Source organism: Mustela lutreola, chromosome 1, assembly GCF_030435805.1.
Source record: "Mustela lutreola isolate mMusLut2 chromosome 1, mMusLut2.pri, whole genome shotgun sequence".
In the NCBI taxonomy this organism is placed as follows: Eukaryota; Metazoa; Chordata; class Mammalia; order Carnivora; family Mustelidae; genus Mustela; species Mustela lutreola.
The window spans coordinates 24,973,010-25,043,803 of record NC_081290.1 but is presented as its reverse complement, the minus strand read 5'-3'; the positions used below and the strand labels follow the sequence as shown (position 1 = coordinate 25,043,803).

At 47.3% G+C, this 70,794-nt stretch overlaps 1 protein-coding gene across 3 annotated transcripts; it reads left to right on the top strand.

The window, feature by feature from the left end:
* The first annotated feature begins 25,716 nt into the window (after positions 1-25,716).
* PDGFRA (platelet derived growth factor receptor alpha) lies at positions 25,717-66,957 on the top strand. Of its 3 annotated transcripts, none has more exons than XM_059161173.1 (23): positions 25,717-25,896; positions 34,915-34,975; positions 36,762-37,079; positions 39,713-39,973; positions 41,163-41,293; positions 42,523-42,694; positions 42,785-42,974; positions 45,686-45,801; positions 46,787-46,913; positions 47,966-48,159; positions 48,890-48,984; positions 49,194-49,326; positions 51,522-51,626; positions 51,980-52,090; positions 52,292-52,445; positions 53,344-53,510; positions 55,795-55,910; positions 56,218-56,340; positions 57,104-57,215; positions 58,473-58,572; positions 58,694-58,799; positions 60,798-61,039; positions 66,208-66,957. In XM_059161173.1, the coding sequence occupies exons 2-23, from the start codon at positions 34,924-34,926 to the stop codon at positions 66,353-66,355; spliced, it is 3,273 nt and encodes a 1,090-aa protein (XP_059017156.1). In that variant the 5' UTR covers positions 25,717-25,896; positions 34,915-34,923; the 3' UTR covers positions 66,356-66,957. The 3 variants fall into 3 exon arrangements, with proteins under 3 accessions (XP_059017156.1, XP_059017163.1, XP_059017174.1); XM_059161180.1 differs by lacking the exon at positions 25,717-25,896 and adding an exon at positions 28,486-28,761; XM_059161191.1 differs by lacking the exon at positions 25,717-25,896 and adding an exon at positions 29,721-29,835.
* Positions 66,958-70,794: the final 3,837 nt, after the last annotated feature.

Genomic DNA, 70,794 nt, shown 5'->3' with positions numbered 1-70,794 from the left:
CCTCAGCACAGAGAGAACAGGTGTCTTCGGGATTTCCATCAGAGGAGCAAACAGTTTGATTTGAAGATATGCCAGCTGAATGCCAGAAGTCTCCCCAGGAGCCTCAAAGACCATTTCCTTAAATGTGATTTTTCCAGCAAAATATTTACCAGCTTTCTTTTTCTTTCTTTCTTTTTTTTTTTTTTTTAAGTACCTTTAACTTGGAATTTTCCATAGTATTTCCAAGTTGTTTTTTTTTTTTTTTTTAAATGAACTCTTCAGTGCAGCCATGTGGAAAATATTATCCTTTATATTTCCTCTGCTAGAAGCCTTCAGATTGCATTTTCCTTCAGGCTAATGGTGTTGCTCTTGGTGGCTGAGAAGCCACCGGGAGAGGTGGCGCTGAGAATTTTCTGGAGGCCAGGGTGAGGCCTGGACACCACTCCCAGGTGGTCTGAGAACAGGGTGTTCGGAAGCCAACTCTGCATTCTGGGTCTGGAATCATTTCTCACTGGGTTTCTCAAGCGGCAGCACCGCTTGTTCTAGGAGACTTGTTTTCTTTCCAATGTGTGAACTGGGATTTTTGGCTGTATGTGCTCATTAAGAAAACCCATGTCACTTGTCACAAGTATAAAAAGAATGTTTCAAATGTTCCTGGAAAACTTTCAGCTGGTTCATGTCCATGCCTAGGTCCTCCCTATAATTTTTCCTATTCGACCCTCCCCAAGATGTCGAGTGGAGTTATTCCTGATGCAGAATGACTGCGATGCTTCAGCCAGGGCTGTGCGTAGGTAATGGATGAAGTCACTGATGTGGATGACTAACTGACATTGTAAAGTTCTTCAGGGATGGGGTGAGGGGGGCTTCTGGGCTGGATTTCTCTTAGTGTGCCAAGAAATCAGATTTACAACCCATCAAGGATTTAATACCCTTTTGCGGACATGCTCCCAGTGGAGCTTATTAAATACAGAGGCTTATTCTAAAGCAAGGAAATTTGATGGGTGTGAAAGTACAGGGGAGAGAGCCGAGTCTTTATTTCCAAACATTTATTCAGGACAGCATTTTTCTTATTGAAACTCCATTTAAATGTAATTTTTCTGGTGCTGTTTAATCCTTGTTTTTTTTCTAATTTCTGATTACCAAAAGAAAATGCCCAGTGAGATCCTTCTGTGTTTGTAGCCAACGTTGTTTATTTTATTGAAGAAGGCAGCTCTCGTACTAGTACAATGGCATAGCTGAATACAGCCCCTGGGTTTCAAGGAGTAATAACTTGCATTCAAAATAATATGACTCTTCAAAGAAAGAAAAGACAAGCCACCGACTGGGATAAATGCTTTGCAAAACGTGTATTTGATAAAGGACTTATATCCAGAAGATTCAAAGACATCTTAAAAGTTAGCAATAAAGAAACAAACAATCCAATTAACAAATGGGCAAAAGAAACAGATATCCACCAAAGAAAATAAGCAGACAGAATAAGCATATGCAAAGGTGCTCAACCTAGATGCCATTAGGGAATTGCAAATTAAAACAACAACAAGACACTACTTTATTTTTCTAAGAATGATGAAAATCTCTAACACTGACAACTCTAAATGATACCCAGGTTGTTGAATGACAGAAACACCCATTCATTGCTCTTGGGAATGAGAAATGGTAGAGACATTTAGGAAGGCCATTTGGCAGCTTCTTAGAAAGCTAAACAGTCTTACCATACGATCCAGGAATCATGCTCCTAGGGATTTGCACAAATGAAAGCTATGTCCATACAAAAATCTGCACGTGAATGTTTATAGCAGCTTTATTCGTAATCACCCCAAGCTGGAAACAACCACGATGTCTCTTGATAGGTGAATGGGTAAATGAACTGTAGTGCATCTCACTATGGAAATGAGCTATCAACTCATAAAAAGCCATGGAGGAGTACTAAATGTTTATTTCTAAGGGAAAGGAGCCAGTCTATAAGACTACGTATTTTATGATTTCAACTCTATGATATTCTAGAAAAAGACTCACTAAAAAGATCTGCGATGGCCAGGGGTTGTATGGGCTGGGGAAGGATGACTCGGTGAAGAACAGAGGATTTTCAGGATGGTGCAACTATTCTGTATGATTCTATAATGGCGGATACAGGACAGTGTGTTTTTATCAAAACATACAGTGTACAACACAAAGAGTGAATGCTAATATTAACTATGGTCTCTGTTAATCATTATATATCAGTATTGGTTCATGAATGGTAAATATAGCACACAAGTGTTAGATGTTAGTGACAGGGGAAACTGCGTATGTGTGGGTAGGGTGTCTGAGATCTCTGTATTATCTCTCAATTTCTCTGTAAACCTAAAACTCCTAAAAAGTCTGTTTAAAAAAACAACAGCTGGAACAGGACTCAAAGGATCAGTTTTCATCATAAAGGAAAACTGTCTTCCGCTTTATCTTGTTTTCTGTGCCTTTGGCTATCTTGTCCACTGGATCCTTAGTGCTCAGTCTTTACTGCTGAATGAATATGCTCACTAAAGTTTAGCCAATAGAACTCGGCTCTTGTGTCTTTCATGCCCTGTTGGATCAGGTAAATCTTGACCAAATGTGAATCACTGTAATGAGTTAGTATGTATGAAACGTTCAGCATGTGTCAGGCATTTTTCTAGACCTTTGACATAGAGTAATTCGTTTATTCCTCATAAGAACCCTATGAAATAGGTACTTGTTTTATAGATGAGGAAACTGAGGCGTAGAAAGTTTAAGTCATTTGCCCAAGGTTATAAGACTCGTAAGTGGTAGAGTAGGGATTTGAACGCAAGAAAGTCTAGCTCCAGAGGCACACACTCTTCTGACAACTCTGCTAACATAGTAAATGTGGGAATAAGGAGATATACCCACGAATAGTCTCCTTTTGGATGTTTCAATCCATTAGGAGAGCATGCACAAATTCTGCAAACAACAATAGAGGGTTGACCTTTTTCCCCTGGAATGCTCACTCAGGGTGAGCCCAGACTGGCCTGTGTGGGGCTGTTGGGTCATTTCTCTGTGTCCTGAGCTTAGTTATCTCCTTACATACCATCCCAGTCAACACTCAAGAGCTATTGACGTCACTAAGTAATTGCTTCCTCTGTGTTTGTCTACCCCCAATTAAACTCTGGTCAGAGATAACTTCTTAGACTTCACTCTCTACCTGAATGGTAGGTGGTAAATAAATACTTTTGGACTGATTAAGTGTTGGGAGAATGCTTAGTAAGAAAACAAACTTAAGTCCAACTTTCAATAAACCAGTTCAAGAATATCGTGTGTGTATGTGTGTGTGTGTGTGTGTGTGTGTGTGTGTGTATGTGTTTGCTTATTTTTTGGAACTTTTGGTGGCAAATTTGCACTTCGTTACATTTGATTCGCTGTGAAAGTCAAGATGTTTGATATTCACCCTATCGTTGATGGCCCATTAGTGGGCAAAGTGCTTGAGTAAACAATTAACACACAGGTAGAGAGGAGCTCACCCTTGGATTCCAGGGTTCAGAGGTGAAGGGTCAAAAAGGTAGGGAGGAGACTGTCTTGAGGAATTGGAGATCCGTGTTTTACCGTGATACTGTCACAGATCGTGTGGCTGAGGCAGATCATTTACATTCCCCAAGCCTCAGTTCCCCCATCTGTTATGTGAAGCTAATTCTACCTGCCTGTCTACTTTTCAAGGTTTTTGTATCAACCAAGCCTTTGGTGAGTGAAAGATCAGGATATCACATAACTTGAAAGAGAGAAGGTGGTGGGAAAGGATAGTAATTAAACATTTTGATATTCTCCATCAGAGGCTTACTGTTTGAAACAAGACAGCATAAATACACTTCTGATTGCTGTTTTAAACTATGTAAGAGTTTTTACAGGAGGGTTAGCTCATCTGGGTCAAGGACTGTTGAAGGACATCAAGTTAAGGCCCCTTTTTCTCTCTTAATAGGTTTCCCTTGAATGGGTTTGAAATATTCGTAACCACTCCACTGTTGTGCAGCCGAGTAGTGAGAACACGTGCATGCGGGCTACTCATAGCAATGGTTGTAATAGTATGACTTCTACTGGGGGAAAATGTAAACCATCATTCCACAATTTTCCTACCAGTTAATAATGGTTAAATAAAGACCAACAGCAAATAAATGCTAATAAATCATCCAATCTATTTAATATTTGCTGACAGCCATCAGAGCACTTTACAGTCATGGGTACGTGGTGGAAACAGTTACCAGGTTGCCCAGGAAGAGTCACTGTGATGGCACCTTGACTGCCCTTAGCTTTGGAACCAGAAATTAGGAAGTAAGGTTTTGGGAGCTAGGTCTAGGCTCAAATAACAGGTAGGAGAATGGTGGAAGCAAGGACATGAGCCCCTTGCCACCTCATGCTCCTACTCTTCCATTGCCTCCCATGGATACTGCTATTGATCCCATCTGTGGGTAGGAAGGCGACAGGACGGAGAGCTTGTCCACTGTCCAACCATCCCTGTTCTTTCTTCCCATCCCCTGAGAATAAGGAAGCCGAACAGCCTTGGCAGAAGTGCCATAGGCAAGCTCCACCAATGTGGAAATTGCCGAGAACTGTCAGTCTCAAGACACACTGGATCAGTCATCTTCTCACTGCCTCCTCAGCAAAAAGGGGTGGTTCCAGAGAAGGAAGAGAAGGAAGCCTCATAATCAGGAGGCATTCCAGTGTCATGAACTTCTTTGGTGCAGAGGTTGAGTCGGGTGTGTGTTTCCAGTCTATGAAGAGAGGCTTCAGAAAACTACTTTGCAGTTTGAGGGAGACACCTTGGCCCTTAGAAGACAGATTGTCAGAGACAATGTAATTGTCTGAAAGTATGCACTCAAAGTGAGATATGGGAGGAGGGGAGAAGAACGTATTTTGAGGAAAGGATGCATTTTGGTGATTGCAACTCCCTGAATCACACTGATACCAAGCTCTGGGATCATTCTAGACAGGGCTGCAGAGAGAGGAAAGAATTGCAGTGGGAACACTACCCAGAGTAGTAGCTGTGATAGGAGACCCATCCAGGATGGGTTTCTGGAGCCCCTCACTCAGGCTGGATGCTGTTTGAGTTTGGGCCCCCTTCCATTTTTGAGCCTTTAGTGGGTCACCTCAAAGTGGCCCTGATGCACTCCTGGACGCATAGAGCTTCAGGAGACATTTAGTGGTAAGAGGCAGGGGGCTGGGGAGGATGGAAGCTGTTTGAGACCAGGTTACTTCCTCTTTCCAGGTCTCATTTTCATCACTGGTGAAAGAGAATTATGATGATAATTTCTGACCAGTAATTCTACCTGAAGAAAATGAAAACACCTACTTGAAGAGAGAACTCTACACCCTTATGTTCATTGCAATACTTACAATATTACTTACAATAGCCAAGATATGGAAGCAACCTAAATGTCCACTGACTGATGAATGGATAAAGAAGATATGATTTACATGCAGTGGAATACTACACAACCATCAAAAAGAATGAAATCTTGCCATTTTGCAACAACATGGCTAGAGCTAGAGGGGATTATGCTAAATGAATAAGTCAGGGAAGGCAAGACGAGTACCATATGATTTCACTCCTGTAGAGTTAAAGAACAAAACAAATGGACAAACACAGGACAACAGAAATAGACTCAGAGATACAAGAAACAAACTGCTGGTTGGGGTGTGGGGGGTGTGGGAGGAGCCGGTGAAATAGGGGAAGGGGATTAAGAGATATAAACTTAAACTTACAAATAAGGCACAAGGACGTAATATACAACAAAGGGAATATCATCAACAGTATTGTAATAACTTTATATGGTGACAGATAGCAACTAGACTTACTGGGGGGGTCATTTCAGAACATATAAAAATGTCACATCACTATGATACACATATGAAACTAATATAATAAAAAAGTAAGACTCTCTAACTAATAATCTGCTGGGGAGGAGGTTAAACAAAGTAACATGTGTGGCATCTAGCACAGTGTCTCACATGTGGTAAGAATTCCATTATTGTCAGTAATTATCATTTCCCATGATACTTATACTGGAATTACTTGCATATATACAAGTCACTCCCATTTGATAATAAATCTTAGGGGCAGACACTGAGTATATTCATCTTTGGTTTTTGTTTGTTTGTTTGTTTTAGGAGCTGAAAACCCTTTGGAGGCAAGGACCTTTTCTTATTCCTTTACATATCTGTTCCTAGCAAAGGACCTGGCTCATGGTAAACAATGTAGAAACTATGCTGAATGAATGAATGAATGAATGAAAAGTGAATGAATGAATGAATGAACAGAGAAATGAAAAAGACACTAGCATGAAAAGAGTGGAAATCTGAGAACAGAGTGTGACTCCATGTGGCTGTTATTTTTGCTTGAAATTAATTCTCAGATCTCTGCTGGGATCTTGGCTGACATACATTTACGGGGGTTGACTAGATTATATAATTGCTGTTTTCTGTCTCTAACCACTGTGATTATGACTCAAGTAGTGGATACATTTACGGTGCTATGTAAATAGTAATTATTTTAATTATGGTTTGACCTGTACAATATATTCTAACAACGAAGCTGACTGTGCATTTGTGTATATGCACTCTTGAGAGTGGTAGAGAAATCTCCTATTATGAAGGTACAAAGGAATCTCCCCTCTATGCACATGGTAATTTTAGAATTATAACATAGAGAAGTACAATACCACTGTAATTATAGCAAGTTTTCAGAAAGAAATGGCTTTGAAATAGTATATAATCTAAGTGTATTGTATTTAGATAATATAAAATTTAATTTTATTGACACTTTTATTTTTGGTGCCAGGAAAAAGGGTAATGGCAATTTTTCAGGCTTCCTGTAAGACTATGAAAGTGCCTTCTGGATTTAAGTGTGATTTAAGCAACATAACTTGTGCAGAAGCTCAGTCAAGTGGCTGGCATGTAGTAAGTGCTCAGTAAGTATTAGATGTTGTCATTTGGCAACAGCACATATATAAGTAAGCATTTGATGCAGATGGTGCCCTGTATGCATTTTTAGAATGAGCTCCAAGAGGAACTCACATTTGATCCACATGGTACCTGGTAGACCATGATCAACTGTAGCAAATGTTATTTTTTGCACTTGAAATGCACAAGGGACCATTTTAGACACTGGATGGATTGGAGAAAGGTCCCAGCCTCTGGGTAGGACACGGAGATGAATATCATAGAATCTGCTTCTACAGAACTTACAATGAAATGAAAGAAGCAGATGCTCATGGAATAATAGCAGAACTCTAGCTGAGCACTTACTATATGCCAGGCACTATTCTAGGTGCCTTGCTCCTACTAACTTTTATAATCCTCCCACAGATGACATCAGTTAAGTAAGGTGTCACAGAGAGCAAGCAGCTCACAAGATTCCAAACTGGGCTGTCTGACCCCAGTCCAGACTCTTGACTCCTACCTTAAATTGCCCCCTAAGGGCGTGCACAAAGCAGTAACTCAAGTGTAATCTTCAGAAAGGGGTAAGAAAACCGCTATGGGAACATTCCAACCAAGAGATTGGGAAGGCTTCTCCAACGACTGGCCTCTGAATTGAGTTTCAAAGATGGGGGGGGGCAGAGACTGTCAGGCAAGAGAGAACAGCTTTCTAGAGCCTTTGATAGCTCTCACCATGCGCCACAATTCTGGAGTAAATTCCTCCTTTGGACTCCTACATCAACTACAGTCCCCTGCTGTAACCCTTAGTACATTTGACATCAATCGCCCCCATTAAATATACCTGCAGGAAATCTCTATCCTGAGCACCTAGGAACTGCTACGATCTACCACTGACTACACTTTTTCTGAAATTAGGTATTTTATACCACAAAACGACTACATTTAATTTAAAATACCATGTGCCGCACAGAAATGTACATTTATATGGTGTGAAGATACATTGAACACACAGCTCATTATTTGAAACATAGTTTTCTGGCTAAATCAGTAGGATTATTAGAGCCAAAGTAAACCCTTTAAATGCATATGTCACGGAGGATGAATGCCTTCCAATTATCTGGAAGTTAATATGGCATTTTAAATGAAAACGACAATAAATTCTACTCTTGTTCTCATCTGAATACTCTGTATTTTTCTATTCTCCTTACACACAGAAAACGCTTAGCCTGTCTAGTCCAGTAGAAAAAATACAGCCACGGTTGTAAGAAAGGTGCTATTTGATGGAACAGACAATAGAGGAAAATTAGGTTAGCACAAGGGAAGCTGAATGTATTTAAGAAATGCACAAAATTACTAACTTATAATAATTAATGCATTCTCAAACTTCTTGCCAGAAACACTACTTTTCATATTATCGAATTCTGTCCCCATTGTTATTGAAATCGTTGAATATCTGAAGCATATTCTTTTTCACCCTAAAATTATTGGCCTTAGGATCCGAACCAGCTGAACCCTACCACCTACAACACCCACTACGAATAATTTAAGCCCTCAGAAAAAGGCATTCCTCTTGGAAGACATTAGGGTGCTTTGTGGGGATATGGAAGATTATTTGATTATTAAAAAATTCATTTCCTAGAATATCCAGACCTTCCCCCAGGGACCAAATCATGTCTTCCTTTAGAAAACCTCTTTAGGTTAACTCTGACTCTGCTTTTATCCCCCAAAGACTTCTTCCTCACAAACAAGCTCTGGCCTACCTGGCTGAGTGTTGCTGGTTCATCCCTTAGGTCCTCTGCCTGTCCGCTTCTAGCTAAGTGTTTTACAGGCACCCAGGGAAAGACTCCTTCCTTCAGTGGATGTCAAAATTCCACATTCAAGGATGGTATTAAACATTATTTTACTCATAGTCTGAAATAGACTGGGTTCATTCACTTGTTCTTTCTTTAAGATTTTATTTATTTATTTATTTATTTGACAGACAGAGATCACAAGTAGGCAGAGAGGCAGGCAGAGAGATGAAGAGAGGCAAGCTCCCTGCTGAGCAGAGAGCGTGATTCGGGGCTCAATCCTAGGACCTGGGATCATGACCTGAGCCAAAGGCAGAGGCTTAACCCACTGAGCCACCCAGGTGCCCCCACTTGTTCTTTCAGTAAGCATTTGCTGAGTGCCCAGTGTGTGCTAAGCACTATCTTCTAGGCATAGGGTCTATAGTAGTTTTCAAAGCTGACAGTCTCCTACTTTTCATGAACTTTAAACTCTAGAGGGAGAAACAAACAAACAAAAACAAAAAACAAAACAAAAACAAAACGAAGAAGAAGAAGAAAGAAAGAAGAAAGAAGGAAAGAAATATGTAATTACAAACTTTGATCAAGTGCTATGTGATTGGTTCTGTGAAGGGAAGCACAGGAGAAAGTGGTCAGGGATCTCCTCGGGACAGACTCTACATCTGAGAAAGGAACTGTGGAGAGGGGGTGGGACAGAAGGAACTTTTTCCCAGGCTAAGAAGAGGTGTGTGCACATCCAGAGGTGGAGGAGAGCTTGACAGATTGACAGAAGACCAGTGTAGAAAGAAGAGAGTGATACAGGGTGACATGACAGGGATAGGCAGGGTCAGCTTTAGGAGTCTGGTTTTGTTTTAAATTCATGGAGAAGCCATTGAAGGTCACTAAGTAGGAAGTGACATTGATTAGATTTGTGAAAGCACACTGTCCATGAGAATGACTAAAATTAAAAATCAGACAAACATCAAGAGTTGGCAAAGATACAAAGCAAATGGGACATTCATACATTGCTAGTGAGAGCAAAATTGGTACAGTTACTTAGGAAATTGGCATTATCTATTACAACATGTACATTCCCTGACCCGACAATTCCACTCCCAGGTATATCCCCAGCAGAAGCGCTTTCATAGGCTCACCAAAAGACAGGCATGAGAATGTTTACAGAAGTATTATTTTCGATAGCTGAAAACTGGAAACCATTCATGTATCCAACAACAATAGAATGATTAAATAAATTGTGAATTACTTCAATAGACTGTTTCCCAGAAATTAGAATAAAGAAACTACAACTACAAGCAACAAAATGGGTGAATTTCATTAACAAAATGCTGATTGGAAGGAGTCAGACACGGAAGATTACACCCTGTTTGATTTTATTTGTCTATGATTCATATAGAATCTATGATTCAATGATCAAGTTTTAAAGTAGGTAAGAGCCATGGTGTTGGAGGGTAGGACATTGGGCACCCTTGGAAGAGGCTTGTGTAGAAATGGCATGAAAGGACTTCTGGGATACCACTCATGAGTGTTCACTGTATGTAAAATCACTGAATTATATACTATGGTTTGTGTTCTTTTTGTATATATGTTGTATTTCAACAATATATATTTGACTTACAAAAAAAAATTAAGAGTTTACATTTTAGAAAGGGCATCCGGACTGCTGTATGGAGAATGGATTGATAATTGGTAAGAGTAGATGTAGAGAAGCAACCCGAAGGTGATTCCTAGAGTGAGAGGAACCTCTTGGCACATGGAGGGGTGGGGGTGCAGTGGAAAGGGAGAGGAAGGGACAGATTTTAAATATTTCTGGAAGATAAAATGGATAAAACTTGTTAATAGCCTGAACACAGGGAGAAGGAACAAAGTAAACACGTAGATGTGGGGGGCTTGGGCAACTGAAAGGATGGTAGGTAGTATCATTACCTGAGATGGGAAGACTAGGGGAGAATCAAGTTTGGGTGAAAACCTATGGTTTGTAAATCAAGGCTTCCCAGGAGCTCCTTTGGTACAAGGCTGATCTCAAGGGAAGTGGAGAAGGTCCAAAGGACTCAGAATGCCTATAGCCTTGCCACACCTGAGATAGATTCTGTGGACAGAAAAAGGGGGAACATTCTCATTCAGAAAGAGATTGTTTCTTCCTAAGACTTTACTGTTTGTCTCCAATTCCTCCCCACTCCCTTAGCTCTGGATCTAACAAGCCAACATCTGCCACCAGGAAAGTGACAAGGATATCCTTACACTCCTCTATTAGCCAGAAAGTAGAAAGTTCCCATCTCTTCGGGTCATAGATAGTTGCAATTAAAGAAAAAAAAAACTTTTGGGGGCAGCTGGGTGACTCAGTTGGTTAAGCATCTTCCTTCGGCTCAGGTCAGGATCTCAGGGTCCTGGGATGGAGCTCCAGCTGAGCGTGGAGTCTGCTTCTCCCTCTGCCTCTGCCTCTCCCCTGTCATGCGCATACATTCTCTCTCTTGTAAATAAATAAGTAAAATCTTTAAAAAAAAAAAAAAACCTTTTCTAGGAATAAAAGGAAGGGAACCCAAATACCCAACCAGAGAATGCAAAGAGGGGAAGAAAACAAGAGTGTGTTCTGAGCTGTGTAGGGTCTGACCCAAACAATGGGGCGCTGAGAGCCTGCAATGTTGAAGCTGAAGGGGAGGCATAGATGTCGCATCAGGGTGAGGCTGGGGAGGTAGCCAGGACCCTTTATGGTGGGCTTTGCACCCTGTGCCAAGGGTTCTGAAATTTGATCTTTTTGGAGTTGGGATAGTTAGTCGGGGGGCTGTGATCGGTCTACAGGGGAGATGCTGAAGACTTGAAATAGGGCACTGGAGACAAGAAGGGAGGAGAGGAAGAGATGGTGCCAAGAAGATCTGAAAATCAATCTGAAGGTCTTGGGTATTAAACAGATCCAGATGCAGAAGGAGGTGGGCTAGTCAAGGGTAACGCCCATGCTGGAGGGACCCTGGGGACTGTGACATCAACAAGCAAGAGAATACAGGACAGGAGCAAGTTTAGAGAAGAAGCTTGAAATGGATTAGTTGAATCCTGGTGACAGCCTAAATACTGCTTCCTATAAACTCCCCTGCTCCCACCATATCCAAGCCCTATCCCTAGGCACTGAGTAACTGGTTGGCTGCATTTGTTCAGATGCTAACGCTTGTTTCTTAACAAATAGATTATAAACTTGAGAAAGTGGCTATTTCTTGTAATTTCTGTGGCGTCTGTTCCTGGCTACCTAGCACACAACCTTGGACATAGAAGGTATTTCATATGCCTTTTGAATTGTGTGACATTTATGTAGCGTGAACCATAATACTAGAAAAAAGGCACAGGAACATGAAAATCTACCCTGCTCAGATTATAGGAGGAAAAGCACGTATTTTACTTCTGAGTTCCTTGATTCGCAACTCTATCGCCATTGTATCTACATAAACTATTTCTAACTGTAAAGAGCATGATGGTGGTGGGGAGACCTTTGCTGGGAGCCAGGAGGGTGCCTGGTCCCCTCTACCTGAGAATGATGGCTTGTATTAATCAGAACCTCTATTTTAGTGTCTATGTCACTGCCCTTTTGCTCATAGTGGTGAGGGACACTGGATGAGCTTGCACATCCAGAAACACTTTTGGAAGGTGTAAAATGGCATGGGAGTGTGAACTTACGGAAAATGGAATAGAAAAACTGAAATGAAAGGGACGTGTATTTCCAGTGGGTTCGAAAGTATCAGAATAATTACAACGTTTTTCATTTGTCCTTTCTGTAATGTGAAGACACGGTTGGCCTTTATCCTTCCGGGGGGTAGGAAGTGCTGGTGGAATGAGGAAGAGCTTTTGCGGCACAGCTTTAGAATAAAACTTAACAATGGTCAGGGAGAGGGCGGAGCATTTTAACCAAGCGTCTTGGAAGTCTTGTGCTCAAAAGGGAAGTATTAAGCAACACCCTTCAGACAAGCTCTTCCTCCAGGATCCAGGTGGGGTGGGCGCAGGGAACTCCTGAACACCGAATTCCACTTTCTCAAGTTTATCCGTGGCTTGAGGGAAAGCAGACAGCACACAGATAGGCAGATAAGATAACCACTATCTGAAGTGTGAGTCTGCAGTTTTAAATTGACCTTTATTTGGAAATGCATTCAATCTCCTTTAAATGCCAAAGCAAAACTTAAAGATTCAGCTACATAGCTATAGATAATCATTTATTTTATTTTATTTTATTTTTTAAATGTTTTATTTATTTATTTGACAGAGATCACAAGTAGGCAGAGAGACAGGCAGAGAGAGAGAGGGGAAGCAGGCTCCCTGCTGGGCAGAGATCCTGATGTGGGGCTCCATCCCAGGACCCTGAGATCATGACCTGAGCCAAAGGCAGAGGCTTAACCCACTGAGTCACCCAGGCACCCCCAAATCATTTTTTAAAGGACGTTAATTTCTTTATTTAAGAGAGCGAGTCCGTGCATGTGCAGGGGAGGGGGGCAGAGGGAGAGGGAGAAGCAGACTTGACGCTCAGTGGGAGCTCCATCCTAGGACCCTGAGATCATGACCTGAGCCAAAGCCATATGCTTAACAACCATCTCAGCCACCAGATGCCCCAGAAAAATCATGTTCTAAGTGTGTAGAATAAATATATAACATGGATTTTCATCAGCAATAATAAGAGTCATTCTGTAGGCTAGGTATTTGTTACACGGTATGAATTGCTGATGCTTACCTGGTTTGGGAGCTACGGAAACAGCAGTTACATATGCTAGAGTTCTCAAATGCACGCCACGTTCTGTCACTGGAAAATTCAAATGACTCACACTGATATTTAAAAAAATAAATTAATTAAATTTTTGTTAGCATATAATGTATTATTAGCCCCACGGGCATAGGTCTGTGAATCATCAGGCTTACACATTTCACAGCACTCACCATAGCATATACCCTCCCCAATGTCCATAACCCCACCACCCTCTCCCTACCCCACCATTCCCTAGCAACTCTGTTTCATAAGATTGAGTCTCTTCTAGGTTGTGTCCCTCCCAATCCCATCTTGTTTTATTTTTTTCCCTCCCTACCTCTATTACCCGCCCTCTGAAATTCCTCGTATCAGAAGATCATATAATTGTCTTTCACTGATTGACTTATTTTGCTTAGCATAAAACCTTCTAGTTCCATCAACATTTTTACAAATGGCAAGATTTCATTTCTTTTGATGGCTGCATAGTATTCCATTGTATATATATATACACCACACTTCTTTATCCATTCATCTGTTGATAGACATCTAGATTCTTTAAAAAAATTAACTAATTATAGCATTGCTGCTATAAACATTTAGGTGCACATACCCCTTCGGATCACTACATTTGTATATTTAGGGTAAATACCCAGCAGTGCAATTGCTGGGTCTTGGAGTAGCTCTATTTTCAACTTTTTGAGGAACCTCCAAGCTGTTTTCCAGAGTGGCTGCGCCAGCTTGCATTCCCACCAACTGTGTAGGAGGGTTCCCCTTTCTCCGCATCCTCGCCAACTTCTGTCATTTCCTGACTTGTTCATTTTAGCCATTCTGAGTGGTGTGAGGTGGTATCTCATTGTGGTTTTGATTTGTATCTCCCTGGTGCTGAGTGATGTGGAGCACTTTTTCATGTCACATGGATCTTTGACAGAATTTATATGTTACTCTTTACCTTTTTTATGTGTGACAGTCAGGTGTGTCTCTAATTATCACAAGGAGTACTGAAACACATCTTCAATTTACTTTTGTGTGTTTTTACAAATCATGTCATTGTACTCGTATTTAGTAGAGGATGGGCTTGTAGGAGAATTAAATGCCAAGGTTGGAAGTCACGATAATCTTCCCTGAATTCAACTAAAACGGAAATAGGTATTGGACCACAATGATCAAAGTTCTTCTGAAAGATGTAAGCGTGTGTCAGTCCAGTGTGATCCGTGTTTGTAGTAACATGACCTAACCATAAAAGTGTGAGTGTTTGAGTTGGGTAAATCACACTGGTTCGGTTGGCCTTACTATTCCCCAGTGGAACAACGGGACTAACCAACAGTATTAATAGCGGTTTTTTTCACAGGGCTGTCATGGAAAATCATTTAGTAAGAAATACTTTCCATGATGCTTGCCTATTCTAGAGCCCTGCTAATTCCATATAGGAGAACCTCAGAAAACTCAATCTTTGGATCCACAGTCTAAGCCAGTCTGTCAAAATACTAATTTTCTGGTAATACATGCACAATATACTATGTTATTCCTTACCGACAGGTGAAATTTTTATTTTAATGTTTGAGAATTCCAATAATCAAGGCCGACTCGACGTTATGAGGCACTGTTATTTGCTATGGGAGCCAATTCTAGACATTTTACTTTGAGTTGGACTTAAGTTCAGGCAGGTCCTGAGCTAGCACTCTGAAGTCGGGGGTGGGGGGTGGGGGGTGGGGGGGTGAGGGGGTGGGGAGTTGGCTTTCAAATCTCTAGAGCAGCCGCAGAGCCCAGGGCTCCCCGCGCCTGACCCCGGTGGGCAGCAGAGCTGCCCCTCTCTCCGCTCTGGCTTCCTTGCCATTGCTAAACCGCTCCCTTTGCAGGGAACACTTCTCTCCCCTTTCTTCCAGGGTTATTCTACTCACTCGTCTGGTTTTAGCTCAGAACCCACGGCAGGAGTGTTTTTCCCAACCTCTGAAGTTCCCTAAAGTGCCCTAATTCTGTGCCTTCAAGCCTTTATATTTATACCTTTCGGCTCTCACCCACCTTTTCACGCTGACATTCCCCACCACAGAAACTGACCTGTGGTCGGAGATGGCAACGGGCTGTGTCTCCTTTGCATTTTGGCTTCTGATTGCATCATATGCCCCTCCCCTCCCCCTCGCGCGGACACCCAAACCTTAGTGTTCTAAGGATGTCTCCAGTCAGCCTCCGACCTTCAAGACCAACCTCGAGCTTGCCGAGGGCTGGACTGGAACTGAACCAGTTTTTAGGGGTGCCTGGGGAGTCTTAGGGAAGGGAGAGACCCTGACCTGGCTGCTTTCCAGGACGTTTGGGAACAGTCCTCTCCTTTTTACACGCTAACGTGGACGGCCGAGTGGACTTAGATTCTGAGTTGGCCTCTTGCGCCCTCTAGTGGTCCAAGGTCACAGCCGCGCAGAGGGAGAACTCTGGGACAGCTCAGGGTTTTTTCTTTTCGTTAATCCGAGTTAACCATTTAGACATCTACCAGGCGGCGAAGTCATTTCATAAATGCACTTAGGGAGCAATGCAAAAATTAACCAAATGCACGAACAATAAGGAACTTGGAACATTTTGTGGAATCCTTGAGGGGCCTTGGGTTATTCATTTTGTAGTGCAAACTTTTTTTTTTTTTTAAGTAGTGCAAACTCTTAAACGGGCTGTGTGTGCCCAGTGGATAACTGAAAACGTGCTTTAATCAAAGGCAATCATTCTGTCATTGTCAGCCTGTGAAACATTAGCTCAGGGAGCTGCGTGACAGACAGCATGCCTTTCTCTTATCTCCCAAGACTGCTCCACCCCAAGGATGACCCAAGAACCAGATCTGGCAGTTGTGCCTAGTCTCAGTTATATTCAAATTCCATGATAGGCAATCTCTAGGGCACCCAAGTGTCTCCTCTGAACAAGGACAGTTCCTCAGATGAGTGTGTTCAATCCATCTGTGATTCAACATCAGCAAATTAGAGTTCCTTTAGGGGCACTGGAAACCGTCCTTTTCAGAAACAGGAGCGCAAGCTTTGCTGTCTTTGCAAATGCCCCAAACACATACTCTTCATGAGACCTAACTTTTTGAATGACTTAAAAATCATAGCAGAATATAGCTACATCCCTCAAAATGGCACACAGCTTTCAGTATCACCTCCTGGGGGAAGATTCCTTGAGGATTTGGAGTGCTCTGGCTTCCTGTTGTAACCTCCCCAAGACCAGATGACAGAGGGGCATATCACATCTGCCATTTAATCAGGGTGTGGGTTTGTTTTCCGTCTGTCTCTCCGCACCCCCCACCCCCCCGCACAGAAGCTGAGCCGCATAGTGCAGAGGTCCTGTTTGTTTCTCTACCACAGCATCCCTGAGTCTAGCACAATGCCTGGCACCTAATATTGGTTAGCTGACCCATAGAACCCAGTGGGGGAAATGCTAAGGAGATAGGCCACAGAGGAAAGCTGATTTTGCTTCTTATTTTAGGGCTTCACTCCACTCGTGAGCAGTGGTATGTGCTTAAAGACTCAGTGATAGCTGGGTTGGAGGGTCCAGATGAGCACCCAGAGGTCACGGCACATCTACAGCTATAGATGGAGGGCGGGGAGAGGAGACACTCAGGCTCTCATTAGATTCCTGAAGCAATCAGAAATCAGCATCTCCTTGCCACGTGGGCCTGCATCTCTCGACCCAGGGCCTGGTGGAAGCTGGCCTGAAGTCTGTGAAGCTTTAGCTGCAGGATTGTTTCCTTTTTTAATCAATTAATTATTAATTATTTTTATTTTTTAAAAGATTTTATTTATTTATTTGACAGCGATCACAAGTAGGCAGAGAGGCAGGCAGAGAGAGGGGGGGGGGGGAAGCAGGCTCCCTGCGGAGCAGAGAGCCCTATCCCAGGACCCTGACATCATGACCTGAGCTGAAGGCAGAGGCTTAACCCACTGAGCCACCCAGGTGCCCTGCAAGAATGTGAGTGGGCTGAGAGAGCCAGAAGTGTGCGGACTGTAGGAATATGATGAAGGGTGAGATCAAGAAAGCAATGAAGAATGAAAATAGGAGACCAGGAGGAAGGATGGGGGAGAGGGAACTAACCGGTACTTTGTTTTGTCTGAGAGTCCCTTTTCCATTACTATCCAGAGACAAATTAACTTGAATATGCAGAATACCTGAATGTAACACACACACACACACACACACACACATGCTTAGATTCGCAGGGATACTGTTAAAATGAGTATGTACGTCACCAGGGACACATCCAAGCCTTGTAGGCTTACTGGGGATGTCATGCCACTGTGTATGTGTTTCAACCCTTCTATTCCCAGTTTTCATTTTTGGGCGAAGGTGATTTTGTTTGTAGTTAGAATGAATGAACGCTTTGTGATTTTGTTGGTTAGCATCAAGCCAAGCTGCTGGTAATAGAAAAACTCAACATAAAAGGCTTAATGAGATAGTTTTGTTTTCAATGGGTAGTCTCGGAGGGTGTGTTTGAAGCTTCCCAGGTCAGGGACCTTCCATTTATTGGGCCATAGTGCTTGGTTTCCACTTTCAAGGTTGCCTCATAGTCTAAGATGGCCGCTGAAGGGCCAGTCATACATCTGCTTTCCATCCAGCAAAAAGACCAGATTGAGAAAGATGTCCCCTTTACCATTAGGGACACTTGTCCGCAATTGCACCCCAAAATTCTGCTTATATACCATTGGCCTAAACTTTTCTTCATGACCACATCTAGCTGTAAAAGAGACATGAAACAAAGGCTTTGTCCCAGGAAGCAAAACAATCAGAGGCTCAGTTATGGAGAAGGAAGGGAGAAAGATTACTAGGGGACAATATGCAATCTTTGTCCCTGAAATCATATTTTTCTTTTGGTCCCTGAGAGTAAGCTCTGCCTCAATCTTTCCAGTGCATGGTGAGGGCTGGGGGTGAGGGATAGAGCTAGAACTTGAATGTCCTTAGGACAAGGATCTGGCTTCAACCCCACTTGGGTCTTTGGGTCATCTGAATCCAAATCTGAATGCACATGTATTTTTAAGAGTATGACTGACAGAAACCATAATCTAGTATTGCCAGCTGTCTAATCAAGTTCTCACGATACAAAGCTACCAGGTGTGTCTGAGCAGAATTTATAACACTGAACTTAAGTAAGTGTAGAGGGCTCTTTAAATTCAACTAACTCCCATACAATCCCCTGTATTGTATCGGGGATCAGGGATGACAACTGAATATTCAGGAGACAGAGGATTCCTGGGGGTCCTTTCTTAGCCTCTTCTCTGCCCACCGGGAAATGCTGGAGTTACCGGCAATTCTGTTCTGGATTTTCTCCTCTTTTGACTCTTGCCTTCCAGAGCTTTTTCAAATGTACCATGTTTAACAGTGGGCACATCATTTTCCTCCCCAAATTTGTGTTCCTTTTGTGGCCCAACTGAGGAACAGCGCCTGCTAAGCCTCCACTCTCCCCCAGGGCTCACATGCAGGCAGGAAGGGTGTGCGTCTTACTTTCCCCTTTCGCATTCACTTTCTCCAAACTCCCTGCTTCCTGGGAACCCTGGGGCCAGGGAAGCATCCTCTCCAGCCAGATTACAGTGGTGGCCTCCCTGCCTCCAGGCATCCTGTAGTCTGATCTGGTCTAAAAATCAGCTCTGCTTGAGTCTTGTCCTTCCTTAAACCAATCCTAGTACTTCCCTAGAATTAAGACCAGATTATACAGGGCCGGAAGGCCCACGATTAGGCCCCCTTCTCACTCCTCTCCATCTGGTCCTTTCCAAGTTCCAGCCATTCGATGACCTTGTGCTCTCTCTCACTTCCAAGTCTCTGCATAAGAGATTCCTCTCCAGCTAGACTGTTACAAGGAGAAGATGTCTCCTGCCCCTCTGGCCTCCAGGTTGGGCTAGGCTCCTTCTACATGCTCCCCTGTCGCTGCGCTCCTCTAAAATTTGAGTACAGCGCTGTAGTGCAACTGTATGTTTCACTGGTCGAGGGTTTAACTAGGCTACAAACTCTGCAGGTAGGGCCATATGGATATATTGGATTGGATTGGGAGTTTCTCCCAGCCCAGGCTGGAGATCTCAGTTGTAAACATTCTGGAGAGTTCGGGAAGGTTGTGTGGCCTGTGATTGAAGATGGTGCCTGGTCTGCTTTCTCTGGCCATCTTCATTAGAGTCTCACAAAGCAGTGAAGGTTGTCCCAAAGGGTGCTCTCTCAAGACTCAGCAGTGAGGTTGCAAAGGGGGATACTTTGGTGGCCAGACAGGAATATTCTAGCAACTTCCTGAAGGCAAGGACCATATCCATTCTGCTTACTACCGTATCACTAATGCCTAACCTAGAGCCAAGACACAAGGCAGATGCTCAGTAAGTGTTTCTTGACTCAATGAATGGACTCTCCAAAGCTGAGAAGAAACTCTGGCTGGCACATACCATGAGTTTTTGATGGGTTAAAAAAATGGAAAAAGAAACTCTTCCAAAACCAAGATTAAGGGGAGAGGGAGTCTGGTGGGAGAGGAGAGCCATGCATGAGGTGCATGCTTGGGGATATCTTGGCCCAGCGGGTGCATCCTGTCAAAGTCAGGGCGTCTGGGGGTGCCTGGGTGGCTCAGTGGGTTAAAGCCTCTGCCTTCGGCTCAGGTCATGATCCCAGGGTCCTGGGATCAAGCCCCACATCGGGCTCTCTGCTCAGCAGGGAGTCTGCTTCTCCCTCTCTCTCTCTCTGCCTGTTGCTCTGCCTACTTGTGCTCTCTGTAAATAAATAAATAAAATCTTAAAAAAAAAAAAAGACAGTTCATTATTTAAAAAAAAAAAGTCAGGGCGTCTGGTGCACAGCCCCACAAGACAGCCAAGGGGTTCCCTCACTGATCCTTACCCCAAATTCTCTGCACCGAGTCCCCCCCACCCCTTCCTTCTTCCTGGCTTTTCTGCAGCCCCTCTGGCTGGTGAGGCCAGGCCGGCTTCTCATTTCCAGTTCCTCTCTTTATCCTTCCTCGCTCTGTCTTCTCTAGCCCTCTCGCCTCCGGGTCATTTTCTTCCTCCCTCCCTCCATCTTTCTTTCTTTAAGGATTGTATTTATTTATGACGGAGAGAGACAGGGAGAGAGGAAACACACAAGCACAGGGGAGCTGGAGAAGGAGAAGCAGGCTCCCTGCTGAGCAGGGAGCCCTATATGGGGCTCAGTCCCAGGATGCTGGGATCCTGACCTGAGCAGAAGGCAGAAGTTTAACGACTCAGCCACCCCTCGGGCTCATTGAGCTGCCCTCGGGCTCATTTTCTTAGGAGAGCCTGAGACTCGGAGTAGTGACAGCTGAGAGACATGACACCTCCACCCATCCTTGATTGAGAATATGAAATAGAAAACTGGACTGGCTTTCCCCCATCTCTTGAGGCCAATCCAAGGGAACCGGCAGTGATGATGCGGTGGAAAAGCCTGAAGAAGCGAGAGAAGGATCAGTTATTTAGCTTTTCGCTGGGCTTTACAGACCTCATCTCACCTTTTTTTTTTTCTTTTTTTTTTTTTTAAAGATCTTACTTATTTATTTGACAGAGGTATCACAAGTAGGCAGAGAGGCAGGCAGAGAGAGGGGGAATCAGGCTCCCTATTGAGCAGAGAGCCCAATGCGGGGCTCGATCCCAGGACCCTGAGATCATGACCTGAGCCAAAGGCGGATGCTTAACCCACTGAGCCACACAGACCTCATCTCACTTGATCTTCACAATGATGCGGGGACTTAAGGCAGACAGTGTGCCCATTCATGTACACAGGGAAATGGAGGCTAGGAACCATGACCTGTCTTGACCAGATGACACCATACCTGGAGTCATGACCGCGGTAGGCACATCGAGGCACTGCTCTATGCAAATTGCTTAACTCCTCTGACTTTGTTTGCTCATGGGGGGTAATCATGCACAAGCCACAGGGTTGCCTTGGGGATTAAATAATACCCTGATTAAATAATGGGGCCCATTTTCAAACATAGGTACTATACTTAATGTAATTGTAGGACGCAGGTCCCAGTGGCTTTCTGCTTCACAACGCCTCTGCAGGATTTTTTTTTTTTTTTTTTTTTAAACATCACAGAGCCTTGCTGTACTCCTGGGACTTGCCGAGGACAAGGCCCTTTCTTCAGTCAGGCTGACCTAAGCACAGCCAGCCCTCCCAGCCCTCCCGGAGCCACAGCTGTGTGTTGGAAAGCTGGCCGCTCCAGCCGGTAATAAGGAGCAGACCTCCCAACTCTTCCTCCCCTCTCCCTCCCCTCACATAGGTTTTCAAATTAAAAGTAACTAAAAGCTAAATCCTAAAAAGAAGGAAAAGGGGGAATGGGAGGCCCCCAAGTGTCCTGAGATGGAGGAAGTGGGGCTCTCTCCCTAGGAAAAGGGTGCCCTAAAATCCAGATCTAGAAGGGGTTCAGTCCTACCGCGCCTTTCTCAACTCGGAAGCCTGTAGGCCCACCTGGCCAGGGCCGGGCCACAAAACAGACCTCCGGGTCTCCCGACCTCTGGGAGGTCTGTAAGCAGGCGGCACGGTTAGGGACCTTAGGAGCATTTGAAGCTGGTAGCCTGCCCACAGGAACTGCTCTGTCTGCTTCTTCCTAGATCCAAATCTCTGGACAGAAAGACCCAAGGAACCCAGAAGAGACGCTGCACCTTTAGCCAAACAGTAACCGCCAAGGAGAGGAGATGTGCGGGGGTTGGGGGGGGGGGGTGCTGGACAGACAACTCCAACCCCCAAGTTACACATGCTGGTCTGGACCCTCCTGGAGAGCTCTTCCTCTTTTTCAAAAGTTGAGCCTCTCGGCAGACTGAGCATGCAAAGAGGCTCGGATCCAAGCCTCCGCCGGCCAGGACAGACCCAGGAGGCAAGGGCGGGGTCCTCGCCGCCCTCCCTCCCTCTCCCCGCGGGGACCCCACATCTGTGCGCCACATCCACACGCCTCGTCGGAGCCTTCCCTAGGAAGGTCCCTTTGCGGGGCCCAGGGAGGCGGCTCTTCCAGGCGCAGGCAAGTAGCGAAGGGGTGGAGGGAGGAAGGGGTGGTTAGCGCCGTTTTGGCGGTTTGCATTTTCAAATTGCGAACCTAGAAATGCGGCCCATTCCATCAATCTCATTTTGGGAAGGGGGGAATCACAAGTTTTTTAAACTGTGATTTGCACAACGAACGGTTTGGAGAACTGCTACAACCCAAGTCTTGTAAAGCAAAAGGACCTTCTGAATTCTCGAAGGAAGCCAGAATTGGGGGTGGAGCCGTAGAGCAGGGGAGTAGGGAGAAGAAACAAAACCCCAGCTCAGCGGGGAACGCCCACGAGAGCCAAAGGTGCGCCGCCCAGGGCTGCGGCCGGGGTTACGGAGGAGTGGGGGGCCGCAGGCTGGAGCCCGGGAGCGGGGCGGGGGAGATTTTGTTTTGCTTTCAGGGACCATTTTGTTTTGGTTGTGCGGAGTTCGTCAGGCCCTCTTTTTGATGGTTGGCTCTACACATCCCTTTTCTACCCTTGACCCAATGTCGTGTCGCCTCGGGGCCTGGACGAGCGAGGCCACGCCAGAACGGCCGTGCGCCCTGCGACTTTCCCCAACTTCTCGGCCCAGCTCCACTCTGGAGTTAGGCCTCCTTCCCAGAGGGCCGCGGCGCCCCCCTCCCCAACCCCCCGACTCGCGGTTTGGTGAGAGAAGACTCCTTTTTAACCTCATGATGATTCCTCAAGGGAAAAAAACACAAGAGGTTAAAAATAAAAACCCGGTTTGGGCTGGGACCTTCGCACAGCTGCCCACGTCGGCGAAAGTCACCCCTCGGCGCGCTCCGGGTGGCCTGGTCCCCTGCGGTGCCAGGGGCCGGAGCCCGGGGACAGGAGAAAGGACCTCGCAGTCCGCCTTGGCCCGCGGCACTTCTTGCCCGCGGCGGCTCCAGGACCACCCAGGACCCCGGGCGCCCAGGGAGCAATCTGGAAAGATCTTAGAACAACAAGGGAAGAGAGCGGCTCGCCTCCTCCGCTTCCATCCCCCCCCCCCCCCCTGCCCCGCCGCCTCCCGGGCTGACTACGCGGCAGACCAGTCCTGTCCCGAAGGCTCGGACCGGCGGCGCAGGGAGAACGGCCAGATTCAAACCCGCCTATGAGCCGTGGGAGGCGCGGGTGGGTGGTGGCTGCGGGACCGGGCTGGTTTTAAGGCACGAACTGCCTCTTTTCGAGGGCCTGCAGGCCCGAAGTTGCTCCCGGCCACCGGGTTTATTTTGCTTTTGCCGGGGACGCAGATGTTGCCCTCTCTCCATCTTCGCTCGGCCCAGACTCGCCGAAATCACCTCCCCCCGCCCCCCAACCATTTGCTTCCCTGCGCCACCCCCCACCGGTGCGCTGTCCCGGGAGTCAGCATCCCAGTCCTTTAAACCTTCTGGAATGTCACACATGGAAACCTTTAGCAAATGTTTGTTAATGATCATAACAAAGGCATCATTCAAATTAGGCAGGTAATTACTACCAGAAGGACAACTGGGTGCTCGCTGGCTCATCCATTCTCCATGCTTCAAACTCCCGAGGAGTTACTACGCGAAGACGTCCCCGCCCAGCCTGCTTTTCGGGCCCCCTTTAAGCATCTCTGAAATGAACTGTGAAGTTACCGTTTGTGGGCTGGGAGCCCAGGGTTCGGGAGACCCCGGCGCGACCGGGCAGGCAGTTTCCCAGAGCAAGGCAGGCCTTCCTGGGTAGGCTCCCTACCTTGCTTCCTACTTTTTAGTTTAGGGTATTTGATACAAAAACTTAGATCTCAAGTTGTTTTTATTAATAGCCTGAAAGCCAGCACCCACCTTTCCCTATTATTCCGCACTATAATTTTTTGGGGGGGCTGGGGAGGAGGGTCATGCCTCCCGGTTCATTATCTACAAACATTACGGTATCCTGTTAGCATTCCGAACAAGGGGCTGTTCATATATTTGCCTTCAATGATTTCCTGAAGGAACATGTGGAAGTAATAGTGAGCAATGCAGTCACCCGAACTGAAGATGCACGAGAGGCGGGCGCGCAGAAGAGCTGGGGGGAATGGGGCCCCTAGCCCAGCCCCAGGCGTCTTCCCGAGCCTGACACCCCAGGAACCCATCCCAGAGCAGCACAGGACCCCACACCTTTCTGTGACCCTCTCTTGCCGGCTCTTCTTGTCCACCCTCCTGAGGAAGGAGGTTGATGACTGTCCGACGTTCCAGGCTCAACCTGGACGTCGAAACCCTTCTGAGACTGTGTGTGTGTGTGTGGGGGGGGGGGGATGGAGGTAAAAAATGACCGCTTCCATCCAACAGGAGAACTCAAAATTAGAGAAGGCGGGGAAGGTGAATGCGCTCCCCTCCCCCTCCGTCCCTTGGAAGCCCAACTGCGCCTGGTCTGGTTCCTGGAGCGTGAGCGCCCCCTTTCCTTCGCGAGCAGAATCGTTCTCTCCTTGTACAGTCTCTTGCCTGGAGCTTGGGGATAGGATTTGGGGCTCCGCTCAACCCCAGGGCATCGGTAAAGTCCGTCCCTTGCGGCGGGAGGGAGCACGGGGAGGCGAACCTCCCCTGAACGAGGAGGTGGCAGATTTGTTGTGGACGATTCCTCAAACGCCCAACCCTGAGCCTTTTTGTGTGAGTGATAGAAGCCAGGGCAACCTCGCCCAGATTACCCCGAAAACAAAGACTCGACAAGATAAGTGGCTCCGAGGGAGTAAAGGTCATTCTGTTGGAGAACGTTCCAAACCTACGCCAAAGACCCTCAGTTCTTTGTACCTTGTTTCAAACCCGTTTTCAAAGCAAAACAAAACAAAACCAAAAACAAAGACCATCATCTTCATATGGGACTCAAGAGTTTGCCTAATCACATTAAGGGATTAGCAACTACCCCGCACTTTCCCTAAAAGACCCCAAGTTGTAAAGACGCAACCGGTTGGAGACCTCTCCGGGCAGCCCCCTGTCTAGCTGGGCTAAGAATTTCTACAGAAGGGACGTTCTCGCCTCCAGATGTATACTATTCGTGGGCATTAAATGAAATTTCACAAGTTCTTTTTCTTTCTCTCAAAGAGCATGCAGAGCAATATAGCAGCGTAGGAAAATAACCCCCTAAATCAGGAGGCGAACTCATTCTGGAAATGATGGGCAGTTTGTATTTTCACGAACCTCTTTCCCGGCAGAACAGCAACACCTCCCCCTTCCACCACCCCCACCCCATCTGGTCTGCTCCCCGCCCCCCAGTTGTTGTCGAAGTCTGGGGGTTGGGACTGGACCCCCTGATTGCGTAAGAGCAAAAAGCGAAGGCGCGATCTGGCTGCGTGGAGATTCAGAGCGCACAGAGTTCGAGAGAAACTTTTATTTTGAAGAGGCCAATGGGGGGGGGCGCTTCATTTCCTGACAGCTATTTACTTAGAGCAAATGATTAGTTTTAGAAGGATGGACTATAACATTGAATCAATTACAAAACGCGGTTTTTGAGCCCATTACAGTTGGAGCTAGAGGGAGAAAAACAGAGGAGGGGACTTCAGGAGAGGACTGGAAACCGTGGACACTTTTAACTCCATATGTAGGATTTTCATTACGAATTGACATAGGAGGAGAAGGTAAGAAAGGAGAAAAAAAATGATTTTTGTCTCTAAGAGAAGTTCCTTATCAGGCCCTTTGGGCTCGAAGAGAAGAAACTTGACTCAAACTCTGGGCGATGAGGAAAAAAAAGTTGAATTCCAGCTATGTGTCCCGAGAGTCATTTATGTTTAATAAACTTCACTTGGAGGAAAGATTACCGAGAGCTAGAAAGTCTAGGGATTAAAAAAAAAATTTTTTTTTCCAGACCTATTTTTAAAAGCAGTGTTTTCCTAACAACTCTATAGCCTCCCAACGAAATTGTTTAGGCTTACATTTTTGAGGTTTCTTTTGGGGTTGGGGGTGGTATTCGTGTATACTGGGACGAGCACCAAGTAATGCTGGGAGTGGGGGCAGAGGTGTTTGCCCTCTTCTTGGCAGTAGGTCCTGGAAGGCGACAGGTTTTTAATGAGTATTTTCATTCCTCGCCCGCGGTTTGGCGGGACAGCGCTGCAGCGGGTGGTGTGGAGCGCGGCTGGAGGGCTGGGGGAGGCGGAGGGAGAGGAGCGCCGAGTGGGGCGCGGAAGGGGGCTGCGAGGAGGGGAGGCGTGAAGGGCTCGGCTGGAGAGGGCCGGACCTCGGGTGCCAGCCGGGGGCACATGGCGCCGGCCGAGGGCGCGTAATTACTGGACGGCGCAGAGCGCCGGGTGCGAGCCGGGGCCAGACACAGCACAACCGGGGCGGCTGCAAGACGAGCAGAGGGGGCGCGGACGGGGGCGAGGGTTTGGGGGGGACTCCCCAGCCGTTTGCGGGATCAGTGAAGTGTGAGGGAGAGCGGGCGCCAGTCCCGCAGTGCGCTGGGGTTGCGCGCCCGAGTGCGGGGGCGCAGGCGGCGCGGGCGGGCAGGCGGTCTGGAGTAATGACAAACACATTTGGCCGCGAGTGAAGAAGTCGTCGTCGCCTCGCATTCCAGCAAGTGGGTTTGAGGAATTTCATACTGCGCTCCAAGGGGCCCTCATTGTGCGCTGTGGTCCCCACCCCCACTCGTCTCTGCGCGTCCCCTTTCCTCGGTGGAATCTTTTTTTTTTTTTTTAATTTTTTTATTTGCAAAGCCCGGGGTTCTATTGCTGCCCAGTCCCGGTCACAGGAAGGAAAGGAGGGGGATCGCCAGAAAAGTGCAAAACTTTTCTTAGGGGAAGTTAGGGACGACTCGGAACGGGAAAACTTGTTTCCCAGGTAAGAGAAAGATGGTAGGCGAACTGGCCTCGTCACCTTCCTCCTGGCACCTGAGTTCAAGACCCGCCCCCCCTTGCGTGTCCCTTTCCTCGCGTGGCACTCGCCGCTTGCACTCGCCCTGCGCTGCTTCAGCCTCTCCAGTGCCCCGATTTCACTCTTTGCTCCGGCCTCCTTGCCTGCTTCGGAGCCCTCTCCTCGCACCCCTCCTTCCTCTTCCGTCTGTCCTCATGGAAGTCGGTTTTTACTTGTGATATTAACTTCTCCCGGTTGTGCTGGGGAAACGGGCGGCGTCGGTTTGGCTCGGAAACAGCTGGGATCAGAGGTTCTGTTCGGAAAGGGTGGCAGCCAGCTCAGAGCCAGAGGGGCCCGAGTACGACTGCCCCGGGGGCCAGGAACCGGGCCGCCTGGCCAGGTGTTGCCAGTGCTTCCAGTGCCGTGGCCAAACGTCTCCGACGGGAAGAAGTGCTGGGCCGTCTGTCTGTTGGCTGTGCGTCTAGCCAGCAGCCGGAGCGCCCGTCCCTCTCTCTGCTTCTCTAGCCCTGCTAAGACCTCAGGATTGCAGAACGAGTGCTTGGAAGAACTTGCCACTCACCCCATCTGCCAGGGTGAGAGGCAAACCCGGGCTCGAGAGGGAGTGTGGATGGCCTTTATCAGGTCCGGACTGCCCCGAGCCCGGCCCAGCTGCCTGGAAAAGCCCCGGGCTGCGCTGTGTGGGAAATGGATTTTTGGCTCCGCAGCCGAATTGCTCAACGTTTTGGGCCGCCTCGTCTCGCCGCAGTCGCTCGCGACCAGAACTAGGCAGCTTTTTAGGGCAGGGAGATATCCAGAGCACACGGGCAGGACAGTCAGGCGCACAGCTCACGGGACTAGCACCCCTCAGCCCAGCGAGCGTCCGGGCTGCTGGAGGGCAGGGAGAGTCTCTCCGGGCTTGCCTCCTCAGCCGCAGCCCTGGTGGCTTCGGCTTTAACATCGCCCACCCTTCACCCGCTTCTGACCCACTCGGACCCTGGCGCTTCTGCTTTGCATTCCTTCCCAGTTTTCTTTACCTTTTGGTTTCCTCCTTCTTGGTTTCCCTCTTTACACTCTCTTATAATAAAGGGGCCCTTCCTCCGCTCCCCGACAGGCGAGAGCCCGTCCATCCCCGTTTTGACACCCTGGTCAGTCCCCGCTTCGAGCCTCTTACACAGTGGTGTTTTTGGTTTGACCCAAGTGTAGCTTGGGTGAGTCCCCACAGCGGGAGTGGAGGGTGGGGGGTGGGGCTGGGGGTGGGGGAGGGGCCGAGAAGGAGTGGGTAGCTGACCCTCGGGCCTTGCACCAGTTGTTAAGTGGACCGAGAGGAACTCGAAGCAGAACCGCGGCTCCCGGCCCCAGGTCGCTTTCTTGCTGGGGCGCGGACTGGGGAGGGGTGCAGGGGGAGGGGCAACAGGCCGGGCTTTCCAGCTGCAAACTCGTCTGGCGCCGAGGCGGGCCCGTTTTGTGCCTCCTGGGGACCGGCCGTGGGCGGCGCACAGCGCCTGGACGCGTCCTGCAGACTTGGTGGCCAGCGCCTTCGTGCAGACTCCAGCGGGTGGACTCCCTCTGGCCTCCGGGAGCTGCGACAGGGCTGCGTGTTGCTGATGGACGAGTGGCAGTTCCGGGGGAGAAGCTAAAGCCTGGTCGGTGACGGAAAGGTGCGGCTCTCAGCGTTCCTTGAGTCTTGGTTCGAGGGGCCCTCGAGCAGCCTCAGCCGTCGGGGTGCGAGGGGGTAGGTCCCGCGCGGGATGCAGGCTCCGGGCAAATTGCTTTTCTCTGCTGCGCCCTGGTCGGGCTCTGCCGCTGCATGTCTAATGGTGAAGTGGCTCTGCGGCGTTTCCTTTTGTTTAAAACGGAACAGAGAGTCGGGAATCTGTTGGAAAATAGGTTGGAGTAGCTACACAGGACCTCGGGTTTGGGGCGCTCCACTCCCAGCCAACCGCAGTCCTCCCCTTCCCGGAGAGAGGGAAGCGAGGGGCGCGCGCGGGCGCGAGAGTGCACTGGGCAGCGGGGACAGAAGCGACCATGGGGGGGGGGGTGTGGCAGGGGGGAAGGTTCGGTTCTTTAAAGACGAGGAGGGGTCGCAGTCTCAGCGCTCCGCGGCCGCCTCTGCCAGCGGCTGCCCGCGACCGTGTGGCTCTCGGGCCCATAGGAGGCGCTGGCGCGCGGCTGTAACCCTAAACCCCGGCCGCTCTCCCTCCCACCCCTCCCGGCCCCCTCTCAGGTCTCCGCCGAAAACAATGCAAACGCCCAGCGTCGTGCTCCGAGCGTCGCGGCCTCCGCCGCTCTGAGGCCGGGAGTGCGGCTGGTCGGGACGTTCATCTCCGACCGAGTGGGCGGTCGTCACCACCCGCCCCGGAGTGACAGCGGCCGAGGGCGTGGGGGCGGCGGGAAGGGAAGCGGCCGGCGCGCGTTCGTGTGCAGCAGCGGGGCCGGAGGCGTGACCGTGCGGAACCTCCCCGGCGAAACTGGTCGGGCCGCCGGGCCCGAAGGCGCTGTCGGGGACCCGGACCCGGAGCCGGAGCCGGAGCGGCGGGCGGGCCGGGGAAGATTCGCGGGGCCGCTGCGCCCTCTAGTGGCCGTCCGGAGCGCGCGCCCGGTTCTCCTCCTGCCTCTGGCGCTCGGCGAGGCGGACCGGTCAGAGCGCGGCGCTGGGCTCGAGGGCCCCGGGCGGACCGACCCCGTCAGCTTCGCCGCGGCCCCAGGGCCTCGGACAGACGCCTGCAGGCACGGTGCGTGTGGGTCGGGAGGAGCTCGGGGGGGCGGCGTGCAGGGTTTGGGGATGCGCTGGGGGCGTCGTCGTGATTGAGTGTGGGACCAGCGGAGGAGGGCGCAGGGGATGAGGTCCCGGGTGCTTTTGGGGGTAGCCGAGGACTTCAGAGACCCTCACAGGGTCTCCGGCGCGGGCGGTCCTTGGCTGTTTTGCGACCCTACGCTGTTGAGCCACGGGAACAGTCGTTTCCAGTCCGCCCGCGGTTCTCGGCTGCGCGGCCGTCGCGGCCCCCGCCGGGCGGGTTTTGTTTTGTTTTTTTTTTTTTTTGCGATGGGTGACAGTGGCCTGAGAACTGATGGGGCTGCCTGGCCAGGGTCATGGCGTCGCAGTCGGCCACCCGGCGCGGGCCAGGTCGTTTCTCTCCTGCGGGTGTGCGCCATCCCCGGGGTGGCGAGAGCGTGGGGGGAAACAAAGCCCCGGATCCCCCGACCTCCTCTCGAGGGGCTTCTCCTGCCGAACCCTCGGAACTTGTGCGGCCCGGCGTGGCAGCGCCGTCTTCCGGGCTCCCGAGGCCCCGCGGCCCTAGCCGGCTCGCTCGCAGCGACGGTGCTGGTGGTGCCTGTCCCCCGCCTCCCCAAATTCTCCCAGGGCTCCGAGGACAGTGGAGCATTTTCGGCAACAGTTTGCCTCTTCCTGCTTCCATTCTCTGGGCTCTGGACTGAGGTCACCGTGACACCTAAAAGTACGATGGGAGAATGGAAGAGATTGGAAGTTAAGATTTGGGACATTTTAGCACAGAACTTCCAGCGGTGTGTGTGTGTGTGTCTCCACGGAGTCCGGGACGCGCGTCCTTGGACCAACACTGTCATCTGCTGGCCATACTTGAGAACTGCAACGACCCTCTGGGAATGGGCTTCGCGGAGATTCTAATCAAGTTGTGGCTTGAGGAAGATGCATTCCCTGCCTGGTAACCAGGTGGAAGGTGACGACGTGTTTCTTACTGCAAAGCTGCAGAAATCACGGGGCTGATCGCATTTGTTTTGTGGACTTTTGTGTAGTTTCTGCCTTAAGTTTGTTCTTCGCATTTGTGTAGTGAGCAAGCTGCAGCCATATCACGCCTGACTCTCAGAGCAGATCTGTCCAGAAGCTGGGTGGGTATTTGCATATCCCTTAATGAGTGCGGCGCTGGAGTCAGGAGCTTGGTGATCTTGGGTTCAGGTGCACTGTAAGCGACTACACCCAGCTTTGTTTGTCTCATTGAGTCACACCAGTTTGGCGACAATGAAGAGGAAGTCTCCTTTCAGTTGGTGGCTAAGTATCTGGTGCAGAAGAGCAGAAAGGTTTACGGGCTCCAATTGTCCCATAAAATGCTCCCGTGTGAAATAATACTCCAGCCACCACCCATCCCTGGAACGTCTGATGGAGCACACGCAGGGAGATCAGAACGGCAAAACGCCATCTGGTGGGGTGCGGATCCTGGTAAACACACCCTCCTGTGAAGTTGCCACCGGCGTCGACCCGCATTTTGGATTGCTGGGGCTAGAACTACGAGACGGGCTAGAACGTTTGTCGCAGGATAAAGTGGGATATGTAATTTTCACAGTTAGAATTAACTTAGAGCTGAAATTAACCGAGCCTCGGAAATCTGAATCTTGAGGTTGTCAGTGGCTTTGGAGACCGTGAGAGAGTCTCCTGTGGCCTTTAATCATGCCAGGGTGGGGTGAAATTCAAGATTCAGCGGCTCTGGGGCGGGGTCCGTTGAGCCGTTGGCGATTCGGGGGCTAGCTTTCTGGATTTCTGAGAAGGCCAGCCTGCTCTCACTTCTCGAAATAGTGCCCAAGCTCTGTTTACTCTCTAGCTTAGCATGTTGTCTTTGGTTATTGAGTTGCTTTCCAAGGCTCTTCACTTGTGTTTGCAGAACAGGGGGGTGGAAGCCCATTAAGGACAGTGGGTGCAAACAGATTTCTTTTTCTAATGTGATCATGTGTGCTGGTTTGAATTAAAACAGCCTGCCTTGATCGTCCAGCAGCAGGCCTTCATCTAAGCTGAGTTTAGATCCTTGTCTTCAGTATGCAGGCGATGAAGGGCAAGTTCAAAGGCCTCTGGGTCTGACTTTCTCAATAAGTAGAAGTTCAAGGAGTTACTCTGACATTCATTTCATCTCAGACATTTGGGCAGGGGGTCACCTGGGTGGCACAGTTGGTTGAGTGTCCCACTGACTCATGATTTCAGCTCAGGTCATGGTCTCGGGTTTATGAGATCCAGCCCTGTGTCAGCTCCGTGCTGAGCAGAGAGTCTGTTGGGATTCTCTCTTCCTCTCCCTCTGCTCCTCCTCCCCCCACTCATGCTCTTTCTCTTTCTCTTTCTCTTTCAAATAAATAATCTTCATAAAACATCTTCGGAGTCTGCAGGACTCTTAGGTCGATATAAAAACCAATGGCTGCAGTTTTCAAAGCGCGCTTGACTAAACTGTAACTTAGTCTTTATAATAACGTGGCAAGGCAAGCCAGCAAGTTAGGTGTTACCATTCCTTATAATAGAAGAAGAGCCAGAGGTTCAGAGAGATGAACTAAGCAAGCATCGATATAGGATGAACCTAGTCCAAAGCGGTTTCCATCGTACTTCGGAGACAAGGAATGAGAAAGGCCAGGGAATGCCATGGAGGAACCACGGGTCCCTTGGCCTGAGCGAGAACGTGGCACACATCTCTTTTCCCTATTTCTCTTAACCTTTGGCCTTGATTTCTGCGTTGTGGTTATAGAGGATGAAGCCTGAAACCAACTTGTAGCTGGCATGAGAAGATACGATTATGATTTTTTAACAAAACAGATTTGGATGAAGTCCACTGCTCTCCTTGCAAAGTGGTTTGTTCTTGCTGACTCCTTTCTCTGAATCTGTACAGTTACTTGTGTTTGCGCATCTGACTATTGGATATGCTCCAGGATGGGTGAGTGGGTGGGGTCTACTGATGACGGGTTGGCGTGTACTCCCTGGGTGGACAAGCCCCAGAAATAACGAGCCAGACTCTTTGAGATCCTTGCTATGTGCCCAGTAGGCAAGGAGGCCTTCCTCTCCTGTTGTTTTCCATTGCCTCTCTGTAGGGCAAATGCTGCAATTACTCACGATGAAATTGTCTTGAGTTGCATATGAGTAATGACGCGAAACTTCCCAAATATGCCTGGGTTTCTAGCCAGGGAACTACTCTTATCAGAGAAGGGAGTTGGAAGTCTTCGGCAAATACATGTTGATTCTCAGTGTTGGGATCGTTATCACTGGCTCTCCGGTCTCGCTCTCATTGCCCACGTAGCTTGTCACTAAAGATTCCTCCCTGGCAACAGGGCTTCTGTATCTGTAGGCACAGAAGGAAAGCTGGTGGGGCTGGCCCAGGGCAAAATGCTCCTCAGAGCCCTTCTCCTAAGCTCGGGAATGCTTTAAAGATGCGCCATTGGCAAGTCCTACTCCAGAAATACAGGATATAAATGTGATAAAACCCAAGACATCAAGCTGGCTCTGGAGGGCTCCTTTGAAGTTGGCTAAGTGGATTATCAGTGGGAGGCTGATATTTATATGTACAAACACACAGGCCGTTACTGCTAATTGTGGTAAATCAGGCTGGCTGGCCTGGCTCGGGGACCTGCTGTGCCCGTCACCACAGCAGTGAGGAAACCCTGCAACCCCTGCCCCCCTCAAGCTCCCGGGTACATGCCAGGAGCCTCAGAAGCCATCAGCGAGCCAGCATTGTGCAAATTGCATTTGGGTTCAAGCGCTGCAATTGTATTTCTCTCACTAGGGTGAGCAGAGAAGGGAAACAGGGCCCCAATTTGCATGAGGAAATAGTGCTGGGAGAGGGAGGGAGGAGACACACAAGGCTGAAGCACTGACCTTCCCTTGAGGGAGACCATATGGTGAATTGGAGAGAGCATGGCTTTTGCATCACACAGACTTCGTGTTAGAATTCTGGCTTTAGCGCTCACTGTGTGACTTGGGGTGACTTGCTAAACTTCTCTGAACTTCAGCTGGCACTTTTAATTAAAATCAAGTATGTCTCAGGGTTATTATTAATAGACATGGCATACAGATTTAGCATGTGTTTCCTGTCCAAGCCTCCCCTCCCCGCCCCCTGACAGCATTCTGCCTTTCACTCTGTCTTCCTCCTGCATTTTCGCGGTAGAATTTGATGTAGCAGAAATCTGGGTTGTGCATATTGGGCCATCTGAAAGCAAAAATGCACAGTGAGGGGGCTAACCACAAGCATACATGGAGCTTTTTGTTGTTGTTGTGTTTTCTTGGTTTGTCTGTTTTAGGCCAGTTGACTCAGGAATCATGAACACATCTTAGTTTCCAAAGCTAGCCGTGGAACAAATGAAATCCCATGAAGGCCTTCCATTGCATGCTTTGGGGTTTTGAGCAAGGCAGGGACCCAGGACATCCCAGGCTAAGACTTAGGTGATTTTTTTTGGTGGGATATCCTAAGGCTTGCATCCCCACTGGTCCTCCCCCCGCCCCACCCCATCCATACCTCTGCATGGCAGAGGGACGTCCTTCAATTGACATGGGTTTTGACTTTAAAAAACATGACATCAGAAAGGCTCCTCCATAAAAAAAAAATACTTGCTGTAGCCAAAGCATCTTTTTTTTGCAAAGGTTGTGGAGGATGTGGACTTCACCACGTACTCTCTGTAGCAAAACATGCCATTGACAACCTATTTTGAGTGAAAACAGCTCCATTAATGGAAGTTGAGTAAATAACGTGGTGCTTTTCACATTCTTCATTTCAGTGGGTTAAAAGGAACAGATCTTCTATACACTTGGATGCATTCTGAGACCATAAAAGCCAGACTTTTCTGGAATTTGGAAACTGTGTGCGATCCAAAAGGGTTTCAGCTTCAGATGGCTCCTGTCATGATCCTGGGGTCCCTTTGGGCTGTGGGATTCTTTTTTAGGTATCTTAACGGCTTTAACCATGAATCTTAAGGCGAGGTATTTTCGACTAACATGATGCTGTTAACGTTTTCCATATTGCAAAGCACAAAAAGAACGAGGCTCACTGGTGGTTTTATTGGCTAACGCTGCTTCTGTTTGACGTTTGATTTTCCAGTTTTCTGGAATGATGGGGACCTCCCTTGTGGCCCTGCTGATCTTAGGCTGTCTCCTGCCAGGTAAGGATCCCAGTACTCTTTGACTTCATTGTTCTGGGGGAAGCCTTGCCTTCTAAGTTCTGTGCTCTGGGAGTGTGTTCCCAGTGCTCAGCAAACACAGTCCAAAAGTGGGGGGGGGGGATTCGAAAATGATGAGAAGTTAATGTAGAATGACCACAGACCTTCAGTGCCCTTTGCTGTATCCTGTTAACTCCAGTTAAGGAATGCTCACCAGTGGTAATTTTAATATACGTATAATCCTGGCATGGAAACGTGGTAGGAATAATAGCCTAAATTTTGCCCACCGCGCTTTTTCCCTGGGACATGGGTTTCCGGAGACTTCACGAATGTTCGAAGGAAATAATTCATGTCCAGGGAATCATACCTATCTTTAAGTGGAACATGCTTAGATTGCTAGAAAAATCTTGGAGCCTCTTGCAATCTGATTGGTAGCATATTTGACTCTTGGGAAATCTTACTGACATTTTCTACCAGGAGGATATTATTGGGACCATTTGCGGAAACATTTACTAGCACTTTTTAGTGTTCATCCAGATGTTTGTACGTCACAGATGTTCACCGGGAGCCCAGTGTTTTTCTGGCGGGAGGAGTTAAGTCTGTTCGTGTCTGTAGGGCTTAACCTATATGGGCATGTTAGCAGGAAACAAGGTCAGTGGCTCGGTAGTTCCAAATTCCATCAAGGATACCCCGCCTGCAGGAGTGGGTGAACAGAGGCACTCGTGACTTCAGCCTGGAGCTACAAGTCACCGTGGGCGCATAGTGCAGTTGGGTTGGGCTCCAAAGGAGGTCAGAGACCACTGATTAATAATGAAGTCAAAATATCTCTTCTGTTTTATAGGGGAAGCGGGACTAAAGTTTTAGGCTCTAAGATGAACTTAAGAGTTTTAACTCTTGGACTTTAAATATTCTCCCTTAAAAAAGTTAAAATCCAGGGGCTCTCAAGTTGGCTCAGGCAGTAGATAGAGCGGAACACGCTTCATCTCAGGGTCATGAGTTCAAGCCCTGTGTTGGGTGCAGAGCCTACTTATAAATAAAACTAAGTTAAAATTAAAATCTCTATCATCCGGGACGCCTGGGTGGCTCAGTTGGTTGAACGACTGCCTCCAACTCAGGTCATAATCCTGGAGTCCCAGGATCGAGTCCCGCATCGGGCTCCCAGATCCACGGGGAGTCTGCTTCTCTCTCTGACCTTTTTCTTGCTCATGCTCTCTCTCACTGTCTCTCTCTCAAATAAATAAATAAAATCTTAAAAAAAAAAAATCTCTATCCTCCTGCTTGGGTTTCTGGGAGGCCATTAGCGAGAAGGCATGCCCGAGTGTCATGCAGAATGGAAGAGACTAGTTCTTGAGCACAAACCTGCTTTGTGCGTTGTGCAGCCTCCCTGGCCCTGTCCTCACCCCATTCCGTACGAAGGGGAGCGCCTGCAGGGCCTGTGGACACTGAAGAAGCCACATGTGCTCGCGTCTCCGCCCTCTTGGGATATTTTATGGTCACACATGGGAGTCTGAAATAGGGAATGGGAATCAGGCGTCCTCTCTCCCATCTGAGTGTTCGCTGGGGTGAGTCCCGGGGTGAGGTGAGGCTTCTGAGGCCTTTGGAGCATTTGCTGCTCTCAGCAGATGCGGCGGCTGTTAGAATGGGGGGCCTTTCATGGGCATCCAGGCTAACGGATTTTTGCGCAGAAGCGGTCATTGTTCCTGTAAGCCGGGGCTGTTGCCGCTGTCAGTTCCCTGGGTGAGACGGTCCTTTCTGGCGGCGCCTATTCAGAGCCTGTTTCCTTTTACAGGGCCCGGCCTAATCCTCTGCCAGCTTTCATTACCCTCGATCCTTCCAAACGAAAATGAAAAGGTCGTGCAGCTGAATTCGTCCTTTTCTCTGAGATGCTTTGGGGAGAGTGAAGTGAGCTGGCAGTACCCCATGTCTGAAGAAGAGAACCCCAATGTGGAAATCAGAAATGAGGAGAACAACAGCGGCCTCTTTGTGACTGTGCTGGAAGTGGTCAATGCGTCCGCGGCGCACACAGGCCTGTACACTTGCTATTACAACCACACGCAGACGGAGGAAATGGAGCTCGAAGGCAGACACATCTACATCTATGTGCCAGGTGAGCTGTGCGGGGGGGCCCCCTCCTTCCCCCGAACCCCGCGCGTGACCCCCCCCACTCCCCCGCCACCAGCCCGGTTAACGTCTGGAGAAATAGGAACATCATAAATGTGTAAGGGAGAAAACTTGGAAAGTACGAGAGAACGCACATTAAATCAAGGTCGCTTGGGAGACCATTATCAAGAAATATTTATGGGGGACGTTTGGAAACCACGTGAAGTTTTAGAAATCATTTGTACCATAGCATGTTTTATTCACGTTCTGCAAAAAATCTGAAATGATCTCGTTTTGGTTCAGCCAAGTTTGACAAGTGTTTGGTTTATTTATTGTGTGTCAGGCCCTGGGCGAAGTGTTGGGGACACGAAAAGTAAGTAGGTAGATCGTGTCTTGGAGGTGCTTATCGTTTCTTTTACTAGCTTCTCAATAACCAGGCTATTTTTTTCAGATGGAATGAAATACATATTTTTGATTAATTAGGGGGAGAATTTCCTTTGATTAAAATTTGGGGCAAATTGATACTGATGATGCTGTCTCTGACCGGTGAGAAGCAGGTGCCAAGACAGGAGTTAAAATGGGATGAAGCACACTAGGGATTGAGGAGGGGGCGGCCTGTGAAGGATCCCACAGAGCCTGCCTGGAAGGGCTGTCTACCTATGTTGTCGGTGTGACCTTAAATGGAGGAGAGAAGGAAGGAAGGTAGAGTAGATGAGTCCTAGAACTCTGCGTTGAGAAAGTCTAAGAGGCTGAGGAACCCCAGTGCCCCACAGCCCTTGGCTAGTGACCCCTCCGGATGGCATGGCCTTGGGGTGTGATGGGTTTCAGAGCCTGCCCTTAGAGTGGAGGACAGTGTGGTGCTTCTCCCAGTCGACCCGTTAATCAGCCAGGCTTAGCCATGAGCTTGAGATTCATTTGGTTTGCCACCCAGCTAGTATTCCCCGTGCCCTCCTTGCAGTGATCGAAATCCCCATCTGTATCTGTGTCTTGTGTCTTCGATGTTCCTTTGTGCCTCTCTGTCTCTCTGTGTCTCTGAGTCTATACCATCTCTGTCTGTATCCATCTCTGTCTGTGTCCATCTCTGTATCCATCTCTATCTGTATCCATGTCTTGTCCATCTCTGTCTGTATCTGTCTTTATCTGTATCCATCTCTGTCTGTATCTGTCTCTGTATCTGTCTCTATCTGTATCCATCTCTGTCTGTATCTGTCTCTCTCTGTATCTGTCTCTGTCTGTATCTGTCTCTATCTGTATCCATCTCTGTCTGGATCCATCTCTGTATTCATCTCTATCTGTGTATATTGGCTTCTACCAAGGACAGTTGTTTAAAGGAGGGCCATGATGTTATTCAAACATCACATAGATAGTGCATAATGGTAGGAATGACTTGCATTTGTAAAGGAAGCCTTGGCTGTTGTGTTAGAAATATCAAACTGTATATTTTAACCTGAGATGAATTTGTAGCTTTGCTGAAATCTTGACGAACAGAGTTCAGGGATGTGGAACTCTGAACATGAACTCAGGTAACAGCAGTCTTCGTACTTAAATTAAAAGAGGCTATAGTTGGATTACTTGGCTTAAAGCAGACAGATATACAAACTGTTGATAACTCTTGCCATCCTGTTTTGGCAGAGGTGAGGTGAGGGGGTCTCTGAAGTATATCTTCCTATCTTTCTGCCTTTTCCTTGTAAGTTCCCCCCAGCCCCCAAATCGGCTGCTCTTCTTGTCCTCTGTAACTGTGGGCGGCCCATGGGATCTAGACCCTCTTTTCATGACACTCTTAACTGTCTGGACCCTCCTTCCTAAAAATAAAAGGTTTTGTTTTAAGAAGGGTAGGCATTTAGAATGTCACCCCAGCTTTGTTCACACATAAATGCCTCCTGCTTTGAAGAGAATGGAATATGGGCTTGTTAAAGGCATATGGTGTTTTGATCTTTTGTTTGTTTTGATCTCTTAAGATTGTCCAAAAATTCTTGTTCCTCCCTTCCCCTCAGCACAAACGTCATCCAAGTAGGCTCTGAACTGCTGTCAGTTAGAGATGATCTTACCTGTACCGGTGGAGAGTAAGGGGCCCTTCAGAACCCAACGTTTGACACCCTTAGAACTCCTTACTGTAGTAGCTTACATAGCTAGTTTTCTTTTAGAAATAAAATTCTCAGGCTGTGGAACTGTAAATTGTTTATTACTTGACAGATTATTTTTTAATAGATCCTCTGTACTACTTTTCAGTGATATTGACTATAGGCAATAGGATTTTTTGAAATTAGGAATATTTTCTCTTGTTTCGAATAGACTTGGTGATTGATCATTTTTTCAATAGTGCTTAAATTTTGATTTCAACTCCTAGCTAATTTATAGTCATCACCAGCCTTTTTTTTTTTTTTTTCCCACTAGGGTACAGGTATATTGGTGGGGTTCATACTTGTGTTATTTTGTTGTTCATACTATATTTTATTTTGTTCATACAAAACAGCCTTCTAGCTCTTACGATGGTTAATATCATTGTGAACATTCTGGATATAGGTGAAGGTATCATTCATACCTAATGCGATTTCATGCCAGTGAGATAATTTTTCTGAGTATAATAGGTAAAGGTGAAGGTAATGCCTAACGTGTTTTTCTCTCTTCGCCAAACCACAGACCCAGATGTAGCCTTTGTACCTTTGGGAATGACCGATTATTTGGTCATCGTGGAGGAGGATGATTCTGCCATCATACCTTGTCGCACGACTGACCCCGAGACTCCGGTCACCTTGATAAGCAGTGACGGGGTGGTGCACGCCTCCTATGACAGCAGACAGGGCTTCAATGGGACCTTCAGCGTCGGGCCCTATATCTGTGAAGCTACCGTTAGGGGGAAGAAGTTCCAGACCATTCCATTTAATGTTTATGCTCTAAAAGGTACTTGCTTCTTCTCTCTCCTTTACATAAGAGTTAAAAAAAGAATAATTCAATGTATATGGATGGGATTTTAAAAAAAATCATAGTCCCTAGTAATGGAGACCCTAAATATTTGGGGATTTCGCACCCCACCTTTGCCATAAAATGTTAGGCTGCCATCTGTGTCTGAAGTAATACTAAGCTTAGCATTACTAAGGCAAATGCTCCTTTATCCCAGTAAGATTTCCTATTTCATCAGTTGACTTCAAAATACTGTGAGGAATTCTTTTCTCGCATAAGCCTCTTACTGTTGTACCCACATTCCTGACTGCAGAGGCCCTAAATACAAACACACACCTGTGGGGGGTAGATGCCTCGATTAACTTCAATAACTTAAGATTCTGATTCTGAGCGAAGCTTGTTGCTGTAGTCCTGCCTTTGATGTGAATGGTTCATGTGAATGGGAAGGAAGAATGTGTGTTCAGGGTCAGAAGTTTGGGGTTAGCAAATGCTACTGAACGCTGGGTAAGGGCCTTTTTATGCCAGCGCTGTGCTTGGTTCTAGAAAAGAACTGAGAATAGCTGAGTAGCAGGTCGGGGAGAGAGAGAGGGGTAGGGGAGGAGCAGAGTGCCCAGAGCAGTGCTGGTCAGTCAAGGCTGGTTGATGAAATGAGTAAATACATCCATAAAGCTGGTTACAGAAGAGGAAAGCCATCCTCAACTCAGATGCTCAGGAATGGGGTGCTCTGTTCCATTGGAATTTAGGTTTAGTATGGTTACTGTTGCGTGTGTAGGTATTTTATGTGTGTGTGTGTGTGTGTGTGTGTGTGTGTGTGTACGCTATTTTATAACTGTGCCAAATTACATATGTCAGCACAAAATCAAAGCTGCTGAGACTTTAAACATTTTGTCTTGATCACAGTGGTTTGAGAATTATTTTTTTATGGGCAACTTGGTGGCTCAGTTTAAGTATCTGCCTCTTGCCTTGGAGTCAGAGTCATATTCTTGGGGTTGTGAGACTGAACCCCGCATCAGGGCTTAAGATCTCGCTCTTCCTTTGCCCCCTCCCCCAAAACAAACACACAAAAAGCTTAAAAAGAAAAGAAAATATTTTTCAGGGTTTTAAAAAGGAAAGCAAACCCAAACCTTACAACGGTTCTTAACTGTATTACGGGTATTGAGGTTCTTGTGTCTGTTCTTCTTTTCAATAGCAACATCAGAACTTGATCTAGAAATGGAAGCTCTTAAAACTGTGTATAAGTCAGGGGAGACGATTGTGGTCACCTGTGCTGTCTTTAACAACGAGGTGGTCGACCTTCAGTGGACGTACCCCGGAGAAGTGGTAGGTACCTGCAGGGCTCTTGGTGGCATGGAGAAGAGCCCAGCAGGCCTGGAACACCCGTCACTGGTGGCGCAGGATCCCGGGCTTCTCAAGAACTCAGCTTCCCATCTCTGCAGTGAGCCTGTTCTACTAGATCACTTCATGGCTCTTTGGGCAGTGGGAGAGGTGGAGACGCTAGCTGCAGCAGACCTGCAGAATCTATGTACGCTGAGCCTTTTTCTTCCCCACAAGTCAGAAAGAAATAGGAAGGTTCTATCTACATGGTTTTGTCTGTCTGTCTGTCTGTCTGTCTATCTAATTCCCTTTCCCTCCTGATTTGTACATTTCTGCTCCCTGTTCTTTTTTTGGCATTTGATAGCTTCTCTCATTTTACCCATTTCTCTCTCCTCTGCTTTGGCTTCCCCTCCTCCTCCTTCTCTGGGGCATCACTTGGAAGTTGGGCATTTTCACATTCAACCTTAGAACCTCATGCATTGAAGAGACATTCATAGTCTGATACGCATACATCTTCCCTGGCTATGAGGGAGTTTGGTCTCACTGTTCATACTTGATTGGCCTTAATCCTTAAAGCATAAACATTCTGCTCACTTACTGAAAATAGACATTTTCCCCCCAAACCACAGTACCTGCATTTTGGCCCAAAAATACATAATCTAAGTATCAATTTTATAAAACAAAAGTTTTCAACAGGTAATAAAAATAATTCAGGTTTATTTTCATAATGTTACAAAATTGAGAGAAACAGGAGAAGCCACTTCCCAGGACATCACCATTAATATTTTAGGAAGATGAGTCCTTTCGGTACTTGGTATACAGAATAAATGCAATCATTAATTGGTATTAGGCTTTAAATAGTACTTTGTCGTATCCTTTTTCCTTTAGCAGCATAGCACAGACACCTTACTATGCCATTAAATGTCCTTTTAAAATACGATTTTCTAAGGAGCTAGTCTAAGAACATTTTTTTAAAATTAGACTTTATTTTTTTAGAGCTGTTTTAGGTTAGTAGTAAAATTGAGTGGTCGGTACAGAGATTTCCCATTAGCCTCTGCCCAGTGCATGCACAGCTCCCCGTTGTTATCGACAGCCCCGTGGGGTTGGTGGGGGAGGACATTACAATCTAGGAACCTACATTGGCTCCTCATCCCCACCCATGGGCTGTAGTGTACATGAGGGTTCACTCTTCAGAGCTAGTTTTGAAAGTTGGTTTTCCTCCTCTCCTGCTGTAGAAAGGCAAAGGCATCACCATGCTGGAGGAAATCAAGGTCCCGTCCATCAAATTGGTGTATACGCTGACGGTCCCCGAGGCCACGGTGAAAGATAGTGGAGATTACGAATGTGCTGCCCGCCAGGCCACCAAGGAGGTCAAAGAGATGAAGAAAGTCACCATTTCTGTCCATGGTACATTCTGCTTTCTGAAATGTCAGTCGTCCCGGCTGCTCGCGATCCACTCTGGTAATCGTTACTTAATGGAAACTCTTCCCCCTACAGAGAAAGGGTTCATTGAAATCAAACCCAACTTCAGCCCGTTGGAAGCTGTTGACCTACATGAAGTCAAACATTTCGTGGTGGATGTGCAGGCCTACCCCCCTCCCAAGATATCCTGGCTGAAGGACAATCTGACTCTGATTGAAAATCTCACAGAGATCACCACGGACATAGAAAAGATTCAGGAAATTAGGTAAAGAAACACCCTTCCCACATACGCATTTCTTTTTACTGTTTCCCTCAGGATAGATGGAGGTTTATGCAGGTCTGTGACACATGGATGGATCTAGAAAATGAGCAGTCTGACCTGGGAGATACTTGAAATCAGGTGCCCTTCATGATAACCATTGCCATGGGCTAATACTGTTGATAAATATTTAACAATAAAATGAGAAGAAGGAACTAAAGAGCTGTGTTCCCAGTGAAAGACTATTTCCTGCATCCAGGACAGGATGGAGGAAGGAAGTCAGGTGGGACCCACTTGAGCTGAAGATATTTGATGACATCCACCATCTGTATGGCAAGGAGATAACGTATGATGAGGCCATTCATCACTTAAACCTACATGAAGCAAAACATCACTAGTTTCATCAGAAACACATTTGCCCAAGGGAGGCTTCTGCTGGAAATAGGAGTAGTGGCTGCTTAGACCTGGTTTAGAGCAAATGGATTCTCACTCCCCGAGGAGACAGTCTCTGGCCCCCATCTCTTACGTAGGGGTGGAGTAAGTTACCTTGGCCTCAGTCTCCATGTCTATAAAGTAAGGTTAAGAGTATCTTATGTCCTTCAAGGCAGGGAATTAGACCAGATGACACTTGAGGTCTCTTGCAGTTTTTAAATTCTGATTGGAATCGCAGAGCAGAAGGCACATCCTGCGCTAGGTTTTCTGACCCCGTGCCCTCATCAGAAACAACATGCCAGAGAGGCTCATGTCAGTCCTCTCTTTCTGGCCCTCAGGGAAGAAGGGCAGACCCTCTCTCCTTGGTTCACTTCACCTTGGGACTTGCTTGCTTCTTTGTGAACTAAATCCCATGTGTCACTGAGAAGTAGTATCTGAGCAAACAGAGTTGTATAGCCTCTGGAGTACAGTGATGTTAAGAGTGTCAAGTGCTGAATCTGGAGGGCTTTTCTGATGACACAAGGGGAAGGTGTGCAAAGACATGGGCAGGGCCAAACTTGACTTAGGGCTGTGAGGCCAGAGGAGCAGGGTAGTCCTGGCACAGCTAACCCTTGGGATGCTTGTAGGCATGCTCTCCGCAGGCCAGAGTGAGAGTCAGGACCAGACAAAGCTCGCCAGTGGAAAGGTGTGGGAAAGCTGCCTGTGAAAGTGATCCAAGAGCTCCTAGCACAGATGCGCCTAGTTCCCATGGTGGGCTAGGGACCATAAGGATGAATGCACTGAATGGGGGATATGGCTTCCCCGGAGCTTTGGACTAGTGGATCTGCCAGTTTCCTTGGCTGAGCCAGTGGAGACAGTGAATGACAGAGGATCATGTGGTGACGACTAACTAGGAGTGCCTACGGGGACTTGCTCAGAAAGTTCTGGTCTGGAGCACGTCCCGCATGGTCCCCGGTGGACAAAGCAGCCCCCTGTGCTCCCATTAACGGTGTTGGTGCCTGGCATCTTGGACTAGAAGACTCTATGTTTACAGCATAACTTTGGGGCTTCAAAATCCTTCCACACGTATAATTTCATTGAATTCATTCTGGAAAGGACACTGTGCTATAGCACATGATAGTTATCCCACACTACACGTAAGGACGCCGAGGCATGGAGGTTTTCGGTGATGCCCCAGCTCTTCTCACTTGGTGACTAGCGCTTTTCCCATCCATCCCGTTGCTTTTCAGCACTGTGATGTTTTACTTACTCGTTTATTTAAAGATTCATTTATTTTAAAGATTGATATTTTTATTTGACATAGCAAGAGAGCACAAGCAGGGGGAGTTGAAGCGGGAGAAGCAGGCTCCCCACTGAGCAGGGAGCCCAGTGCGAGGCTCAATCCCAGGACTCTGAGATCATGACCTGAGTTGAAGGCAGACACTTAACCTGCTAAGCCTCCGAGGTACTCTTGTGAGGCTTCAAAAAGAAGGGCAATCAAATGGGCAAATACTTTATTGATGAACCCACACAAGCACACAGAGCCAGATGTCATTTATAATACATGGAAGAAATCTTCAGGGGAAACTTCCCTTTAATAAAGTATGAAGAAATAGATTTTTCTAATTTCTTCTAATAGGCAATGCAATCTTTTGCTTTATCGGTATTGAAGCATAAAGAAGTTGCATTGGAAGAAGCCTTGCTCCATTCCTGCCACCATGTGCCCTGGTCTTCCTGCCTCCCCCAGCTGAGGGAAATAACCTTTATTAGTTTCATTAGATTCTTCTGAAACCTTCTAGAGTTTTCTTTAAGCAAATACCAGCAAGTAGGAAGGTTAAGTCCTGGAGATTTCTCCATGACAGTGTGCAGACTGTGTCAGCATTCTTTCTTCAAGAATGCCCCCATTGTTTGGCTGTACCACCTCAATGATGGATATTTAGGGGAAGCAGGTATTTTTAAAAAGGTAAAAATCAAGTTTTTGTTTTGTTTTTTTTTTAAAAGGAAAGTTGGGATGTGTCTGTTTTGTTCAGAAGTCAGGCCTTAACAGAACCGATTGCTGTTCTAGCCACATAAGCTGTTGCTCATCAAGATACATGGTCTTCGTTTGAGAATTAAGTGTCTGTAAGTCAGACCTTCACTGTGTAGAAAGGGCACCGAAAATCCCAGAAAAGCGATGATGCAGACTAAAAAAAACAGTATGTTTTTACTTTTTACAAAATCAGACTTGAACGTGAACATGGTAACTGTTGGAACAGTTGGCATCTGTTTGGCTCCAACTTGCTGACACAGAGTCCTTGTCATTTCAGATATCGGAGCAAATTAAAGCTGATCCGTGCTAAGGAGGAAGACAGTGGTCATTACACAATTGTCGTTCAAAACGAAGACGATGTGAAGAGCTATACTTTTGAACTCTTAACTCAAGGTGCGTCAGGCAGTATCAAGATAATGGTAGCCCAGTGACTGTGTAAATGAGTGCACCCCCCTCCCCCCCACCGCCAAGGAGAGCCTGGCACTTTTCCTCCCAGCGGGTGAAGAGAAAAACAACACTTCATGGGAAACGCAGTGGGTGTAGACGTCACCTGTCAGGGAGAGCTTTGTTGGCCTTAGGAATTCACACAGTTCTGGGAAGTTCCGAGCTGCTCTGTAACAGTCTGGGGGAATTCCTAGCTTACAACACCACCTGCTTCTCAGGCTGGCTCCTCCAGTTCTTGGAAGAGGAAAGTGATGGTTTTGGTCCAGATGACCTCAGGTTGTTCCGGAGAGTTTTAGCCTTTTTGCTTAGCTCCCCTCACTGGCATCCACGGCGCAGTGGCCCTTACTTACCAGGAGGGCGTGCCTCAGTCTCTCCACGTTCACGTCCAGCCCTTGTTCGCTGGATACCTGCCATGTGCCCAGGACTTCTTACAGGCTCCCTTAACCCTCCCAGTAAACCTATGATACAAATGCTAGCATATTTCTAATTTATTTGAGCAAGGATTAAAAAAAAAATCTTTAAGAGCTAGTGACATTCTACAGATGCACTTTGGTAAATGCTGCTTTACATTATATACTCGGGCTGAATCCATTAGTTAAACCCCAAGCCTTAAGACAGCTTTAAGAACCTCCTTGCTTTTCAAGCCAAATAGCCACAGGGGCCTTTTGCTTTCCTCACTCCAGATTTAGAACACCACAGGACACAAATCCCTAAACACTGCAACTGTGAAAATGCTCTTAACCAAGTGGGTCTATGCAGAGTGGAGCCTGTAACTGCTTTCAGCCCCTTCTTGGGGGGTTACTCGCTTGACAGGTTCGAATGTGGGGAGGGGCCAAGGGAGACGAATTCTGAACCTGATTTCTGTGAACCTGGGGCTCGCAGGAGCTCCGGGGCCCAGACCATTCAATTCTGATGGCCCTTCCCCTCTTCGCAGTTCCCTCTTCCATTCTGGACTTGGTCGACGACCACCATGGCACTACGGGGGGCCAGACCGTGAGATGCACCGCTGAAGGGACGCCACTTCCTGACATCGAGTGGATGGTTTGCAAGGATATTAAGAAGTACGGAAACTAGAGGTTTCTTTCTCATTGGTGGTCAGAATGTTTCTTCCTTGATTCAAAGAACTTGAGATGCATTTTCTTTCTTTGGCTTTCCCTTCTTTTGTGATTCTTCCTGGGCCAAAGTCCCATAAACTCCAGGCTAGGATCTTAAGCATAGGCCTGGCGTGCCTGCGCGGATGGTATGTGTGCCCGTGCACCTGTGTGGTCATGAGTACTGTAAGGAGGGGGTCCCTAACTCGCACCAGATTTCTCCAAGGGTGCCCCATCAGAAAAGAAGATGAATTTAAAGGACCACAGCTCTAAGGATTTTTACTACCCTGGCCCACTTCACTTTATAGGTCTTACAGGGTGAGCTTTATTTGGTAGCTAGACTGGCGTGTGAACATAAGTGACAGTCTTGTGCATGGTGACTGCCCCCTGTGCCTACCTGCTGTCTGGGTGCAGTTAACTCACCAGTTCCTCTTTGACCCACCATCTGTCCACCTTTTCTGATGGGCCCTCGAGCAATGTGCCCATGGTGACCGCGTTTGGGAGCCTCGATTGTTTCTCTTGGGGGCTGAGAGTCCTAGACCTCCCCCTTCTTAGGGCAGAATGACAGGACTGGGATCTTGACTGGGGCTGGAATCTAGGTCTCCTAACTCAGCCAGTGGATCACTTCAACCCTACTGAGACAGTGTAGGTGGGGAGAAGAGGAGGGAGCCAGGCGTTTCCAGTGGCTGGGCAGTTGGAATAGTTAAACATTCTTGAAGTAGATCTGATCCATTGGCTCATGGGTTCAAGGCTTGGAATTGGTAGTTACATTTGATGGAACTAACTTCTACTTTGCCTGCTTCATCAGCAGTTAACTTTGAATTATCTGCATATAGGTTATCCTCTGTTGGGTCTTTGCAAACGAGTTCCATGTTAATATGCACATAAAATAAAGTCTACCTGTAGCAACCCCAGATGCAGGCGAGGTCAGAATGGCTGCCACCGTCGATGATTCTCTCTGCTTTGCTCACCTCCATTATCCTGATAACTGGTTTTAAATGAATGTCTTTTTTTCTCCCCAGGTGTAATAATGAAACTTCATGGGCGATTTTGGCCAGCAATATCTCAAACATCATCACGGAGGTCCACCCCCGAGACAGGAGTACTGTAGAGGGACGAGTGACATTCACCAGAGTGGAGGAGACCATCGCTGTCCGATGTCTGGCCAAGAACCTCCTTGGGGCTGAGAGCCGGGAGCTGAAGCTGGTGGCTCCCAGTGAGTTGCTCTTAGTCAACACCCAAGCCCTTCCTCCCGCAGGCAGAACCTTGAATCCCAGATGCGGTCTGAAAGGAATGAAGGTCCCAAGGCAGAAATTCAGCTCTGAATGCTTTTAAAGGGCTTTCTCTGGGCTTCCATGAGGGAACCCTTTCTTTCGGATTCTGACCCCAAACTGCATCTTGAGGAGGCATCCGAGGTATTCTGCCTGTCTAGCAGGGTAGCTGGTCGGTCTCTGTAGTCTGAGTGCGGGGATGGATGATAGGGAAGGAGGATCTTCTGCCTTGTTGCTCCTTTGAACTGTCGAGACAGGTTGCATTTTTTAAAAAAATAATAATAATAATAAATCAACGAAGCCCAAAGTATAATATAAACAAAATGCAGCCTTTCAAAATAAACCGAACCTACATGGCTTTCAGTCCCATTTATCAGTCTTTACATTCCAGCCCACCTTCTGTCTAGAAGGTTAATGTTGTGGCACCTTTGGAACAAGTGCTACATTTCCCTGATGGAATTTTGTTCCCTTTCTCTTCTAAGGGAAGATCTGGGGTAGTGTTAGATCATGTTAGATGATTGAGAGGCGGTATCACCCATCCTTAAAATGAGCCAGGCAGCCTCGGTGCTTCTCCCCCAGAAGGGAGAGGTTTCCGACCCACACACAACCACATCACCTTCCCGCCCTCCTGCGTGTTTGTGGAAATTTCTACCTCACGCAGCCTTTCTCCTTCAGCACTGCGATCCGAGCTCACTGTGGCTGCTGCGGTCCTCGTGCTGCTGGTGATTGTGATCGTCTCACTCATTGTCCTGGTTGTCATTTGGAAACAGGTAGGTATTTTTCTCCAAGAACAAAAACCCTTGAGGCCACTAAGAACAAGAAGAATGACGGTCTAGTTCAGGGCTTGGCACAGAGAAGGAGCTCAGTAACGATGTGTTGAACGTGTCAGTCCTGCTGTGTTCTGGTCGCTTGGCTGCGGTCAAGCTTCGGTGCCTTTGGGCTTTGGTAATCACCAGCTACCTGTTGTGCTCATTTGTAGAAACCGAGGTATGAAATCCGTTGGAGGGTCATTGAATCCATCAGCCCTGATGGACATGAATATATTTATGTGGACCCAATGCAGCTGCCTTATGACTCGAGATGGGAGTTTCCAAGAGATGGACTTGTGCTTGGTAAGCGCCTCCTGGGCTGATCCCCTGACTCCCCTTTGATTTGGACATGACCTTTTATAGCCTTGTACAGGGATTAGGGATCTGAACTTCCACTCAGTTAGAGCTAGGTAATAGAAATTGGCTTTCAGAAATATTTTTCTGTCTTGAAAATGAATGAATTATATCACTGCCGTGGTTTTTATTAAAAAAATCTCGTTCCAGGGGCACCCAGGTGGCTCAGTCAGGTAAACATCTCTGATTTCGGCTCAGACCATGATCTCGGGGTCCTGGGATCGAGTCCCGCATCAGGCTCCGCCCTCGGCAGGGAGCCTTCATGTCCCTCTGCCCTTTCCCCCTGCTTGTGCGCTCTTTCAAATAAATAAATAAAAATCTTAAAAAAATAAAAACATAAAAAAAAATAAAAATCTTGGTCTATAACAGATTATGGTTAAAGAAAATTCTACGTGGGCTGGAATGTAAAAAGGAGAGGAGAATGTGAGAATGTCCTGCCAAAGAGAGTCGTTGAGATGGCTTGGCTTTGGGAGTGACCCGAATTGATGAGATGAATTTATGTGACTGAAAAGGAACAGACAAGAATTGAATGAGGACAACCACACAGGGTATTTTAATCTAGCCCAGTCTGAGGATGTATTAGATGCTTCTTTAGAAATGTATATAGAATATAAAAACACAGCTTCTTTAGAAATGTATATAGGATATAAAAACACAGGTACTTTCCAAAGCACTTTCCAAAGCACAGTACTTTTCCAAAGCAAAACATGTAAAAAGAATCAAGCCAACTTATCGCAAACTTTTCAGATATTTCAGTCTAGGGCTGAGAACCGAGTACGTGAATTAGTTCAAGGAATTTCTTTTTAAAATCACATCATGGATGAATGAAAACAAAGACAAAAAGCAGATAACCATGGGGGATGGGGGAAGCAAAGGGAAAATACGATGAAAACAGAGAAAGAGGCAAACCATAAGAGACTCTTAGCTGTAAGGAAAAAAACCAAGGTTTCTGGGCCGGGGAGGTAGGTAGGAGCATAGGGTAGGGTAGTTGGGTGATGGGGATTAAGGAGGGCACTTGATACAAGGAGCACTGGGTGTTACTTGCAACTGATGATCACTAAATTCTACTTCTGAAACTAATAATACAGTATATATTAACTAAATTGAATTTAAAGAAAAAAAAAGACAAGTGAAAGACTAGAGGTTGTGTCCATGGGAACACACTAGACCCACTTGTCTTATTCCGAAGTGCAGCAAGTTTAGGTCGTCTTAAACTGAAATCAAACACGATGTCTTAGTTACTTCCAATGTCAACTACTTGGACCTGGAAATGAAGCTTGATCATCTCTTCCTCCCACCAATTGCACCCCTACCACCCCTACCCCCTGTCGATTTTACAGAAAGAGCAGAGGAACTTAAAGTAGTAAAATGTGGGGGAAAAGGGTGACACCCCTAACATGCTAAGAGGCATTTCTGTGTATCTCTGCTCCTATGTGTTCCCCTAAGGCAGCCATACGTTTCTGGGTACAGTCTCCCACATGCACATGTGCACACACGCACTGCTGGTTGCTAGTCCCTTATGAGCCAAGTCTTCCCCCCGGCTGTTTACTTACGTCACCGCCAGCGTGGAGCCAAGCGTGGCTCCCGGGGTGCAGTAGCCTGTGACATTCCTGGTCCTTCCGACAAGCAGCGGCAAGGACACCAGCCCGAAGTTCACTTCTTCACGCCTCGGAATCAGTGAGGTCTCGGAGGGATTTCCAGTGGATAAGGACTTAACTGCTGCAAAAGATGTGTCTGTCTGCATGTGGAGAACTGAAGGGTAGAGAAGCAGGGGGTGTGGGCGAGAGCCACAGGAAACGGGCCTTGGAGCCTGCGGACTGGCCCCGCACTAGAGCTGGGAGAAAGCTCACATCAGGGAAGGATGCGCCGCCCTCACTCCTGCCCGAGGATCCCTTCCCCTTGCAAATGGTATTTGATGAAAGCAGTTGCACTGATTGCCTTCTGTGGGCTCTGTTCTGGTCTCAAACTTGCTGACATGCAGGAATCATGACGGTTACTCCATCCTGGAGGAACAGCCTCCCTCCCTGCCCCGCCTCCCCACTGGCGCCCTGCGCTTTCGGGCAAGCCTACCGCTGACTGTGCTGAATAATACCAAGGGGATGGCGCTACATTTCACCCGTGTTAATGGTTCTGATTGCTCGCAGGTCGGATCCTGGGATCTGGTGCATTCGGGAAAGTGGTTGAAGGAACCGCCTATGGGTTAAGCCGCTCCCAGCCTGTCATGAAAGTAGCCGTGAAGATGCTAAAACGTAAGTGCCCTTTCCTGGGATTTTTTTTTTTTTAAATCAAAGTGAGTCCAGTGTGTGCCACATTAAGGACCAGATCTTGGTTTTTTCCGATTCCAGGTTTTCTGTGTCTTCAGGCTCTTTTTTCTTCTGGGTCATTTAGATTATTCTCGTTGCCTGTATGTTGGAAAATCAGGAGTTATTTTTGGTGACTTCTTTTTACCTTGAAGACTAGGGGTTATTAGACCAAGTTACTCTGTGTTTCTCTTTTAGACTTTTGGTAAATAAAATGCCATCCGGTCGTGGGGTTGGCCGCGTTACTGGGTTTTTCTGGGAGGTAAAGGGCTTGAAATGATGGGAGATTGATTCTTCAACAGCCACAGCCAGATCCAGTGAGAAGCAAGCTCTCATGTCGGAACTGAAGATAATGACTCACCTGGGGCCACATTTGAACATTGTGAACTTGCTGGGAGCCTGTACCAAGTCAGGTAGGCTTCCTGACCTGGGAGGGGGGATATAAGTCCTTAACTCTCTACCTCCAAACATGCCAGCAAATACATGTCCCCTGAACGGAGTTGCCTGACTTCCACTGAATCGTTGGAAGCTCCTCGTTTTGAGAATCATCTCGTGTCGGGGCAAACATATCTTCATTTTTATGCCTATTGCTTAACTGCTTTCGGTTCCCACAGGCCCTATTTACATCATCACGGAGTACTGCTTCTATGGGGATTTGGTCAACTATTTGCATAAGAACAGGGATAGCTTCCTGAGCCGCCACCCGGAGAAGCCAAAGAAGGAGCTGGACATTTTCGGATTGAACCCTGCGGATGACAGCACGCGGAGGTGGGTGCAGAGTTACGCGTTGCTGAGAGTCCCAAGCCTCACCGCTGGAGACAGCCCGTGTTCTCATAGAATCCATGTCTGCAGACCCAGCAAGACTTAGAGCCCCACTACCCTGCCCGTCACCCCCTGACGCAGCCCGGACATCCCTGCCTGTAGGTGTTTGGGACTGGGTATCATGCGGGGAGGCCTTGCTGAGAGGTTTGAATGGAAGCAAGAGTTGGAATCATTGGACTCATTCTGGGAGCTATTTGGCTGTTAAGGTTCGGTCCACTTCAGGCCTGTAAGACGTGGCTCCGGCCAGGGAGGATGCCTGCTGATATCTTGTGAGAAACTGACCGAGGACCCCCACGTTTCGAGATTCTGCCCCTTAACTGAGCCTGGGCCTAGAGGTCAAGCTGGTGGTAGTAATCCCACGCACAGGAACGTACAAGGAGCTGTCAAGTTGTGTGTGGATTTCCAGTTCTGTAAGATCAGAAAGCGCAAGTTCACTTGATACTGAGTTACTCGATGAACTCCAAATTGACACTGAATTTATTGAGGGCAGGAAACATCTGCCCAAGTCCCGGGATTGTATAGCCTGGGTTTTGTGGTGGGTGAGTTGAAAAACGGAGTGAGAATAAAGACAGGCACACTGAGTGGAGATGACCCAAGTGTGTGTGTGATTACTGGTCACGTCTCACCCACTGGACTGCCTCACGTGGGAGGTACATGTTGGTTTTGCTTTTGCTTTTGCTTTTGCTTTTGCTTGACGCCACTCCCCACCCCCTGCCCCCGAGCCTGCCCCCTTACCTACTGCACTGCCTTGGTTACCATCAGCCTCTGGTCATCTGCTTCAAGGTCAAATGGCCACTCTCGGGGGGCAGCACCCTGAACAAGGTTTCTTCTTCTGTTGTTCCAGTTACGTTATTTTATCTTTTGAAAACAACGGGGACTACATGGACATGAAGCAGGCTGACACCACACAGTACGTCCCCATGCTGGAGAGGAAGGAGGTCTCTAAGTACTCGGACATCCAGAGATCGTTGTATGATCGCCCAGCCTCCTACAAGAAGAAATCTGTGTTAGGTAAATGGTCACTGTTCATTCTTAGGTGTGCTGGTGGTTTAATACGATCCAGATTTCCCCTGCTCTCCACAAACTGGGCTTCTGCCACTTTGCTTTTATAGAAAGACATGCACTGGTACGTGTTCTCATATGCTGAAGTTTGGAAAGGATTTTTGGGTTTTACAAAATAGTAATTGCTTCTTTGCTCATAGGAGTGCGCTATTTTCAGATAGCCATGGGAAACCTGCACTTAAAATACTCAGAGGAAGGGATGCCGGGGTGGCTTAGTGGGTTAAGCCTCTGATTCTTGATCTCAGTCCTGGTCTTGATCTCTGAGCTGTCATCAAGCCCTGTGTTGGGCTCCAGGCTGGCTGTGGAGTCTGCTTAAAAAAACAAAAACAAAACAAAACAAAACAAAAAACCCCTAAAAAACAAACGAAACCTCAGAGGAAGGTGATTAGACAAGGTGAGCGGAACTGCCATCCTGTGGTCCCTAACTGCGTGTCTGTGGGAGGGATCTGTGATGTGCTTGCAGAAGTTCATGGCCTGTGACTTGACAAAAAGAATAAACAATTAATGCAGTGTATTTTCACACTTTAAACATAATCCTCTTAAAAAATGGTTTATCCTAATATAATTAGCTTCTTTTTCCCGGTGTTAATGTGTCTTTTTATTTTTTATTTTTTTTCTTAATGAAAGTATGGTGATCACTGATTCCACCCCCCTCCCCGCCCCTGTTTGCAAAATTGAAAGCTAGCTATCCTCTGTTGGTTCCTAATAACTATTTTTAAAATCTCAAGTTCTCTAAGTCTCTAGTACCTAGGAGTTCAGTAGCCCTTGATGTGAGCTGTGTTAATACCCACTTTGTGATAGACACTGGAAAGTAGACAATTGGAGGTTGTATTTTTCTGCTGAGGATGTTGGGTATGTCTATTGTTGTTTGAAGGAAGGTCTGTCTCGTCTTTTGAAACAGATGAACATGTGGCAGGATTGCATTGATTAATAAACTCCAGGGAGTCTAGCCGATGCCCAAAGCAGATGGACCACCCCACTTGTGCAGGGGAGGCGGGGCATAGCCTGCCTCCCCCCCCCCCCCCCCCCGGGTTCCTGTCTAATCCCGGGCTTGGAGCTGGGAGGACTCTGCTATTGGGTCTGAAGTTGACGTATCTTGTGATTCAGTGTTATGGGCCTGAGCCCTCCCATTAGTCAATTCACAAAAGTGTTGAGCTGCCATGGAAATGATTTTGAAAATCACCGATATGCTCTGAATGCTTGTAGGGTTCTTAAGTGAAAGGTACAATCTGTTAAAAAAGAATGTGCTTGTTTTGCAAAGCTCGGTACACAAGAGTATTTTCCATTGCCGCGGTTCCAAGTTCCACTCACTTGTTTTTGCCAAGTGGGTACACTTCCAAGCCCTTTTAAAAGATGAGCCAATGGGAGCTGTCGGAACCAGTGCTTCCTCTCCCCTCCCGTGTTGTTAAAAATAGTTGACATTGCTTCCCAGGCTGGACCTGGCTCCAGATGTCGGGGGAACCTGATTCATACTCAGCCCGGGCCCCGCTGGCAGGCAGACCTCGGCTTGCTGGCCTTCTTCTCCTAGCTGGCTGGAAAAACATGAATGGCTACAGCTACTCTTCACTCGCCTGAAAATTTTTTAAAAAGAAATGAGAACGGCTGGCCTAGATTACCTCCTTCCTCGAAAACCCTGGGACTCCTCCAGATGGGACTGACTCGGGAAAGTGGACAAGTTACAAAAGGAGCTAACGGCAAAGTCCTTGGCACTGACCTTTGAAGATTGTTACCTCTGGTCTGACGGGGGCTGGATTTTATTCAGGAAATGAGCCAAACGCTGTGAAGGTGGCTTTAAAAAGAGGGGAAAAAAAGTGGGGGGGATTCCTAGAAACTACTTTTTCAAAGGGCCCTCATGTATATTCATCATGGAAGATTTTGCGTGTGTGTGTGTGTGTGTGTGTGAGGTGGCTGAGGTAACTTGCTAACTAAGGCTGAAAAAAGAAATTTGGGAGGCAAACAACAAGATGTGTGAGAACCCACTAGACTGGTCCTTATGGATACATGTGTATGTAAACCAGAGAGAGATTTCTGCAGATAGATTTCTTTTTAATGGTAGAACCTTGGCGTGGCTTGCATACCCGCCCATGAGGTCCAGAAACTCTATAGGAAAAAAAAAAAATCTTAGGTCTGTTCTCTGGACAAGCCTTAAGTGGCCCAGCACCATGGGAGTGTCCCCGTGGGGAATGTTTCACGCCGCCCTCTAAGGCCAACTCCCTTCATTCCTTTTCTGCAGACTCAGAAGTCAAAAACCTCCTTTCGGACGATAACTCAGAAGGCCTTACTTTGTTGGATTTGTTGAGTTTTACCTATCAAGTTGCGCGAGGAATGGAATTTTTGGCTTCGAAAAACGTGAGTGTGTTCGTGGAACAGAGTTCTCTGTTGATCTCCAAGAGGCTGGTGGCAATGGCTGCTTCTCTCTTCCTTTTCCCTGAAGCATAGTGGGGAGTTTGGTATCATCAGGTATCTACCCTGTTCTAGAACTTCCTCCATCTTGCGAGTGGCTGGGGGGAGAGCCTGGAGGAGGTGAGCTCTCTGCTGGGACACCCTCTGTGAAGTGTGCCACACAACTCCTGGCACCACCGAAGGTGGCCAGTCACATAGGGCTGACGTTGTCTAGTGACAGATGGACAGACTGTTGTTTTCCCTTCCCATACAGTGCGTCCACCGGGACCTGGCTGCCCGAAATGTCCTCTTGGCGCAAGGGAAAATCGTGAAGATCTGTGACTTTGGTCTGGCCAGAGACATCATGCATGATTCCAACTACGTGTCTAAAGGCAGCGTACGTGATCCCTCCGCTCACTGGGCATGCTCGTCTTTCCTCATTCAGTCTCCAGACCTAGATGTCGCTTCTGGCCACTCAGGGTCCGCATTTTTAACATGGAGTCCATGAAACCCAGGAACGGGCTCCAGGGAATCAGTATGCAAAGCGTAGGCTCTGTAGCCAGATGGCCTGGGCATGACTACTGGCTTGAGCACTTAGTAGCCTGGAGATGAGGGGGAAGTCTCTTGCCTGTTCTGTACCCTGGTTTACCCTGGTTTTCCCTGTCAGTAGCAGTGACTTGATAACACTACCTGTCTCCTGGATTGCCGTGGTGATTCAGTGACTTAAATGTCAGATGCTTAGAACTGTGCCTGGTATACAACAAGCACTCAGCAAGTGTTAGCTACTGCTCCTACGTGCCTGTGTACATGCATTCATTTCCAGAGAGAACTGCTCTGACTTGTGTCAGATCTGCAGATGGCATTCAGGGCTCCTACGCTTTGGATGAACATTCAGTGTTAATATTTTTGGGTGCTTTCCGTTGGGAGGACATAAGAGGTGACATCGACCATCTGTCCTTCATTAGATAATTTATTGAGCACCTACTAGATGCCAGGCTCAGAATAGTGTGGGGAGCGGAGTGCCAAACAAGAAACAAAGATTTCCTGGGCTAGGTTGTTAGTGCAAGTTATTATTAGTCCAAAGAGAAGCCCTATTATTTCCGCTGCTGTGGGTCATCAGCGGGGACACTGGGTTTAACTTCCTTCCTCTCCCCATGCAGACCTTCCTCCCCGTGAAGTGGATGGCCCCCGAGAGCATCTTCGATAATCTCTACACCACACTGAGTGACGTCTGGTCTTACGGCATTCTGCTCTGGGAGATCTTTTCTCTTGGTACGGGCCTGACATCTCTGCTCATTTGGGTGGTTTTGCAACAGCACTGGAAGGGAAATGCTGTTTTCCGAGCTCCAGGGTATAAACGATGCTAAGATGCCCGCTGTGAGTCAAGGGTGCGGCGGCTGCTTTGAATGACGAATTGCATGGTTGCGGTGGCTGGTGTACACCCACGCAGACTGAGCCGGGAGTCTTGGAGGACCGCACCTTCACCCCTGGGCTGTGCCCCTCCTCTCCTTTGGGCTGTGTCAGAGTGACTTTCTCCCACTGGAAGTGTTCCTTAGAACACCCACTCCCCAGCTGGTTTTTGAGTGGGACTGTGGGTTAAGTAGGTTCACTGGCGGAGAGTCACCTCTGTCGCTTCATGGTGATCAAGACTCAGGTGAAAAGGAGTATGCTGAGGGCATGGGAGTGACTAGCCTTCCTGGTCATCGCTCTGGGAGAGGAGAGGGACCATCTGGTCATTTAGTGAGCCGGTCACCAGGTCCCAAATAATACAGGTACCCCACGCTGCCAGGCGAGGGCCCTGAGGGAGGGGGAAGGAGTGATTTGTGACACTGGCCTTAGCTCCTTTGGAGAGGCAAAACCTCCATGTGGCAATAAACAGTTTCAACTTGTAAGGGAAGAAAGAAGGGAGCCCTGTGGTAGTTTTGGAAGGCTTTAGAGAGGAAGCTGAGCTTGATCTGACCTTGGCCATACCCAGTGAAATGTTTCCTGAACTGTAGGAAAGGATTTCCTCTCTTCTTCGTCTCCTTTTTTGAGCCCCGTTCTCCCTGATTGGATGCCCCTGTGGGTCATCCCAGTGGGGGGCTTCACGGAGTCTTAGAGTCTATTAAAAGCAGAAAATTATCTAGATATTTTAAGCCCCCGCTTTGACTTTGGCTCTAGTTACTTGAATATTTTGGTGAAAAGAATTTTTCCTTCCATGGTTCCGAATTTTCTCTTGATTCTCTATTTTGTTTTGTGTCTGTAGATCCAGTAGTCAGATACATTGAAAAACACTTTTGTGCTCTTTCTAAAGATGTAGAATTTGTGCCTCAGGTGTCTGGACTCGACCAACGTTCGTTCAGTCCTAGTTATGTTCAAGGTTTGCGAAAGCCTGTGAAGTCAAAGGGACGATCACGCTTAATTTCCTTGAAAGAACCAGAACTTCCAAGGGGGGATCCCCAGGCGTTCTCTGTAGGTTCTGTGTCACCCTGAGAGTTTCAGCAGTGTCCCACGTGCTGGCTAACCCAGGTGGTTTCCCTCGGTTTTCAGGAGGCACCCCCTACCCTGGCATGATGGTGGATTCGACTTTCTACAATAAGATCAAGAGCGGCTACCGGATGGCCAAGCCTGACCATGCCACCAGTGAAGTGTGAGCCCCCTCCCTCGTTTGGGGGCCTTGTGTTCATGCCCGAGGGGTGGGGGCGGTCTGTGGGGGGCAGGGGTGCCCTGACACTGCTCCACAAGCCAACTCGGGTTGTGTGCTCCCGCAGCTACGAGATCATGGTGAAGTGCTGGCACAGTGAGCCAGAGAAGAGACCCTCCTTCTATCACCTGAGTGAGATTGTGGAGAATCTGCTGCCTGGACAATACAAGAAGGTGGGTCTGGGCCCCTTCACGTTGGGTGGAAAGGAACCGGCAGAGGGAAGACGTCCGTAGCTGGTGGTTCTGTGGCAAGTCGCGCTGTCAGCACTGTTTTGTTTTTATTTATTTTATTTTCAAAAGATTTTATGTGTATATTTTTTAAAAATTTAGTATTTGTTCATTGTTATGGGATTCATTGTTAATGCACCACACCCAGTGCTCCATGCATGTGCGCTCCTTAATACCTATCACCAGGCTCACCCCACCCCCCATGCCCCTCCCTTCCAAAACCCTCAGTTTGTTTTCAGCACTGTTTTAAATATTTTATTTATTTATTTGACAGAGATCATAGGTAGACAGAGAGGCAGGCAGAGAGAGAGGAGGAAGCAGGCTCCCCAAGGAGCAGAGAGCCCGATGCGGGACTCGATCCCAAGACCCTGGGATCATGACCTGAGCCAAAGGCAGAGGCTTAACCCACTAAGCCACCCAGGCACCCCTCAGAACTTTTTTTTTTTTTTAAAGATTTTATTTATTTATCAGAGGGGGGGGGGAGAGCGAGCACAGGCAGACAGAATGGCAGGCAGAGGCAGAGGGAGAAGCAGACTCCCTGCCGAGCAAGGAGCCCGATGCGGGACTCGATCCCAGGACACCAGGATCATGACCTGAGCCGAAGGCAGCTGCCCAACCAACTGAGCCACCCAGGCGTCCCCCTCAGAACTGTTTTAAAGGGACATTTTCAGAGGAGGAAAAAGATTGTTTGATCCGGTGGCCTGGCTTATCCTGGAGCGCTCCCCAGGCCCCTGGTAGCAGTGATGTCTGAAAACCCTCCCCTTTCTGCAGGGCTCCCCTTTCATCTTAAGTGTGCAACACCTGTAAGCACTTTATTCTCCAGATGCTACTGAGCAGTTAGAAGTCTCAGAAGCTACCGTGCAGTTAGAAGTCTCGGGGCATCCATAGCCATTCTGTCGCTCATTTGAATGTACTTAAATCCATGTGAAATTGGATTTTACCAGCTTTTACCAGCTGACTAGAAGGAACAACCTCAGCTGTTATCTGGGGCTCCAGCTGTTTGTGTGTGGGTTTTTTTTGTTGTTGTTGTTATTTATTTGTTTTTTGTTTTGTTTTGTTTTGTTTTTTTTGGTGCAATAGGAAGCATTGTTCAGAGGAACAAACAATAATTTCATGGAACCAAGCAGGATATATTAATGAATGAAACAACTTCTGCTGAGATGCTGGGAGGGAACCACAGTTGCATTATAAACTGTATTTCTGCAAGTCAGATGAGTCACTCTGTGTAGTTTTCATATTTGTTGCTGCTCCTCAAAGAGGAGCCGTGTTAGGAGGTTGTGTGCTGAACTGAGAGTTAAATACTTTCATCTTTTGATTATTTCATCGTCCGTTACAACTTCAAGAAGTGAGGCCATGAGGAGGCAGAAGGAAATTAGGATAGGTCCGTCAGAGGAGTTCTGTCTGGGGTTCCTAAGACGTGTTGGTGGGAAGAGACTAGAACTGTTGTTGAGAATGGGGTCTTTTTCAATTAAAGGTCTGTGAGTTTGGAGTTAGGTATCTTTCTCCAGCATTTAGGATCAGGAAGTTTCCAGGGATGGTGCTCTCCGTGGAAGTCCTTGTCACCTCTTGCTGGAATGCATCGAAACCCTGGAGAGAGACTGTAATGGGGACCAGAAGGGGCCTGCTAGTCTCAGAGAAGGGAGTGGGTGTGTGCGTCGGGGGATGGTTGGGGGACACCGTTCTAGCTACCGACTCAGAGAACGGGCTCATTGTATCTTCAGGTGGATGAGAGATCTCTCCTGCAGGATGACCCTGTCATTGATGGCCCTTTCTCCATGGCCCACACCTGCAGATGGGTTGACATCAGACTCTCAGTTGTCTAAATCCTGTTATCTTTGAGGGAGCTTGGAGATACACCTGGTTAAGTGGGAGTTAAGATCTGAGTGCCCTTTCTGCAGTTCGGTCCGTGGCACGTGGCTAACCGTGTGAAATGCATGTCTGCAGAGTTACGAGAAGATTCACCTGGATTTCCTGAAGAGCGACCACCCCGCCGTGGCACGCATGCGTGTGGACGCCGACAATGCCTACATCGGCGTCACCTACAAAAACGAGGAGGACAAGCTGAAGGACTGGGAGGGCAGCCTGGACGAGCAGCGGCTGAGTGCGGACAGCGGCTACATCATCCCCCTGCCCGACATCGACCCCGTCCCTGAGGAGGAAGACCTGGGCAAGAGGAACAGACACAGGTAGGGCTTCCAGCAGAGCCCCGCCCCCGCTCTGCTCCCCAGGGCACCTGCTGGTGAGGTTCACCCCCTGCTGCAGAGGCCCCAGGGGCCGGCTTCCTCTTGTAAACGCCTCCTAGACAATCCTAATGTGGCCCTATGGGGCTGGGCGAGGTGAGAGTGGGCAGGGGGAGAGTCTCTGACCCGAGTCCCCAGGTAGTTTGATCAGTCACTGCAGCCCTGATTTCTCGAGATACTGGAAGCCTCCGATGTTTCCTGCATGGATCCTGGGACGGGGGAGAGAGCCGAGAGAGGCTAGACTGGGCAGTTTGATACTGATGGTTACCATCATCTTAGCATCATCTGAACCCCAGCTGCACCTGGGGAGACTTGAAAACTGATCTGCATACTTCACCCAGACCAGCAGGTTATTAGAATCTCCGGGAACCTGGCCCAGGCGCCTCCTGGCTGATTTCTTCCTTCTTTTTAACTCATATCATGGAAGATTTCTGACCTGCCCCATTCCAGACGACTAGCGAACTGTCAGTTCTTTCACTCAGCTTGAGCATCTATGATCTCATGGCCAGACTGCCCGAAGGAGCTGTTTCTCCTCTTCCTGATTGTCTTGAAGGAAATCCCAGACATCCTATCATTTCCTCCATAAATACTCCATTATGGTGCCTCTAAAAGATACAGGCTCTATTTTTAAAAAAACAGCTGGAGTTACTAAGTTATTAAAAAGAACTGCAGTATCATTATCTTGCTCTCCCCCCAGTTGACAATGAATTGTTAAGAGGATCACAGGTGTTCAAATTTCCCCGATTGTCTCATAAATACGGTTTTGCATTTGTTTTGTTCTGAGAACCAAACAAGAGTGACACATGGCATTTAGTTGCTATGTTTCTGTGTGTTTGTCCTGCCCCTTCTTACCCCCTTGCATGGTATTTGTGAAGAAACTGGAGCATCTGCCTGTAATGTTCCCACATTCTGAATGTTGCTGAGTGCATCCTGTAGTGTGTCTTGTCACATGCTTTGTCTTTTGTATTTGGGGTCAACTGGTAGTCTAGAGCCTTGATGTGGCTCAGGTCATAGTTTGGGCAAGCGTGCTTCAAAGCTGCTGGTGTGTACAGCCATTGGGAACTACGTACTGTCCAGCTGTCTTCCCTTCTGTGACCTGAATGGCCACCAGTGATCATCACCTGGATCCACTGATTAATTAACAAGGTGATGCTAACACCCAGCTAGGACTAAAGCCATTAGTTTACACAGTCTCAAATAGAGAACCGCGTCCCAGTTCCTCATGGTCTTTGCATAGCCCTTGAACAGAGGCAGGAGAAAGTGATCATAGTGGTCCTTGGTTCCAGGTCCAAGTTTTGTATGAGTCTCTCTCTCCCTTCTTTCCCCCACTCTTCATTCAGGAGACTCTTGTCCCTTCTTCCTCTGTCATTTGGTTTGCTACGTACAGTTACTTAGGCAGAAGCATGAGGCATCATTACATTAGTTTGGAGCCTTGTGATTTTAGCATCCTTTGCTATTGGTATGAATCAGGTAATTTAAGAAGTATAGTTGGGTTCTTTGGTTTTTGAAATGTGCTATGAGAATAGGAGAGGTTGAGCAGAGTGCCCTGATTTACCTTTGCTGAGGACAATAACAAAAATACATTCATATTCTTCTAGCAAAGTGTTTCTCTGAGCTTTGGGTTATCTGTGGTAGCACTTGACCCCGGATCTGCCATCCATTTTGGTTATTTTGTATGTCAGGGACTCTGAATAATATTTCAGTTACATAAAGGTCTTGCTTCTAAGTTGAGTTAAGAAGTTGTATTAATAAGTAGCATAGGTAAATTGCCCAGAACTTTTCTGGGGGTGCACGAGACTGCACTACAGAATTTGACATCTATTATTACATGGAGAGACTAATTTTAGCTGATAGCTAGTTGTCATCTTAGATAATCAGAACTTTGGCGAGGGTGGTAACGTTTGATTTTTGAATTGTAAAAAGTATGTCCCAAGTGACTACCCCAGGTCAGGTGAAACTGTGGCTCTGACAGGTGGGCTGAGCTTGGGGAGCGTCTTGGTGGGCTTGGACTGCTGTTACACACTATCATAGATTTGGGGGCTTAAACAATAGAAATCTGTTTTCTCACTGTTCTGGAGGCTGGAAGTCCAAGATCAAGGTGTTGGCAGGTTTGGTTTTTCCTGAAGCCTCTCTCCTTGGCTTGCAGATGGCCGTTGTCTTAATATATCCTCACGTGGTCTTTTTCTGTTTGCGGTTTGCGGGTGTCTCTTCCTCTTACAAGGACCCCACTCCATTAGGGTGAGGGCTCCACTTTAATGACCTCATTTAACCTTAATTACTTCCTAAAAAGCCTTATCTCCAAATAAAATCACAATGGGGATTAGGGCTTCAACATGTAAATTTGGGGGGTGGAGTATACAGTTCCGTCCATCCTGGGGGTGGGGATGCCCGAGTTGGGATGTTCTGGGTCTAGGAAGGCATAGTGGTCCTGTGGAATCCCCTCCTTGGGCTCAGGAGGCTTGCCCTTGGGAGGGGAGTGGGCATGAGAAAGACTGGGCCTTGCTTGCTGTAGAGGGTGTTGGGGTGCTCCGTCGGTAAGAAGGGAATCAGAAGTAAGCCCAGTCATCAGATCTAGGTCCACCACGAAGCCTGGCATTAGGATCCTCCATGGTCATCCCTGCCCTCTGTCTGTGAGATGCAGCAGCAGAGAGGAGCAGGCTTAAGCCCAGGAGTGTCAGCGCACGGTGTGGTGACTCCACTGCGGGACTCAGCTGTCGAGTCGCCCCTGGAGGGGCCATTAGTCCAAATCACAGTGTCCAAAGAAGTCTCATAAAGGCATGTCCTCATTCAGTTGGGGTCCGTATCCAAAGGTTGACTCAGGCCTCCAGCTACTGGTGGGGGCTCTAGGAAGTAGATCTGTCTGGCCTCTCAGGGAGAATGGCTGTAAGGACAATGGGATTATCAAGACCAGCCCAGTGGACTGGGGTTCAGTGGGAGGCTCCCGGACCAGGGTATCAGTTTGGGATGGGGGTGGCGTACAAATGCGGAAAAGAGACCAAGGAAGGGCCCAGTCTGTGGGGTTGTGAAAGGAAACCTCAGTTTGAGGACCCCGCAGGCTCTAAGAGCTCTCTGGGCTGCAGTGGCCTTGGGGTGGAGGGCAGCAGACTGTTTTCCCATGGGCCCCTACCGGCCAGGCTCAGTTCTCTGGAAACGGAACTGACCTGGAGAGGAGGGGAGCGAGGCAGAGATTGTCAAGCCTGGTCCTCATGGAAGAAAAGCCACTGCAGGGGTGTGTGTGTGTGTGTGTGTATGTGTATGTGTGTGTGTGCGCATCTCCCTGCTCTGGCTGGCCAGTCCATAGTGAGGCTTACGTGATGTGTCCAGCATGCTGCTGGAGCCTGGTGGGGAGAGCGGATGGGCCTGCCTGTCAGCATATAACCTGTCGGGGGTGGAGTGGGGTGGCAAAAAGACACATGTAGATCTGTTGCAATCCCAGGCAAGAAAATGATAAGGCAGTAGGGGTTCAGAGACAGGAACACAGACAGGGAACCATGACAGGCTAGAGAAGAGGGAGCATTATTTTTCGAAAACTCTTCGTGACCAATTGTAAATGTCCAGAAAAATTGAGAGATTACATCTATCGCTCAGCTTTAGTAGTTGTTAACATTTGGTTTCTCTAAGTATATAATGTATACTTAAGGCCTATTGTATGTATATATCTAATCTATACTATGTATATATGTATATATGTGATGTATGTGTACCACAGACACGGATATACCTATACTTTTTCTTTCCTTGCTCAAGCATTAGAAACTCCAGCAAACACCTCCCTGAGAAGAAGGATACTCTCAGGGTGCCTGGGTGGCTCATTGGGTTAAGCGTGTGCCTTCAGCTCAGGTCATGATCCCACGGTCCTGGGATCGAGCCCCATGTTGGGCTCCCTGCTCAGTGGGGGGCCTGCTTCTCCCTCTCTGCCTCTGTCCCACCCACCCCCACACTCATACCTACACGTACTCCATCAGATAGATAACTAAAATCTTAAAAAAACAAATAAGGATACTCCTACAAAAGCATAACAGCATGATCACATGTAAGAAAATTAACTATTTCCTGATATCTTTTTTTTTTTTTTAAGATATTACTGATTTGACAGACACAGAGAGGGAACACAGCAGGGGGCGGGGAATGGAAGGAGAAGCAGGTTTTCCTCCGAGCAGGGAGGTCAGTGCGAGACTGGATCCCAGAACCCTGGGATCATGACCCGAGCTGAAGGCAGACAACCTAACGAATGAACTGCCCAGCCACCCTCCATGATATCTTCTACTATTCAGGGCCTTTTCAGGTAGGAGTTCGAGTGATGACAGTAATAATAATAGCTAATATTTACTGAGACGTAGTATGTTCTAGGTACTGTTCTCAGTGCTTTATGGTTATTACCTTCATTCGCCCTGACAACAGGAATAGCATCAGGTGCTGTTGACATCCCTTTCTGTAGGCCAGGGAACCACAAGCTCGGGGTTAAGTGACTGGTGGGACTCTTGACAGCTGCTGTGGGGTGGACCATTCCAGAACTATGGCTTTCTAGCTCTAGAACGGTCCTTTTCAGCCTCTGCTCTAGAGGGTAAAGAACCTTCACGGGGACTTCCAGACTAGGGCTGGGGGAGGTGGGGGGAGGGGTAAAGAGGAAAGGGAGGAAGGCATTCCCAGGGCATGGGTTGAGATCCTGAGAACACTGTTTGGACACTGGGGAAATTTCAGGGACAGCAGGTGACTGGCCCAGCTATAGTTTGCAGCTGATTTCTTCCCTCTGTGCTTTTCCTTCCCTCATTGTCTTCTGATCAGGCCCTGCTTGCTTTCTTTTCCACTAGGACTGAGTAGGGAGCGTAGAAATGGTCACAGCTCTGCTGGAAGATTTGACAGGAGGAGGGCCGACGTGTGGAGATGACCTGGGGATCTGGGTTTTGCCCCGGGGCCCACTGTGGTGTGATGTGTGATGAGTAGCCTCCTGGCTTGGCAGCAGAATCCTGCCAGATCGGATGGCCCGAGGTTGAAAGCCAAAAGATCGTGCAGGAAGAGCTCCTTTGCCTTTGGGGGACCCATGCTAGCCACCCAATCCCAGTCTCATGGGTCTGCACGTGGGCCTAACCTTTCCCATCCTCTCCCTCGTCCAGCTCGCAGACCTCCGAAGAGAGCGCTATTGAGACAGGTTCCAGCAGCTCTACCTTCATCAAGAGAGAGGACGAAACCATCGAGGACATCGACATGATGGACGACATTGGCATAGACTCCTCAGACCTGGTAGAGGACAGCTTCCTGTGACTGGGAGATTTCGGCGGGGACCTTCCACTCCTGGAGCCACTTTGGATCCCTTTAAGCAAACCACTTTATTGCAATGCAGAAGTTTGGGAGGAGGACTTGGATGAGGTGTCAAGAGAAGTTCCCAGCCAAGGGCCTCAGGGAGCCTGGTCACTACGGCTGAATAGGAGATTTCGAGATGGACTTCGTTGCCTTGCCTTTTCGCTGTGATTCAGTAGCACCTCAGCAGCGTGTGAACTCTGGAGATGGATGGACAAGGAAGCGATAGGCCACGGAAGGTGAACTCCGTGTGTCAAGGGCATTTGGTGAGATTCCAACAGACACAACAACTTCGATTGTGAGAAAACTCCAGTATTGTAATTATGTAAATAGGTCTAACGGAGGATGTGTTTAGGTTTGTATTAACTGTCTTCTCTGGACTTCTGAAGAGACCACTCGTCCCATCCATGTACTTCTGCTTGAAAACTGGTATCAGCTGCTGTTGAGCTCCTCTGTGAAGTACATGCAAAACCACTTTTGAACCTTAAAAGGTACTGGTACTATAGTATTTCACTTTTTTTTGTTTTTTTTTAGTGTTAAAGAGATAACGAATAACAATTAACCAATCTCGTTTACTAGATTTGGGTCATTTAGAAGCCCACCAGCTCATTTTCATATAGTAATCTACGTTTATAATACTACTGTTATCGGTAATGCTAAATGTGTAACACATTTTCCCTATAGAGAAAGCACAATTAAAAAAAAATTCTTACTAAGTAGGCGACAAGTTTGACAGTTTTTGACATTTATATCAAATAACCGATGTTTCTCTAGAAAATATGGTAATAGCTTTAGTGGATTAAATTTAGTTGAACATAGAGAACAGAGTAAAAGTAGCGTCTTCCAGCAAGTCAAGTGTTTTAAACTGTAGACTGAATAGGTTCCCTAATCCATTGTACTAAAAACAATTAATCGCCCTCTGAGGTGATGGGATTTGAAAGAAACAAAACCCCTAAATCCGAAATGTTCTCAATATGAAGGCATAAGCCCATGCCTAATGTGACTTCTCATGTTATTACTCAGTGGAAAATAACAATCATCAGCAAAATAGACTGAATTTGCAGAGGCCATTTTTATGCCTGGTGACTCTGGTGCATCCCAGCATCTGTATTTTTTAAAAATTTTACAAACCCTAGAAGAGTCAGAAGGATGCCTTGACTATGGCCCCCTTTGGTTCAGCTGGGAGAACACACAGGCGTATGTGTTAGCTTAGGTCCTTGGTTCCCAAATGTAACCAGGATCACCAAATTCTAGATCCCCACCTTAGAGCCTCTGAATTACCGAGTCTGGCAGGAGCAGGAACCTTGTATTTTTATAAATTGCTTGGCTGTTCTGATGAGCCAGGTTTGGGAAACACCTGCTTAGGTTCCAGGAAGTTGCCATGGGAAACAGATCATTTGAAATTTGGAACTGGGCTAGAAGTCAGCCATGCCAGAAGCCTACTATTTAAATCCTTGTCTCAGGGTCAGTGACATTCAGTGCCCTCCATCCAGCAATTGCTGCCTTTCGTTTAACTTTCCAGTCTTAGCTGAGGCTGAGAGAGTTAAACCTTATTTGGCAGGTCCTCTAGGAGTAAAGAGGCTGCTTCCAGCTGCATTGAGGCACTGGACTTGCCCCCTGGACTTGCCCCCTGAGGCATGCATGAAAATGATGCAATTCAGTATCCCAAGTCTCTGTGTCACCAGGTTGATATTTGGGTGAAAAAATGATCTTTTAAGTTTTGCCGAAATTGTGGGGTGAGACAGCAGGACAAATTGTCACATCATCCAAACTGTCAAACTGATTGGTGTGGGTTCATTGGCATTCTTCGCAGTAGCGCTTAATTGCTGACACCGTGTGAAAAAAACCTGGGCTGCGATTAGTGCAATCACGGCGTGTGCTCCTGGCAGGTGATGGCGTTGGAAGACGCAGCAGCGGTAACAAACAAGGTCCTTGAATCCCCACGGGTGCAGTCTCAATGCAAGCCCCAACTTTCTTCTCCCCCGTTTTCATACTGAGTGTGAAGACTGAGCCAGATTGGCCAATTAAAAACAGAAAATCTGACTAGGTTCTGTAGAGCCAATTAGACTTGAAATACATTCGTGTTTCTAGAATCACAGCTCAAGCATTCTGTTGATCGCTCACTGTCTGTTGTACAGCCTTCTTTTGCTGGTGCTTTGCATTTTGATGTTCCTTGGAGTTCTGCATGACATCATGAGGCTGGATGAAAATTCTCAGACGAGTACGTTCCAGTCCTAATGAATACTCCACCTGAGCTTATGTGTGACTGCATTTTTTTAAAAAATTTTTTTACTGTGTATTCAGTGTATTACAGATTTGATTTCCTTTTTGGCCTCCTGCAAAGTCCCCAGATGAAAATTGGCCAATCCTCCCTGCTTTCTATTTTTATGAAGACAATCAAAGCTGGCCTGAGAAACACAATTTGTGACTTTTTTAAATGGTCGATGATGTCCTTAAAATGTGGTCTGCCGATCTGTACAAATGGTCCTATTTTTGTGAAGAGGGACGTGAGATAAAATGATGTTATACATCAATATGTATATATGTATTTCTATGTAGACTTGGAGAATACTGCCAAAACATTTATGACAGAGCTGTATCACTGCCTTGGTTTATATTTTTTTGACTGTGATATTCCCCATAGGCACAATGACTGTTGCACTTTTGAATGTCCAAAATTTATATTTTAGAAAAATAAAGAGAAAAATAACGTCAGTGTTTCCAAAATAGTGGTGTGGCGAATGTGTGAGACATAACTCAATAGGGTCTACTGATAAAAAAAAAATGTATTACAAAATGCCCCATTTGTGCTTTTGTTTTAAAACGTGTAAATGAAGATCTTTATATTTCAATAAATGATATATATAATTTAAAGTTATGCTGAGGTTCTAGCATTTTGGTCTTTAGCTGAATCCCGGAAATGAAAGCCATCCTGTGCAATTTGCTTTGTTAGCAACATTTCAGTGGGACTCCATAATAGGGTTTCGATGAAACCAATAGGAAATTTAAGATTGAAACATTATTTGAGCTGGTTAGTTTTCAGACCCAGGATCTGTCTTAAAGATGACGAGTATGTGGTTACATCTCTGATCTATTTATTTTAATAGCGTCGTATTGCATGGTATTTTTCTCCCCTGCAGAAGGAGTACAGGACTGCGTTTACTGTCTACAACCTTCAAACATGGTACATAGTTGTAATACAAAAGATGACAGGTTTTTCATTCTAACCTCTTCCCTGTCCCCGTGCTGGTTCCCAGAAGCAGAAACGCATCTTCTCTCTTTCCAGTTCCCTTTCTGTGCATCTGTTTTTATACATACAGATACATCTGTATTTTTGCTTTGTATTTTACCTAAATGAGATTTACTTCTGTTTTTAGGAAAAGATTTTATTTATTTTTATTTTAGAGCATGAGCATGGGAGAGAGCATGTGCACATGAACTGGGTTGGAGGGGGAGAGAGGGAGGGACCCTCCAGCAGACTCCTCACTGAGTGCAGAGCCCAATGCAAGGCTCTATCCCATGACCTTGTGATCATGACCTGAGCTGAAACCAAGAGTCAGAAGCTTAACCAGCAGTCAGACGCTTAACTGAGTCACCCAGATGCCTCCATAATGCTTTCTAAAGTGCTTCCCCCCACCTTTTTTTTTTTTTTTTTTTTAAACAGACTTTATTTTCTAGAGCAGTTTTAGGTTCACAGCAAATTGAACGGGAGGCACAGAGGTTCCCTTCTACCTCTTGCCTTTCCCATCATCAGCATCTCCCAGAGTGGCACATCTGTTACAGTTGATGAAACTATACTGACACATCCTTATCAGACTTTATGCTGCTCTTCTCTGTCAATGCTATGTTTTAGAGATCTCCGTGAGAAGTCCCTGTAGACAGGCTTCCCTCATGTTCCACATGTGAATGTAATCAATGCGATCATGTTTCTCTAGGTGTCTTTATGGTTCCCATGAGTCAATGCGATGGTAATCAATGGTTCTAGAATCAATGCGATCATGTTCTAGGTGCCTTTATGGTTCCCAGGCTTTGCTATGGAATGACTTCATGAAGCTCTTTGCACACACGTCCTTGTGCACACATTGTAGTGTTTCACTAGGACAGAATTCTAGAAATGAAATTCTGCAAGGCCAAAGGGTTTGCAGAAATAAGTCGATATTAAGCCCAAGTCTTCCTGTATGATTGTCCCAGTAAATTTTTGAATCACCTGATTTGCACATTATTTTAGGAACTCTAGTTTTCTAGGGTTTTCTCTGCCTTTCATTGCTCACTGCAGTATATTAAGTGTTGGGAAGATGTTGGTTTTTGTGTTCTAAAGCGTGCTGAATTAAATGACTTCAGGATTTAAAGAACAAAAATTAGAGGGGCACCTCGGTGGCTCAGATGGTTAAGCATCTGCCTTC

What these genes read in the sequence shown, in the direction of transcription:
- PDGFRA (XM_059161173.1), top strand. Translation starts at nt 34,924, where the DNA reads ATGATGGGGACCTCCCTTGTGGCCCTGCTGATCTTAGGCTGTCTCCTG. An exon ending in AATTTTTGGCTTCGAAAAAC is followed by an intron (nt 55,911 to 56,217) that starts GTGAGTGTGTTC and finishes CTTCCCATACAG; the next exon opens with TGCGTCCACCGGGACCTGGC. An exon ending in TGCCTGGACAATACAAGAAG is followed by an intron (nt 58,800 to 60,797) that starts GTGGGTCTGGGC and finishes GCATGTCTGCAG; the next exon opens with AGTTACGAGAAGATTCACCT.